We start from the raw sequence: 72089 nt of genomic DNA, 5'->3' as shown, positions 1-72089 counted from the left end.
ATGCTCTTGCGCAGTTCCCTGTTCCGAAGTGTGTCAAGGATGTGCGCAGCTTCATCAGCCTTTGTTCGTACTTCCGCCGTTTCGTGAAAAATTTCGCCGCCATAGCACGACCACTAACCGAGCTTTTGAATAAAGACGCCCCTTTCCAGTGGGGCGATAATGAGGCCTCTGCATTGTCGAATATAGTCGACCTTCTCACAACGCCTCCCGTTCTGGCCCATTTGGATCCTTCTGCGCCTACCGAAGTCCGTACTGACGCCAGCGGTCATGGAATTGGCGCAGTACGGGCACAACGCCAGCGCGTCCACGACCCTGTTTATCGCTTACGCCAGCAGGCTCCTCTTGCCCGCGGAGCGCAACTATTCAATCACTGAGCGTGTGTCTGGCCCTAGTTTGGCGGTTGCGAAGTTCCGCCCATACTTATATGGCCGACCCTTTTCCGTTGTCACAGACCATTGTTGTGCCATTACCACCAGCCCGAAATTCCGAATCTACAAGATGCAGAATTTATCCTGCAAACGCCCTTTGGACTAACCCGGGGCTGCGCCGAAAGGCACAGCGCCCTAATTCTCCCTGACAAGTCAAGATGCTGATCCGTCAGGCAGCGGAATCCTGAGGAAAAGCATCGGCAAGCGACATGTCCAAACGTGCAACAAAGTGCTAGACAGCCCTGCGCCGTATTTCCTTTTGCCAGGAGGTCACCGCGCGCGGCAACTTTGAACCGGGTGGCCAGCGCGGTCGCTGGTTGGACCTCTCGGACGACCGTCGAGTGCTGGCTTTGTATTGGGCCGTTTGAGTGACAATCGTTTCTCGGGGCTTTATAAGTCCCGACGCCGCCGCCTGGAGAACCGGATCCACCGACCCACCGGGAGCCGAGTGCCGCTCTCGAGTGGAGTGAGATGTGTCACGCGTTGGAGTCTCGCCGGACGTCGCCGTGCGGGAACAGTCGCGTTTGCTGTGAGCTCTCGGCCCCAGTGCTGATCCGATCTTGTCCTGTATAATGACCTGTATATAGTGTATAAAGTCCCTTTAGTTATTCTCACCGATGCCTGACTCGGAGTCTTTGCTACCAACGCTCTGTCACGAAACGGGTGACGAGCGCTACGGAACCACCTCAAAGTCGTAATACCATCACGCGCTTTGCTGGTTATGCTCACTGAAAGATCCTACAGGACGACATGGTCGCTGTGCCTTACGCCTCCAAGAATATTCGTATACTGTCACCTATAAATCTGGCCGACTACAAAAGGACGCTGACTGCCTGTCTCGCTACCCGGTAGACGAGCCTGACGACGCCGACAGTGGTAGCGCCAACGGCATTTTCGCTGTGTCTGCCTTCACTAACATCGCTGATGAGCAGTACCGATACCTATCGCTGCGAGCCCTCATCGAGCGTCTGCACTCTGCACCTACCGACGCATCCGTTCACCGATATGTCCTCCAGGGCGGCATTCTGTTTCGAAGGAACTTTCTCCCTGACGGCTCTGATCTTCTTCTTGTCGTGCCAAAACATCTACCACAGACTGTGCTCTTTGAGATGCATGACGCACCCACTGCAGGACATCTCGGGGTAACACGCACATACGACCGCGTACGCCGCCGCTTCTATTGGCCTGGTCTCGCTCGCTCCGTCCGACGCTATGCTGCTGCCTGTGATCCCTGCCAGCGTCGGAAAACACCTCAGCTGCTACCTGCGGGTCATCTCCAGCCGATCACCGTCTGTGTGGAACCGTTCATTCGTGTTGGATTAGACCTCCTCGGTCCCTATCCCACGTCATCCTCTGGGAACAAATGGGTAGCCGTCGCAACTGATTACGCCACCCGATATGCTATCACGCGGGCTCTCCCTACCAGTTGCGCCACTGACGTTGCGGACTTTCTCTTGCGAGACATTATCTTACTTCATGGCGCCCGGCGACAGCTGCTTTCTGACCGTGGTCGTAACTTCCTCTCGCAAGTTATCGCCGACATTGTGCGTTCCTGCTCCACTATGCACCGATATGCTGTCCACGTACGTTTACAATGACCACCACGACTGGGACATTGCCTTTCCTTACGTAACATTTGCGTACCATTCTTCCCGGCACGACACCGCCGGATTTTCTCCATTTTGTTTACTCTACGGTCGCGAGCCTACCTGGCCCCTAGACAGGGCACTTCATCCTGTTGCGATCTCAACAAGCGAGTATGCGCACGATGCCATCGCCCTCGCCAACCATGCACGCCAGCTTGCCCGTGCTCGACTGACGGCCTCACAAACCACTCAGCAGTGTCAGTACAACGCCCGCCATCGTGACGTACAGTTTCCGCGTGGTCCGCTCGTGCTCCTGTGGTCGCCCTCTCGTCACGTCGGACTTTCAGAGAAGCTCCTTTCGCGATACACAGGGCCCTACCGCGTGCTGCGCCAGGTGACGCCTGTGACGTACGAAATTGCTCCTGTGTGTTCAACCTCGGCCTCTCCTCTGGCATCTAGTGATGTCGTGCATGTCAGTAGGCTCAAGGCCTACTACACTCCTTCCGAGTCCGGCCTTTAGTCGCTCCGGGACGGCGCTTTTGCCGCCGGGGATAGTGCTACGGAACAGTATTTGCGATCACGAAGAGGCGAGCAGTGTGAAGACGACGACGACGAGTAGAGACTAGCGCGGGCTGTTGCCTCTTGGCCAAGCGCGGCGTATTTTCTTGTAAATATACTTGTATACAGTTTTTGATCTGCGTCTTCCTACGAAACAATATCAAGAACTCTTACACAAATACAATCCAAAGGTGCTCTGTGTTCAGGAGACACATCTTAAATCTACGCAAACAAACTTTCTCAGGCAATACGCTATTTTCCGGAAAGACCGAGATGATGCTGTTGCATCGTCCGGCGGGGTAGCAATAATAGTCGACAGAGGCGTTGCTTGTTGGCAACTGCAACTCCAAACTCGTCTTGAGGCAGTTGCTATCGAAGCAGTTCTATTCAATAAACTAGTTACCAATACGTCTGTATACATCCCCCCAAGTTATCAACTCTCTATCACAACATTTCAAAGCTTTATTGATGAGCTTCATCACCCTTACATAGTCGTCGGTGATCTAAACGCGCATAGCACACTGTGGGGCGACTCTCGCTGTGATGCGAGAAGACGGCTTATAGAAAACATCCTATTCACTTCAAGTTCCTGCTTGCTTAAAAAGAAAAAGCCAACATTTTACAGCTCTACACATAAAACATTTTCTTCGATAGACCTAAGCATAGCGTCTAGTACAATTTTGTCATATCTGGAGTGGGATGTCATTAATAACCCCTATGGCAGTGATCACTTCCCCATCGTTCTAAACCTTAAAAAGCAAAGTGAGTATCCTGCACATGTTCCTCGATGGAAAGTTGATTCAGCCGACTGGACGAAGTTTCGGGAACTAACGCAGCTGCTCTGGAATGATATTTTTGAACTTAGCTTAGACGACGCGGTAGCATTCATAACAGCCTTCATTATTGATGCTGCATCAATATGTATCCCCCAAACAAAAGGGTCGCCCTCGAAACGCCGTATTCCATGGTGGATTGAGGAGTGTAAGGAAGCCAGGAAAAAACAAAACAAGGCTTGGAATCTCCTCCGTAACTCACCAACCACAGAGAATCTAATTAATTTCAAGGCGATCAAGTCCAAAGATAGAAGAACGCGCTGCCGCGCTAAACGAGAAAGCTGGAGAAACTACATAAGCAGCATCAATTCATATACAAACGAACGAAAAGCCTGGAACAGGGTGAAGAAAATAAAAGGACGCGAAACTCATCCCTCACCTTTATTAAATACACGAGGAGACTCTTGAGGATCAAGCAGATTGTCTAGGAGCACATTTCGAGCACATCTCCAGTACATCTCATTACACAGATACATTCCTAAAATACTAGTGACTACCAGAACAGATGAATTTGGGTCGGAAAAGCACATCCAACGAAGTATACAATCGTCCATTTAAAATGGCTCAGTTCCAGGCCTCACTGGACTGCTGCAACAAGTCCGCTCCAGGAAGTGACAGAATAGTGTATGAGATGATCAGACACTTACACCCCGAAACCCCAAAAACACTGCTGTCACTCTTCAACTCTATGTTCTCCGCCAGCTACATTCCTTCTGCCTGGAAAGAAGCAATCATAATCTCTATTCTGAAAGAGGGCAAAGACCCTTCCTCACCCAACAGTTATAGGCCTATAGCTCTGACAAGATTTCTATGCAAATTATTTGAGAAAATGACTAACCGTCGCCTCATCCATTTTATTGAAAGCAACAAGATACTCGATCCCTTACAGTGTGGTTTTAGGGAGGGTAGATCCACAACAGATCACCTCGTCCGCATCGAGACAAATATCCGTGATGCCTTTGTGCACAAACAGTTTTTCCTGTGAGTATTTTTAGATATGGAGAAGGCATACGACACAACCTGGCGCTTTGGAATCCTCTGTGATCTGTCTGAAATGGGAGTTCGAGGCAACTTGCTGTACGTGATTCAGAGTTACATCTCTAACCGCACGTTCCGTGTTAGAGTTGGTAACGCTCTGTCTCGTCCATTTACGCAAGAGAATGGTGTTCCACAAGGAGATGTGCTGAGCTGCACTCTTATTATCCAGACTGCCATACCACGTAATATGTTTTATTCTGTATTTGTGGATGACATCCAGATAGGTTTTAAATCAGGTAATCTAAGTATTTGTGAGCGACAAGTACAGCTCTGCATAAATAAATTGTCTAAGTGGGCGGACGAAAATGATTGTAAGCTAAACTCGCAAGAAAAGTACGTGCGTCCTGTTCTCTAACAAGAGAGGTATACTGGCGGACCCCGTAATCAATCTCAATGGAGAACGGTTATCTGTGAGCTGTGAACACAAATTCTTAGGGATCCTTCTGGACAGTAAACTAACTTTTGTGCCACACCTGAAGTAGCTTAAGGCAAAGTGCCTCAAGACTATGAATCTGCTGAAGCTGTTGTCAAGCAAAATGCGAGAACACCAGTGTACTTAGATTTAGGAACACGTTAAAGAACCCCAGGTAGCCAAAATTTCCGGAGTCCTCCACTACGGCGTGCCTCATAATCAGAAAGTGTTTGCGGCACGTAAAACCCCATACTTTAATTTTTAAAGCTGTTGTCACGCACAGCGACAGGAGGTGAATAATAAAGTTGTACAAAAGTGTTATATTACCAGGCCTTGACTATGGGGCGATAGTTTATAATTCTGCTGGACCTGGTACTCTGAAAATTCTAGATCCTGCCCACCACTTAGGAATCAGGCGCCTTTAGAACTAGTCCTGTGCAAAGCCTTTACGTCGATCCTAATGAATGGTCCCTATACTAACAAAGGACATATTTAAGTCTTTCGTATGCCTTGAAGGTAAAATCAGCTGTGGATCATCCATGTCATTCAATTATTTACGACTCCTCCACTACAAGGCTGTTCCGTAATTGCACGGGAGTCCGGTCTCCTCTGTCTCTCCGGTTCGAAGCACTCTCAGAAAAAACAGGAGTCCCTCTTTTAGAGAATGTCTTAATGGCCCCCACTCGGCTTCCACCGCTTTGGGAGTGGCAAACAATCCAATGTGACATCTCTTTCTTAGAATTATCGAAACATGCACCTGAGGCTCACATACAATCACATTTTCTTGAACTTGAAGAGACGTATTCCTGTGACGAATTTTACACAGATGCTTCGAAGTCTCCTGCTGGTGTTGCTTATGCAGATCTCAGACCCTCATTTTCAACATCTGGGGCACTAAACCCACACACCAGTATCTTTACGGCAGAAGCATACGGTATACTTTCGGCTATTAAACACATAAGGCGCAGAAATGTCGCTAAGACTGCTGTCTTTACAGACTCATTAAGTGTCGTGAGATCCCTAATTAGCTTACGAAAGCATAAGAATCCCGTTTTGAATGAGCTGTATAGCTTGTTGTGCTCCGCATATATGTGCAACCAAGCGATTATGCTATGCTGGGTACCTGGCCATAAAGGTATAAAAGGCAACGTAGCTGCTGACGAAAACGCTACGTCAGGGAGTTTTAGCGACAGAGATGGAAATTTCCCCATTCCTGCCACAGACCTAAAGCCCTTTTTGCGCCGTAAATTGAAGAATCATTGGCAAGCAGAGTGGGATACACAAACATTGAATAAGTTATACATAATAACTTATTCTACTATTCGTTGTACTTTGAGAGCGAAGACGACTCAAGCCAGCCCGAAACATTGACGGCCGCAGCATGGAACGCCAAACCATATAGTGCTTGCACCTAAATTTTTAGACTGGAATACCTGTTCAGTGAAAAATTTTCATTTTTTCGGAGATAGTGCCGCCTAAACGGCAGTACATTTACTGTATCTCATAATTTTTATACGTTTTTTTTTCTTACTAGATACAAGCGAGTCTTTAATAAAATTTTTCAATTTGGTCCCAAAATCTTGATTTTGGCAATTTGTATCTCTTTATGACATTTATCTCATTAATAAAAGCTATATGCATGAAAAGTGCATTAGTTGTGCCTTTTGTTTTAATATTACATAATATATAAAGTGCAGTGGCTAATTCAGCAAGAACAATCTGGCGTAACTTACAAAAAACAGCTATTTTCGCCATGGTAGGGAAAGTGTTAAAGCATAGACACATTTCTTCAGATTGAATAGGTGTTCTGACTGCCAAGAATCGCTTAAAATTCTATTCGCTGACTATTCTATACACTATCATGGACAGTGACAGTGAGTTTCCGAACGAACTTCGCATTCAGTTTAGTAGTGATGCGTCATATGTGTCTGGCTTGAAGTGCAAAATTTAGCGCAAACAGAATTTCTTCTTACACAAACGGGAATGAATCCTTTAAAACGGAGTCAACCGATATGCTGCACAGTAGCAATAACAGAAATGATAAAAATGATAACAGAAGTGGTAACAGTAGTGACAAAAAGAAATGTGCATGGGCAGGACATGTGATGAGGGGGGAAGATAACCGATGGTCATTAAGGGTTACGGACTGGATTCCAAGCGAAGAGAAGCGTAGCAGGGGGCGGCAGAAACTTAGGTGGGCGGATGAGATTAAGAAGTTTGCTGGGACAACATGGCCACAATTAGTACATTATCAGGGTAGTTGGAGAAGTATGGGAGAGCCCTGTGCCCTGCAGTGGGCGTAACGATGATGGTGATGATGAGAACAGAATTTTCAGGCGCTGCTTCACTAGCTCCGGTTAAAGAGCAAGGGTTCAGGCTTCGTCGTGCTATGGGTGCCAACATATTATTTCGTGTTTGTTTTTAAAAAAAATTGTGCGCTTTTACGTGCCAGAACCACTTCCTGATTATGAGGCACGCCGTAGTGGAGGACTCCGAAAATTTCGACCACCTGGGGTTCTTTAACGTGCACCTAAATGAAAGCACACGGGTGTTTTCGCCCCCATCGAAATGCGGCCGCCGTGGCCGGGATTCGATCCTGCGACCTCGTGCTCAACAGCCCAAAACCACAGCCACTGAGCAACTACGGCTGGCCGTGTTACATTTAACGAGGGATTCCCCCCCCCCCCTTCTGCAGGTAAAACGCAAATATTTGCTCTTTGCAGAGCAAATATTGTTCTGATGCGACAGTTTAAACAATAGCTTTTCAGTCTACATGCCGTGAAAGAAAGAGCGAACAGACACCAGCGCTGCTTCCTTTCCGTACTGTGGTATCGGTACACTGATTATCAAGTGTTACTTTGTTACTGTGCGCCGTGTATCTAATGTCCACGGTTACTGTTCACACGTGCTAGTGTATCGCTTGCCCGCACCGAGGCTCCCTTTATAAGGTGGAGCCACTGAATCGTTTTTGCCTGTTATGTTCATATTGCTGTCCGAATATATATATACTTGTCCTTACGGCATCGTTGATCAACACATACTTACTTCCAGAACGCTAATTCAGGAAGTAAAAGAAGATAAATTACACTGACATAGCTCTTGTCACTTATATTAATAAAACTTCTAACTCCTTCATGTATGTTTGGAGGATAGCCCTCATGCCAATGATTTGGTGTTCCGCCGTGCCCTTCGCACTTTGAAACGCTTTTGACAGTATGATTTGTGCCCTCTTAATTGGCGTGATTACGGCACCTTTCATTGACAGGTTGATGATTCTTCGACTCTTGAAGAATCATCAACCTGTCTCTCTTGAAGCAGTTTCTATGTAATTACCGAAGGCGCGAAAAGTTGATCATGAGGAATGGATTATGGTGAACACATCTTATAAGCCAATGCTGCCGTATGTGCATCAAACGGGACGCATGCTTATATTTTATTTCATACCCAGCTTATGCCACGTGGCAACTACAAGGGCATAAAAGAAAGAGAAATTGCCATACCTCTTATGAATCAAGGAGCCGCTATCGCAGAGTGACATTCGAGTTCTGAAGGACTGATTCTTTCTTGAAGTTGGCGATCTTTTTTTTTGTGTAATATATTGTTATGGCGCAGCCAAGAGTCGCACCAGTCAGAAGACTACGATTTGACGTGTGGAGGTAGAATCGGTCTCGAGAGCCATTTTATGCACCGTTGTTTACTTTGTAAATATTGTAAATACATCTTTATACGTGACTTGTGCAACGTAACATATTGGTGAGAGGTGAGTTAATGAAGGCACTTGAACCCTCAAGTTCTCGTGGGAGTCGAACCCACGACCTTTGTTATTAATTAGGGTGAATTAGGGTTAACTTAGGAAAGCTGTTACAAAACCAACAGCTCATTTGCTGAGGGCGGGTATGCAATGATTTATTGATAGTTCGGATGCTTGCTTTGAACTTGTTCTTTTTTTTACACGTCTTTATTTCTGCATTCAGTAGGCGAAGCCTTCCGGCAGGAAAGGAGTGCTCTATGGGGGAGGGGGAGGGGGACCGGTGCTCTATTCTTCCTCTAAGTGGAGTGGTCCCGAGGTCGGCTCTGAAAGCAGCGGCCAGACCCTTCCTTTTCCCTGAAAAAGTCCAGAAAAGCACGCCAAAGCTGGAGTCCTTGGGCCCGATGTGCGATGGCGGCTCGAGCCACTCCTGCAGGGTGCCAGGTCGGTTCCCGCCCAGGGAGTGTAGTGTCCTTTCTTGGATCTTGTCAAAGGCGGAGCAGCTCCACTGAAGATGTTCGGCCGTACCTCTGGCCGGGCATGCCAGGCAATTGAAGCTTGGGTATGAGTGCAGGTTTCTGAGGTGTAGCCTTGCTGGTGACAGAAGCTGGCCGGTCTCGGCTCGGCGAAGTAGAACCGCCTATGCTGTTCTGTGTGTTGCATGGGTGATTTCAATGAATGTATGCGCGGTTCGCTTCACTTTGCTGAGCACTTGTAGATTCAGCCTTATCGGGGTATAAGCCATTGCATTTTTCGCTTGCTTACGGGGGGTATGAGCCATTGCTTAATGGGGCATGAGGTATGAGTATGAACAAAACAAAGTACTGAGACAGCTCCAGACCGGATCGCTACCGAGCCCGAAACTGTTAAATCGCATGTACCCCGAGACATATCCGACAGATATGTGCAGAGTCTGCCGGAGGGGGACCGCAGACTACACGCACATCTTGTGGGACTGCATTAAATATCCAGAAGACGCTAACTCTCAAGAGCACTCCCACCGCGGCTCGAGGCAGCCGCGAAGAGCTACGACCGAGACGATCAGCTCTGGGCCGTCCAGCAGGTCCTCGAGGCGCTCGAAAGGCACGGACCCAGCGAGCCGGCAACGGCGAGCGGAGACCCGCGCCGAGTAACGGCACCTTCGAGGATGACGTAGGCCCTCGTCGGGGCGCGCGAGCGCCCAACTGCAGGCATAATTAAAGTTTCTCCAATCCAATCCAATCCAGCACAGAACCCTGGAAGAATCACAGAGGACAGACTACTTAAATTTGTTTAAGTGTGACTGTCTTACGTATTATTTCTAACTTTTGCCGTTTTTTCTGTGCACTGAGTACGGGACACCTAGTTATTCAGCTTAATCTATCTATCTATCTATCTATCTATCTATCTATCTATCTATCTATCTATCTATCTATCTATCTATCTATCTATCTATCTATCTATCTATCTATCTATCTATCTATCTATCTATCTATCTATCTATCTATCGATCTATCTATCTATCTAGCCTTTTGCGCTGACCCAGTGGTCAAGTTGTCTACCAGCTTAGGCCACTAGGTGGTGGCGATGCCGTCATGGTCATTCTGTCGTCGTCATACCAGTTTCTTCATTTGACTCTCATAGGCCTGCGTCGTAACGCTTTTTACGCCATCCCTGTAGACCAAAATGTCTAATAGCTTGGGCCATTAGGTATGTGCTCGTGGTAGTGATGCCGTTGTGGTCATTGTGTCGCCGTCATTGCACCTTCGCCCTCCAACTCTCATCATGATGTCGTTGTCACACCATCGTCGTGATGCCGTCGTGGTGGTTGCAGCTTCGTCAGCTGAATTTCGTCACGCCGTCGCCAAACCTTTCACGCCCACCTAGGCCACTACGTATGTGTCCGTGATTGCGATGTCGTCGTAATCTTTGGAACTTCGTCACTCCAGCTTCGTCATCCTAATCTCGTCATGCCATCGTCGCCATACAGTCGACAAGCCTTTCGTTTTTCATGCCGTCACTGTGATGCAGTTGTGGTCGTTTACATTTCCTTATTATAGCTTCCTCATCTTGCTTTCGCCATGCCATCATCGTCATCATAACATCACCGTAATGCCACCGGGGTAGATCCATCGTCGTCACTCCTGCTTCGTTATCTGATTCCTATCAAGTTGTCGTCATCAGCTTCGTCGTAATATGCTTGATGTTATTCCATTGCCCTCATTGCCATTCCACTTTCGTCATTCAAGCATCGTCATACATTCATTACCATGCCGTCGTGGTCACGTATCGGTCCTTCCATCGTCGTCAAACTTCGTCATCAGATTCTCCTTATACCGTCGTCGTCACGCCATCGTTATCACACATTCGTCGTCGTACCGTTGTAGTAATGCCGTCGTCTTCATCCCATTGTCCACATACCGTCATGTTATACAGCCTTCGACGTTCCATCGGCGTCATTCCTTCTTTCCATTTTCGTCACTGTGTCCTCGTCACACCGTTATGCTCATGGCCGAGCCTGGCAAGTGAGAAGCATAACATGGCACAATACGGGAGAACAGTGCATGCGCCTATACCCGAACCAACGGAAGTCTCAGCATGACCACTGCACATTTTAAATACACGTGTCTTACGCAACACGCTGTGTCGCTACACTGCTTGAATGCTAATCCCATTGCCGTCGAAAGTCATTGTGAGATAGATTCTGGAGAATTCTTTTTCAGGGGGATTTTTCCGATTTTTATGTCTGCTCCCTTTATGTAATACGGGCACAGGCGATCAGGTACTGGCAATGTGCTTGTACTGCTTGTACTGTCAAGTCTGACTGATAAAAAGTTAGGTTAATCTTTGCGCTGTTCAGTGTCTGTACCCTCTCGTCCTTGTCTTTTTTGAGCAGTATATTTTTTTCCTAAGCTTGCGGTGTTGACTTCGAACTGAAAGGTCTATCTTGCTTTATGCTGTCACAATGCAACTACAAGGGAACAAGAAAGTTAATGTACCCCAAATACAGTGGCTAACGCTGCAATGTCAGGTATAGGCTGGCTGTAGTTGAATTTATATACAGTCTACTTCCGTCAATTCAACCCTGACGGGCACGACTAAGTAGAAGCGAATTATCATTCGCGTCTAATTGAACACGCTGCAGGAAAAACACAAAACACACCGCTGATTCATTTGGCAGTATCTACTAGATTCTAACACGCCACCGAATCGAATTCCCGCCAGCTTTCTTTGTGTCCAAAGTAGTAAAGTAGAAATGAAGTTCAAGCTCTAAGCAAAGTATAAATCTCGTGCGAACCCCAGCTTTTAGCAAAAAAAGGAGTTATTGGCGGCCAGTTTCCTTAAATCAGCTTCGCCACACCGTTATCCTTAAGTTAGTTTCGCCACAATGCACTTTGGTTTAATCGTGTCCGCGTGCACCGGCGCAGGCAGTCGCCGGCCCAGCTTTTTTTTTAAGCCCATGTTAGAACCGGGTAAGTACTTTAATCATTGTGAGATGCGGTTATTGCTTGACAATTTTCTTAAGGCGGGCCGAAAATAGGCGTCTTCGAGGAGAGCTGGTATGTGCTTAGCGCATACACTTCCCCCAAAGCGCCGCTGAAACAGTCGCTGCCACTAAAGGGGTTGCTATCGGGGTCACCATAGGGTTCTCCTATAGGTATCAGATCCGTGCATGTAGGTTTGTCAAATTCGAATTATCTGCTGAAGGCCAACTTTACGATCGAATAACGAAAGTTTGGGCCCATAGAAATGCATAGGCGCCGGCCGAGCCCTTCGGTCTGGGTAAAATTAACCGAAATATCTAATTATCAAGAGTCAGATTAGCAGAAGCTAATCTAGTGTTTCGCTTGGCGTTCTAGTAACACCTGCAGCTCATTCGCTCTTATTCAGTTTTGTTTCAATAATGGCAGAATTAGTCCAGCGCGGTATATATTTACTGGTTATTTATACATTTAAAGGCATATCTTTACTGATATATCGCATCCACAAGATGGTAGTTTGAGAATATTGTTACGTAAGAAGACGCAGATGACGTCCTGAATGTAGCCAAGACGTCCTCAATGTACCTCTGAACATACGGCTCTGTTGACGTCTGTACACGGCCGGAAAGCGCCTTCTGTGCGGCAAGTTGGTGACCGTAGGGGTTGCCGAACAGGTTTCGGAGCTTTTGCTCGTGCGAATCCCAACTGGTGAGCTCGTCTTCGTGCGTCCGAAACCAAACTCGAGGTGTGCCACCAAGGTAAAAGACTACGTTGGCGAGCATGATAGTAGGGTCCCACCGGTTATTGCGGCTGACGTGCTCGTACAGGCTCATCCAGTCCTCGACGTCTTCCCCATCTTCGCCCGAGAATACGCCAGGATCACGAGGAGCAGCGACAGTGATGTAAGTCGCCGAAGTGGGGGGCACAAGGTGTCGGAGGCGGCTGAGTTGAGTTGTCATCGCCGGGAGCCATAAAGGAAGGCTCAACGTACCGTCCACTGCGAAGCTCCGTGACGAGGTGCCGGGAACGTCCACCTCCACCAGATATGTTACGTAGTAATACGCAGATGAAAAACTATTTACAAGTATATTTACAACGTAATACGCCGCACTTGGCCAAGAGGCAGCAGCCCGCGCTAGCCTCTAATTGTCGTCGTAGTCGTCTTCTTACTCCTCGCCTCTTGGTCGTTGGAAATACTATTCAGTAGCAATATAATGCATACTATCATGGGGCCCCCCGCAGATGTTTCCACATGTCGTGGAGTGCTTGGAAATTCGGCTTCTTTTTAGTTCAACACCAAAGAAATTTGTCTCGTTATTGCTTAGCTGTATTATACATCGAAAATTATTGACTTTAATGCTCAATGCACAATGAAAGAGAGAGGAGGACGTAAAGGCAAATCGAGCGCTTATTTTCAACTATTTACCCTCCGCTGTGGCGTAGTGGCTACGAGGTCGCGCTGCTAAGCCCGACGGCGTGGGATCAAATCCCGGCCGTGGTGGCCGCATTCCGTGAGAGCGAATTGCAAGGACACCCGTGTACCGTGCATTGGATGCCTGTTAAGAAAACCCAGGTGGTCAAAATTAATCCGGTGTCTCCGACTACGGCGTGCCCTGTAATCATATCGCGGTTTTGGCACGTGAAGCTCCACAATTTAATTGCGTTTTTTTTTCACCTATTCATTTTCACAGACGGTGATCATATAAAAGGCATCCGCTTTCATAACGCATGCGCGGTGTGCAAGTGCTCGCTCCTCCCTTCACTTTCCAGATAATGGATTACTGAATCAAGCAAAATCAGTGATGTGCCCGCCTGAACAATTCCTACTTTTCTTTTCGATAAAAAAAAATGCTTGCAAGTTCTCGCGAGCTACTTTGTTTTTCCTCCTTCATAGAATCCGTGGTTCACGTCCACACGCTCTCAGGCGAGCTCTTAAGTGCGCTCTATCCTTGTTCTTGACATTGAGTCCGTGTTCCTTCACTCGATCGTAAAGGCAGCGCCCAGTGTGGCCAAGCTATGATTCTCCCGCACGTTAAGGGTATTTCGTAGATCACCTCGCCGGCACACTTCATGTACGGTCGGCACGCTTCGTTTTTACAACCTTTCGCCTGCTGACGATCATTCGCAGCGATGCGACGGCACAACTTCGCCAGTTCGTTTGGCTCTACGAAAACCATCGGTGCACCACGCGACTCGCAGCCTTCTTAAGTTGTGGGCTAAGTTATACACCAATATAGGGCACCAATTCAGGCCTTTCTTTTGCCATTTGCGCTTGAGACCTGCTATGTTTAACATTATGCATAAGGCTTTCCGCCACCGCACTCAACGAGGGAGGGAACCCAGCGGCACTTGAACGCTCCGCTTGCTCAATGAAAGTTGCCTTCCTGTAATGCGGACACGATTTCCGAAGTGCGGACTTTAAGCAAAGCATCGCAATGCCGATTTTCACGGTTTTTGAGTGAGTCGAGCCGTATAGTAACCAATTCTTTGCATAAGGGGGATATCCTGAGCGCATCTCATTGTCATTAGGAGTCATCTTTAGATCTAAAAGATGCAGCAGATCCAACGAGTTGGAATCTATATACAGCGAAGCTTTTTATGAATGCATAGAGAGTGAAAACAGGAGATTTTGTTAACTGAATATCCGAACACTGTGACACTGAAGGCTTTACTGAGGCATTGTAAAGAGGTTAATGTAATGCCGCCGCGAATACGCGAAGGCGAGCTTTCTGGTTAGTGTTTTTCTTTTTCACCGCACGGCCGTCGCTGCCGCTAGCGCGGAGGCGAGCGCCACCTGGGAGTGTTGCAAGGAACCCGGCTGTGGAGACTTCGCGCGCGTGCTCCGCCGTGACCGGTTGGCTTGTTCGACAATAGGAGAACAGCCACGCGGCACCCACGGTCACGAAAATCCGGTGAGGTTCGTAAAGGAAAGCTTCGCTTTTAAGACCGCAGTGCACCCAATTCCACGCGACGTACAGACTTGGCTACATGCCGACCCTATCTCCAGAGACATACACCCGGAATACTTTGTTTAGCGCATAACGACAGGCACAAGAAAGATGACAGGACAAGGCGCTACTCTCAACTGACATCTTTTTATTGCGTCACTCCTTTATAGACCGCTCAAACCAGAGGAACATGCGCAGTGAGCACCATGCGGTGGAGCCAACAACATCCGATCCCAAGAGCGCACTCGTGCGACAGAATCCAAAAAACCAAATTCAGCGCTACACAAGGTTAAGAAGGCACACTAATGCACTGTGACCCCAATGACTGAATGAAAAATGCTTCCGATAACTCTCGGGCTGTGCTGAACATCCACCCGGCCTACAATAAAGAACGTCGGAAGGCAAGGGCTCCCAAATTAAAGCCTATGGCGACACCACGGGCGTCACCTTCGTCGACGCAGCTGAATATCAAGACGGGCACCGCTTCGCGACGGCTACCACAGTAGGCGGTTCGCCCAAACACGCCGCCAGCATCGTAACCCAAAACGCCGAGACGGCCGGGGAAGTGGCCATCGCTGTGGCCACCCTCGATCCGGACTGCCGCACCATCGTGAGCGATTCCGGCACTGCAATCAGCAATTACATCAAAGGTTGTATTTCACACCAAGCACTACGCATCCTACACCAAGCCCCTCACTCACCCGTAAACCAAATCCCACTTATCAGGTTCCCAGCGCAAGCCGGCGACGCATATCCGCACCTCACAAACCTCAACGAGGTCGCTCACTCCGTAGCACGAGGCCTTGTCAGCCGTGCCGGAGACAGCGCAGGTGCACCCGCGGAACGCGATCACCTCACCAGGTACAACGACCTTGCGAAATCATTCAGTCTCGAAAGGAGAACCTTCCTCATCGCAAGCTAAACAGAGCACAGGTAACCACTCTTCGCCTGTTACAAACACGTACCCCTCACTAACTTGGCCTGGCGCTCTTTGGTCATACTTGGCCCTTGCGCCACAACACATTATATTCATCATCATCAACCCTCACTAACACGTTACCACAGGATCTACGCAGACATCTACCCTAGTAACACTTGGAAGACCTGCAAGACTCAGGCACATTCGCTTCCCTACGTGCTATGGGAATGTAAACACCAATATCCGACAATTAATACTGTGACCATCTCGTCGAGATGGCTGCCGCCCTGCGCAGCTCCCAACTCGACGATGAACTCCGGGCTACCGAACAAGCCTGCGAGGCGGAGAAGAGGCAAGACCTCAACGTCCCGGCGTGGGAGGCCTAGGCCCAGCCAACTAAACTGCTGGTTTCAATGAAGGTTTCTTCCTCCTCCTCATTTGATGTGCAGCAGCGCCTGAGTGAATATTAAGCCTTGTCCATGTTGCGCAAGGGCCTCTAAAACATAATTCACCACTACGTGGTTCGTCAAGTCGTTCTGCTTTGTCAACGTACCTAAAACATTTAAAAGAGGGCCACTCGTAAAAACTCGCTCCAAAGCCCTATGAATTTGGGAAAGGAATTCCCTGTTTGAATCAGTGAGATCCTGTATCGACAGGCATGGGGTTGTTGACTTCCAAGATTCCATATAGGTATGCATGTGGATCATTTTTTTTAATCTTGGTGAAATCTTATATTGCCTCTAGCTTTGCGTCGAATTACAGTGAGGTGCTTTTGCAAAAATGGCAGATATGTATTCGATGCTGCGTTGCTCCTTCCTAAAGTTTCTGTGCACTGATATAAATGATAACACTCCTATAGGCTTAAACCAAATTGCCGAAAACAATTTTTTCTGCTTTTTCTTATTTTATCGACATGTTCTAATTTCTGTATACAAAGAACAGCGAATTTCTAGTGTGCAAAAGAGGTGTTAAAAACCCAACGCAGAACAAACACAGCCAGAACACAAAGAAACTAACGGTACTGGTTTTGATAAATCAACGACAACGGCTGTGTAAAATACTGGTGCTAAAAGCTCAAAACGTAGGCGCGACACGAGAAGACGACACCACAAGCGCTGACTTTCAACAACCTTGTTTAAAGTCAACGCTTGTGGTGTCGTCTTCGCGTCTCGTGTTACCAAGATGGAAAACCAACGAGCCTAAGCTGCTATTCTAGTGTGTAAAATAAGAACGCGCTGAAACTTATAGGATACAACAATGAAATTCCAGCTTTCAAAGGAGGCAGAATATTACGAAAATGAAATAAACTTCGGTAACTGCAGTGGTTGTTTAGTGGCTTTGGCGTTGCGCTGCTATGGGTCATGGGATAAAATCCCGGCCACGGCGGCTGAATCTTCATCAAGAGGAATGCAAAAAGAAAAAAACCGGCCGTCTACCGCGCATTGCGCGCTCGTTAAAGAATTCCAGGCGGTCAAATTTACTCCGGAGTCACCGCCGCGCCTCATATTCAGTTTGGGGTTTTGGCGCGTAAAACCCAATAATTATTTATTTATTTATTTTTTATTCATCCCCACGACTGAATGCGCCCCGCGCATAGCCTTTGAACAATTGTTGCGCAAGCCGTTGCGCCGGAGTTACCCACAGCAATGCAGCGCCTCTCATAGGCGGATCTTCCTTGGATCGCCTGCAACTTGTACAGCCCGCAACTGTGTTTCTACGGCATTCTGCAATACCTACCACGGTTGCACCGGGACTATCGCACAGTCGGCACATTTACGCTGACGTAAATGCCTCCCCTTCAGAAAGAATGTGGCGCCTGATAAGCTGACGCGTCACTCGTGAAGCCGTTATCGGGTGCGAAGAGTTCGACACATCATGAATGTACGATAAGTAGGCGAAGCACCAAGGGAGAAGATAAACGCTCTTTATAACCAACATCCGCCCCCGTGGGGTGTCATTCGAAGAGTCGGACATGGAGGCCGCAATGTCGTATGCGAGTTTTCTGCTTGCCCTGCTCCTTTTCTCTCCATTAACAGGTGAGATTCGCCGCGTAAAGTGGTTGAACATGTACCTAGGCAGCCATGCTCTCTTTCGAGCGCTCGCCAGTCCATTAAAGCAATGCATCAAGTGGCAACGCATGCTCGGACTTCGCGAAAATCGATGCAGCAACCTTTAAGATGCTAGGAAATGTATTCGCGTTATACTTAACACTTTCCAAAAAAAGTACCTCTAGAAGTTCCGCGTCATATTAACTGCAACGCCGATTCATGTTCAGTCGGTGCAAGATCCATTCCAATGCGGCGAAAATACTCCGGAACCTAGTAAATAATGCAGAATGTATCCATTGTTCCGTAGGATTAGGGGCATTCCCGCCGTATAGGGCAAGACCATGTACTAACCGAACCTTGAATTTGTTCGATATGCAATTCATGTACTCAACGCTATGACAGTAACATGAGCAAAACGTGAACAAGGTGAATGCAGGAGCCAACGTTTCGACATGTGGATTTGTCCTCTTCAAGGCGACGTACGCTTTCCTCGCCACACCATATATAGGTGGGGTTCTTTTAAAGGGGAGAGGGAGTTAGGCGGCAGGGTGCGGAAATGAGGGAAGGTGTGTTAGCTGGTCGAATTGAGAGTAAAGGAACGCTGGGCACAAGGTAACAGCCAGGGCCACCCCGGTCTGTCAGGGCACGCGTGTTAGCCGGGCTGTCAAGGGTGTCTGACACGCCGGCTGAAAAAAAAAGAGGAATGGAAAGGGGGAAAAAAGAAATGAAAAAGGAAAAAAGGAGGGGTGGGGGATACGCCAAGAAATCAAACTAAATGTTGTTGCCTATAGGTTGAAGTTTAGCATAGCGAATAGATTCTAAAGCTCCCTTTGAAAAGTTTATGCCTATTGGTTGCAATGTCTTGAACACTCTAAGAACAGTTTACACCCTTTGGAGTGCCCCTTCTGCCACACAACGATAATCGTCATCTGCCTTGATGCGTTTCTTTCTTTAACGCTGCGAGCCCGGTACTTTCCAGAAACGAACGGCACGCGCGTTATCAGCATGACAGCATTTCCTGTCAGCAATGCTATCATGCTGATAACGCGCATGCCGTTCGTTGATTCATTGACGTTCTGATTGTTCTGATTCTGACGTTCATGGATTGTCCATTGATTGTCCATTGATCAATGAACGTCAGATTAAACGCACATCGCGCGGACAGAGCTAAAAAGCTTCCCAAAGCCGTCGCCGAGCATTTCAACCAACCAGGTCATAACTTTGATGAACTTAAACTCTACATCTTACAGTCAAATTTCCGTTCTGAAGAAAATATAGAGAATCACAATTTATCCATAAGTACAAGACATTGCAAACAATAGGCATAAACGTTTCTAAAGGAAGCTTTAGACTCAATTCGCTATGCCAAACTTCAAGCTATAGGCAACAACATTTAGTTTGATTTCTTGGCGTATCCCCCACCCTTCCTTTTTCTCTTCTTCTTTTCTTTTTTTCTCCCTTTCCATTCCTCTTTTTTTTTCTTCAGCTGGCGTGTCAGACGCCCTTCACAGCCCGGCTAACACGCGCGCCCTGACAGACCGCGGTAGCCCTGCGCTGTTACCTTGTGCACAGCATTCCTATACTCTCAATTCGACACGCTAACACACCTTCCCTCATTTCCGCACCCTGCCGCCTAACACCCTCTCCCCTTTAGAAGAACCCCACCTATATATACTGTGGCGAAGAAAGCGTACGTCGCCTTGAAGAAGACAAATCCACTTGTCGAAACGTTGGCTCCTGCATTCACCTTGTTCACGTTTTGCTCATCGTCTTGAATTTCCATCTACCGCATTCCCCGTGTTTTCCCATGAAAGTAACATGTAAAAAAAGGTAAAAATTTTCAAAGCGTTCCATTTACTCATTGCTAAAGGACACGGGACGGCGTGGAACTCAAGAAACCGTCCTGGCAGCGAGGAATTCATGCGCCCTGGAATAGCTTTAAAGCCTCCTGCGGCTAAAGAAGGAATCCAAGAACCCGAAAGAAGGGCAAAACTGTGCATGTGTGACTTTTTAGACCCTCATAATTTGCCTTACTTCATTAGCTTGATTTTCTACTAATGTTACAAGTTTCGATTCGCCAGAATGACGCAGCCAAATGTTTGTTTTTCGATGTTTGTGGCATTGTTGCGATTTTCAAGAAGGCCGTCGTTGAGAGTCCCGCATATTTTAATCATGATGTACGTGTGAAGTAATTCTTTTATAAGCGCCAAACAACACTGTGATACTTAAGACGCAAGACACAACTGCAAAAAACGACGAATTATAAACACTGTATCTTTAAACATAAGCTTCTCAGTTTCTGTTCCTGCGAACATCCGCGGAATACGGATCCCATTCTGCTCATTGTCGATCTTCGTTAGAGCTCGTAATTAAGCGCTTCACAAGAAAAAGAATGATCACTGACACTTAAGATGGATTACCTGTGGGAATAAAAAAGCATTGTACCGTTTGTCGACCTCGGAATGCCATGAACGCGCTCATGTTATACACTCATGACGTGGCGCCACCTCCTTTCCATTGGCTGCGTTGTCACGTGCCCAGTGACGCAGCCACGAGGCCGCACCTTTTCTCAACCAAATGGCTGCGGCGTTATATGTACGATGACCCCCGCACTAGGCACAGATTTCGTCAGCCGAAACCGTGGAGCCATCAAGCGTGCTCAACCATCTTGCACTGAGGAGCCTGAGGCTCGATTCCCACCTAGACCGAAGTTGGCCAAATTTTCGTTTCAAAGTCATCAATTTACTTTGTTCACAGGAACCTCCCTGAGAAATATGACGTCAATTCGAGGATTCTTTTGACGTGTTTTTACTCTGTGCGCCGTGGGCCATTTTCGGCACCACCTTTTCGTCACGCCGACTATGACGAGGGATTTCGCCTAATCGGCTATGTAATGCTCTCACATTAACAATCCGCATATGCTAATATTTGGATGCTTTGAACACGTACCTAATATATGCGCGTGTCGACGCTTTAACCGCACGAATAAAAAATAATGACTACTTAATACCACTGCACTAAATACTAAACACATTACGACCAAATCTTTCTTGAGAGGAAGCTTTGATCGGTGCTCCTTTCTCAATACACGTAAAAGGAGAATTCGCCTTGCTCGGCAACCACTGCACCAAACTTGGCGAGGTTTGTCGCATTTAAAAGAAAAACTTAAAATCTAGTGGCTGTTTGTTTCGAATTTTTTATTTAGATTGTCAATTTTTTACTAAAAACTGGCAAAAAACGAACATTTTCAGAAAACGAAACTATCATGTTTACACCTCTATAACTCAGCAATGAAAAATAAGATCATAATAATGGGAACTGCGCCTAATAGTACATCTAAAACGGACAAATCTGATATGTTACACATGAATCTCAAAACATTTAGCAATGTGTAAATACAGTTCTTGCTGAACGCTAGTACACAACGTAACCAATTCACGTAAGATACAAATTGACACATTGAATTTGTTCGCTTTGAATGATCTAATGGATGCCATTTACGGAACCACGACATCTATTCTTTGCGGAGAGCTATTGATTTGCAAACGTCGTGCTTCTATCTTTTTACTGTTGAATTTTCGGAAATTACTCCAATTAAATTCAAGCCCTAAATATAAATTCCGCTTCCGACAGTCACTAGATTTTTACTTTCTCTCTAAAATGCAGCAAATTTCATTAAAAGCGGTCCAGGGTTATCTCAGAAAACCGTTTTTGCGTTTTACATGTATTTGAATAACCCGCGTTGGAGTTGGGCCCGAGCTAAACTTCCTCTTAAGGGGAGTTATTGTGGCGTAAAGCGCTACACTCTTAGGCAAAGTTACACCCTTTGGAGTGTTTCTCTGCCACACAACAATAATCATCTGCCTTGCTTGCGTTTCCTTTCTTGAAAACGCCGCGCCCGCTACTTTCCTGTCGGGGATGCTATACGTCTTACTGATAACGCGCATGCCGTTCGTCACTGGAAAGTACCGGGCTCACCACGTTAAAGAAAGGAAATGCGGACAAGACAGATGACGATTATCGTTATGTGGCAAAAGGGTGTAAATTTGCTTAAAAGTGAATATAGTCGCTCCTTATTTAAACCACTGGCGTTGCACTCTAAAAACAATTAGGGGTGTATATTTTCCACACCACAATAATCGTCATATCTGTCTTGCTTGCGTTTCCTTTCTCGAAAACGCTGCGCTCATTGCTTTCCTGTCGAGAATGCTCTGTCATGCTGACAACGTGCATGCCGTTCGTGACTTAGAAGTACCGGGCTCGCAGCGTTAAAGAAAGGAAATGCGGGCAAGATGGATGACGATTATTGTTGTGTGGCAAATATGCACCCCAAAGGATGCAACTGTTTTTAGAGCGCACATGGAAGGATCAAATGGCGTCACCGACATAAAGCCACTATGTACTGCTCGCACCACAATAATTCTCGCTTCTTCCCTCACATTCATAGCGGCCCTCATTATTCTTGGCGTAACTTCCGCGTTAGCGGGCTCAACGCTCTTTCTTCCCTTCTTCCGTTAGATTAGGTTAGCGCTACCTATCCGTGGTTGTCCCGGCGCATGACGTAGTAACAACGCTCACCGTCTTTAATCGAGGCATGTTTGCAACCTGAGAGCAGGAACTGCTCTGGAGAGGGGCGAGGGGCGGCGCCCGGTGTCCCATAATTGCACCAATGAGCGCGCGACTACGTACGCGCTAGTTGCGCGGCAGCTACGTCTCTAGCGCGTGAAGGAGGCTGAGCTTCGTACTTGCGCATGATGTGGCCTTCGGGTTCAGTGGTTCTAGGGCCGGCACATCATAATATGGTCACATGACTCACATAGATGAACCGTTACTATATAGATAATACAGTGTGGCTATTTTCGAACTACCAAGTTGGTTAATCACTTAAACACTCATCTCAAAATTGAAACATTGACTTTCATTTTAAATTTCATTATTGACAACTGCATGTATCTTTATTATTTTTCAGTATTATGACACATAATTAGGTCTATCTTAAGGTTGTTGCATTATTTTCGCATATTGGTATACGAAAAATGATTTTCAAGGTGAACTGACGAATGACCATGTCTGACTTTGTTGAAACCTTCCTGTATAATGCTTCGCATTAAAGATGCCGTGCTGTTCTCTATAAACAATTATGTTTACGGTGAACTCTCTTTGTAGATGGTGCAGCAAGGCCAGACGCATGCCAAGAGGACGCCATCATGGATTGTCTGGGGGAGCGGTTTGCAGAGATTGAAAAAGCAAAGGCGCCAACAGATTTCGATAACATTTACAAGGCCATGTGCACGTAAGTCTGCGTTTAGATGAAGGGTTATCGAACCAGGAAGATCTTGAGTTATTTAGTATTGGTCAATTGTATTCCAAGGTACGCACAATATGTATAGCTTCATAGCCAAAGGCCGATAAGGGTGATCGTTTACTAAGAAATATAGTTGAGAAACTATCAACGCAGTACAGAGTGAACACAGAAAATGTGATCAAATACAACGAGATAGAAAAGCATATGCTACAGTACGAACAACAAAGAAGAAAGAATACGCTTGCAGGCTTTAGAATGAAGCTCTACAGGCGACTAAATTAGAAAAATTAATAGCAAGAAACAGGAATTGACGATAAGCACAGTCGGCAATGTCAAAAATAACTACGCACGTATGAACAAAACGATTTTAATATAAAGATCTCCACCAATGCAGCAGGTAGAACGTATCAGCGAAAAATAGTACTTTCTGAGTTTTCTTACTTTTCCAGGCAAATCCATATTCTAACGAACCTTCAGTCCCACACGGGTTGAAGCGCCATTCTTGCCACTGCCGTACACAGGAGCTTCAGAGTTCCCCTGTAACAATTTTTCGGGGAACTGCGATTTCCACAACGTGTGAGGGTACCGTACATTAAACAAGATTTGCGAGAAACTGCGTGGTATCTGGGGATTTCAGTTCTATCTGCTGCCGCAGTAGAAGAGTCCAAGGACCGTATGGCTTCAGTGAATTCTATCCACCCGCCATCTTCTTTTTATCTGCGCGGATTTAATTTCTGTGAGAAACTTAGTTTATTTTGCATATTGTAAATTGTTTCGTTGATTCGCGCGGGGTCCATTTCCGTCCAAAGCGTATCTACGCGTGATAGCGAAGACTTTGTTTCTCGCCGTTAAGTATGCTGTTTTGACTGTTCCAACATATCCAGAAACAAGACGAGCATGCATGTTCATCAAGATATTAATGACCTACTTGTTTTATGGGGAATTTACCTTACCAGACGGTATTCCGTCGAACCCTAGGGACTGCGAACAAGGGATCCACACAGATCCCGAAACCACATTTTGTTTGACTTTTCTCAGTGATGTGCTTGTTTTCTAGTGAATTTATCTGACCAGACAATATTTAGTCGAACCCCCGAATATAACATATTTTGTGTAGAAAAATACGTTTTCAATCAATGGTACACATAATCCGTAATTATGGTGCCAATAGAAGACTTCGCCAACCTAAACATACGTCAGTGACGTGGCAAGGTTTTTAATCCCGGCCACGGCAGCCGCATTTCGAAGGGGGCAAAAACACACGTGTGCTTAGATTTTGGTGCATGTTAAAGAAACCCAGGTGGTCGAAATCTCCGGTCCCTCACTTCGCCGTACCTCATAACCAGGTCGTAGTTTTGGCACATAAACCCCAATAATTTTTTTCTGCTTTTAATACTAATAACAACAACAACAATGGTGAGGATAATGACGGTGATGGTGAAATTCATTTCATTTAGTACAGGTGATGAAAAATGCGAGCCTGAAAACCGAAATAGCATTGACGTGGGCCTAAGCCCTTTCACAGCAGGAAATCGAAGAGTATATAACATATGTTACAGTCATACCGCCAAGGACCAAAGGAACTTAGTCAATTTCCTTTCCCTTGTCCTCTTGTAGCTTCAATGCTAGTCAAGGAGGGAAGGTGTTGAAGGTCCGAAGTCGGCGCCCCTCGATGATTCGAGTGCACGGTGGCCGCGCGAAGGAAGAGCCGTTGTCCGATGAAGTGACGCTTTATTCAAACGCCGAAGCGTCTGTTCGAGTCCAAGCCCGAAGCTCCGCTTTTTCTTCACGCGTGAGTGCTGCCCGCGTCCCCACTTCGCGGAACCCATATGCGTGCCTCATTTCAGGTTATTGGCCGATAGAGCAGGTGTGGGCTCGTCCTACGCTTTGCTGTAGTCGCCTAAACTGGGCCACAAAATAACAGCGAGGTCAAGTCCCTAATCTCAATCTGACTCCTCCCCCCTCAAGAGTGTTACTGGACACTCGATGTCCACGTAACATAATAAAACATATAAAAAGAACTTGCAGAAAAACTAAATCAGCCCTTCCGCACACAAGACCAATCTCCATTTCATAAACAAAAGGCTAACCTCGTGTAGTAATGGCGAAGAGGAACACGTGACAATGCTTCCAATACAGTAGACCTCACACTCGCATCAGTAAACAAAAATTTCGCCATTCTACCAACGCAAAAACAATTATGACGCACTCCACGCTGCAATCAACATCAATAAGTTCGCGTAGGTTTGACTCCTCTAACACAAGGCACATGAACAGTAGGGAGTCCCAATCGTCCTGTTGTATAGTGTCTCTCGCGGTCACCAGTCCGCACTGTGATTGTCCCAACACATGAGACCCACTCTGTGCACCCCGAGGTCCCCTAGAGCACACCCAGCGGGAGCGAAGGGATCAGTGTCAGCTATACCCTCGGCTCAATCGGTCGCACCCGCAAATGAGTGACTATTTGACACGTCACTCAAGACATTTCGACATTATACACAAAAATGTTCAGCTTTTAGAGTTGCCTTAAAACGACATTTAACACTTGTTTTCGAACATGCAAAACCAATCCTGCACGCTGATTCGATATACACACTAATTCATGGCTAAAGATCAACTACTATACGCGCCTGAGTCAAACATAACAGCCTATTGACTCAACAAAAATATAACACATCCCGAATGTTCATCCGAGACGCGAAAGTGCATCAGCAGCCTTGTTCAGCGCACCTTTGATGTGAACAATTTCTATGTCGTACTTTTGGATCGCCAATGCCCAACGCGTCAGCCTGGCGCTGGAGGGAGCCGCGCGTGTCAGGAAAGTCAGCGGATCATGGTCAGTCATTATTTTGATCTTTGTGCCGAATAGCCATGTACCCAAAGACTCTAGCGCCCACACAATTGCAAACGCCTCCCGCTCAATTGTGGACCACTTTTGTTGCGACGGGCTCAACTTCTTACTAAGAAATGCAACTGACCGCTCGATTTCACCTACTTTTTGGGAGAGGCAAGCGCAACCATGTCTGATGCATCCGTGGCCAATCGAAGAACTTTTGCCGGGAGTCTGGTGCTGTCAACCCTGGATTTGACGCGAGTGCCTTTTTCACCGAGTCGAACGCAACCTGTGCCTCCAAGTTCCACGGCACTGTGTTCGGAGCCCTCTTGTTTGTCAGCCGTGTCAGTGGAAAGACGAGTCTTGAATAGTTAGGCACATAGTCTCGATAGTAGTTGAGAAGCCCTAGAACACTCCTCAGTTCATGTTTTCTCTTAGGCGGCTCCAGCTGCAGCATAGCGCGTACCTTATTAGGGTCTGGAGCATGTACATCTGATCCCTCTAGTAGACGCTTAAAGCACATTTGTGACCCCGTGACGAAGCTCGCTCAAGGGGGCCTCTGCGGTCACGTTAAACTTCCCGAAAAGGTGTCTGCGGCCTGTTTAGGGGCGTCATGGGCACCCGATCGGTTTTCAGCTTACGCGCATGAACCTGACACCGATGACAATTCTGACAATGGCGCTTCACATCAGACGCCAATGATCGCCAAAAGAACGCCCCCTTAATGCGCTTTTTTCTCCTTTTTTCTGAGAAGTGCCCACCGCAAGGGCCGTCATGCGCCAACTCCAACACTCCAGCTCGGCGCGACTTTGGTACTGCTAACTGGGGACATTGTTTTCTATCTAATCCTTCCCTGGGATGAAGCAACGGACCATCGATAACCATGCCGTGCGACCGCTCTTTCACCTGGCGCCAAGCATCGCCCAGTGATTCTTCTTTCGGCTCTTTCGCGAAAGAACTTTCTGTGGCTGGCCGAACTTGCTCGCTGTCGCATATATTATCCGCCCCTACAGCATCTTGACTATCCGACTGCTGCTGTTTCTCCATGGACGTGGGATTAGCAGCTCGCGGCTCCAATGCTAGTGCGCCCTCTTCTCTCTCTCCTTCATCTCCTAACGAGGTGTTTGCCCCACCTTTAGTGTTAATCGCCTGGCGCTCATTGCTCGATCGTTCTCCAACTGCGTGCTGCACGGCGTTAGCGTTACGGGTAGAGCACAGAGTCACCTGTTCTTGCTCTCTCATCGGAGAATCCTTTTCCGATCCTAATTCCTTTGCTTTAAAGCCTACCCACCAATCACATTCCTTCAGATCATTCTGTAGCTCTTGCCGGCAGCGACGAAGGCATTCGTAATCTCCCGGAGTGAGTAAAACTGCGGCGCTGGTCGTTAACTGATCAGTTACTGCGCAAAGCAATGGCACACGCTGAGTAGTGCTCCCCGACGAGCGCGAAAGAGCGAGAGGCACATACATCAAGTGCGCGGTGACACCCTGTCCAAAATCACCAGTAAGCTTTATTCTGCTGCTGCTCGGACCCAAAACCACAGCCGATACCTCATTCGCTCTTATAACCGTGATATCTGCACCTGAATCAATGCGCGCGACGCAGGGTTTGTCTCCCACTAAAATCTCTATTCTCGGGTCACCCGTCAGTGGGTTGTTTCCAAAGGCGGTGTGTCGCGGTGATGTGACAACGCTCGCAACTGATGTCTCATTCTGGGGAGCTACGCGCAAAACTTCTGCTTTCATGGCAGTAGTGTTATGTGAAGAGTCACAATCTCTCTTAAAGCGACCCCGTTGTCCACACGCAAAGCACACGACAGAGTTAGGGCTAAAGATCGGCCTGGCAGCTTGTTTAGCTTGCGGCCTATAATTACCATTTCCTGATACAGTACCGCGATAATCGCCTTGCCTGCTAATGTGCAGACTTTCTTCGAAATTTGCGGCTAACTCTGCTATGTCTTTGGCTTTCAACCAGCCCTTCACTTCCTGCTGGGTGGCCAGTGAGCGGAGATCATTTGGCATTAACTGCTTTAGCCTGTCAGCTATCAGCAATTCCTGCAGACTTGCAAACGACAGCACCTCTCGACTTCTGAGGTAGTACGTGAACATTGTCTCCAGGCGTGCAGCAACTTGGCTCCTAAACTCGTCTGCTTCCCTCTTGACTTCGAGAAACATTCTGCGGTATTCACTTGGAGTCATGCGCAGTTCTTTCAACACCCTAGATTTTAGGTCTGTGTAAGGCATTACACCAGCCTCCGATTGATTGGCAACGAATGTTCGCATCCTCTCATTTAAAAATGGTACTATAACAGTGCCCTGTATTTCCTCAGGTAGATTCAATGCCGCAAAAAGAGCGTCCACGTTCTTGAACCAGGCGGGAATCATTGGCTCATTAGTGGGCATGGGGGCAAGGACTGCTTTCATCTCTTTCGCGTATCGTGCCATTCCGGTGTGCTGATTCCTGTTCTCAGGTTCCTCTGACGAGGCACGCGACGACCTCATCTTTTCCAGCTCTAGCTTGAGCTTCTAGCTTAACGCCTCTATCTCTAGCATCAACTCGCAGGTGCGATGCGATTCATTCACACTATCACCTTCCATTGCGTTTCCATCTGAATCCGCCATCTCCCAGAGTGTGCCTGAACGCAAGTGCATTCAGTGAAAGGGACTTCGAAGGAGCACAAAATGAGCCTCACCTTGTCGTGCTGATGTCAGCTGCGTCAGTCTTGTCTCCCAGGTTAGTCGTGGCGTAGTCGTTCGGTGCTCCCAGTGCTCCACCGGATCACCCCTGGCGTTGCCTTGCTCAGTTGCGTCGACGTTCCTTGCTGCCTTGCTCCTGATTGCAGAACACAGCACCTCCTTTGTCGCTCAACGAAGTCCTTCGGGTCTGCCCTTGTTCCTTGACGCGCAGCAGCTCTCGTCCCGCTCAACTCCTGTCGAGCAAATGTCGTCTGGCAGGCTCGTACGGGATGCCCGTACTGCTTCTCACAGCGTACCAGCAGGTCCAAGTTGCAGCGAGCGTCCAGTCAGCTTCATCGGGCTTAAGCACCTTCCTCGCTGCGGGCTGTCCGATCCTAGGGTCGACTGCGCCGGTTAATTTCCTTTCCCTTGTCCTCTTGTAGCTTCAATGCTAGTCAAGGAGGGAAGGTGTTGAAGGTTCGAAGTCGGCGCCCCTCGATGATTCGAGTGCACGGTGGCAGCGCGAAGGAAGAGCCGTTGCCCGATGAAGTGACGCTTTATTCAAACGCCGAAGCGTCTGTCCGGGTCCAAGCACGAAGCTCCGCTTTTTTTTCACGCGTCAGTGCTGCCCGCGTCCCCTCTTCGCGGAACCCATATGCGTGCCTCATTTCTGGTTATTGGCCGATACAGCAGGTGTGGGCTCGTCCTACGCTTTGCTGTAGTCGCCTAAACTGGGCCACAAAATAACAGCGAGGTCAAGTCCCTAATCTCAATCTGACTAACTTCTTAACGATAACCGTAGCAAAACCAAAGGAAGTACTTCATCCTACATCACAGTATACACAGCACACTCACGCTTCTAATAAAAACATGTCCAAAGCACTTATGCAAGACCTCAACAACAACTAAAACAAAGAAAATGTAGAAGAGGCACAACGCTTGGAGATCCAACATAACATCGCCAGAAAAATGAACATTGTAGCATACCTGCATATATGACGAGTCCTTAGAAGGGAACGCGAATGTTCTTTCTCACTTTCCATGCGCGAAGGCTCCGCTCATTACCAAGTAGCTGACGCGGAGATTTGTTAACTACGTACGATATTCTCCTGTCCTATGGACGTCCTTTAACACGCACTCCTTACGCCAGGTGGCTGCGGACAGATAGGCTTACGTTCGGTAGGCTGTGATGATGTATTGTCGCCCTGAAGGGACGACGCCTCTTCCTAGAGGTACGCTGTAAGGAAACAACCGTGTAGTTAGTTCAGTAACCGTCTACAGTAAATGAAGATATTTTCGACTTCGGCTTCACCTCTCGCATAATTATGGGCTTGTACTACGAGCCACGCTGCCGACAAAAAGTAGTAGTCCCGCGTAAGTCTTGGCCTTCAAGACAGTGACGGCACACGCATCTGAAATGCCATGTCGGGTGTGACCGTTTCCTTTCAGCTGCTACGCGTAGAACCTATTTTGACTCCCGGGCTCGACAGACAACGCAAAGGAGTTACGCGTGACACGGTTCGTAAGCAACGGTCACAGTGGCTGTACTTTGTTTGCTTTATCACACAGGCACTTGCAACATTAGCGATCCTGGGACGACTACCTCCTTTGTATCTGTCCGAGAGGCAAGTGATGTGCACGAATATTGATAGAATGGAGAATCGTCCACTATCAGAACAGATATCGTCTAACAGATATAGTATGCCACGACAGATTTTTAGTTGTTGTGAGCACGCTTTTTTTATTTCGATCTTTATTTTATAATGGGATCGCGAGAAAATCACGAGGGGCAACGCACTTACCGCCTGCCCCATAGGGATACTCAGTAGAGAGGGGGGGAGGTGTCAAAATGTGCCATTTGCTCTCTCACTGCTGAAAGGGGGCACTTTCGGCTGCGCTCTGGAAAGTGCAACAAAACTACAGCTGAATCTAAATTTTCTTTCTTAATAGAGTGTCCATAGAAGTATCGCTTTTCTTTACTACGTATCCCCTGCTTAGGTAGCGAGGACTGTGTGCTGTAACGGATGACGCATGGGATTCCCGATACACGCTCGAATTTCGGAGAAGGCATGGCTCTGGGTAGGTCTCGCCTTTGCGAATGTCAGCTTGCGCTACTGGCAACATGCCCAGCTATTAGAGCCCAGCTCTCAGGTGCCCGTTCCTGTGGCGAGCGTCGGCATCCATCGTAACCGAGCGAACGAGAGTAGCGAAAGATCAGAGAGCGAACGCGGAACGCAGCGGGTGCCGAAAAACGGCTATAGCGAAGAAAGCGCGAGGAGGATAGGAGGAGCAGGGTATGGCGAAAGCGTGAGAGAAAAGCGTAGTGCCGCGCAAGACGGGCTCTGCGCCGGCTACGGGTACAAGATGGCAACAGAGTAGCGCGCGTCGTCTGTTCGCCGATGGCGCCACTGATACCACATATGGAAACAAAGCGCTGCATGAGCGGAAGTCCGTCTGCGGCGGTTGCTGTGAATCACGCCCATGCGTCACCTACGCGCTGCCTCTCGCGATCTCCCGATTAGCGAGACAGTCGCGCCATACTTCGCTCCGTTTGCAACGTGACACACAAGACAATGCCCGCACCAGCCAATATACTGCGAAATGAAAACACGTATAGAGCTAGACTCAAATTTAGCAGTAGGGAGTATCGTAATTGTCGGTGAATTTTGGGGGGAAGGCTGCATTCGTATTTGAAAAGTCAGCTAGCTATATTGACCCTGTGGGTGAGGGATAAAGTATTATGATCAGCTGCGCCCAACGAGTTGTGTGCCTTACGGCTAGAAGTCGATAGATTATCAAATGCTGGAACTATTGAATCTCCGCTCACAGATGGCCTACATAACGTTGCAGTCTCAGTATCTTATCACCGTCAAAATTCTAATCAAACCTCTTACACGTATAACTGTCGAATTTCACTGTGTAATCACGACTTATGGTACATATGTTCGTGAAAATTACCCTGGTCGAACATGCAGAGCCATTTAAATACCAATAGAACGTTGACTTAAGTTCCTTCTCAATAATGTGTCGCTACTGATTTGTGGATTTCATTTTCAGGCTGCTTCTATAAAGACTACACTATTACTTCTTTCCCGGTAGCAGCGAAAACAGGAGATATTTCATATTCTGAACAAATAAGGACCACTTTTTGGTGGCGTGTACCAAAAATTTGAACTGTGTAGGTTTCTTATCTGCTCTGAAAACAGTTACTGAATACTCGCCTTCTTGTAATTATATGAGTTATACACGACATTTAATTCTTCTCCCCTGGTATCCTCGGTAAGCTATGTGGAGCATGGTGGTTATATTTATCCAAAGTACGAATCGATATTCTGAGTTACAAGTGATAAATGTTTATTGTGTGTACGTTTAATACAGTCTTTGTAGAAAGTTCCTCATCGAATCATTCCAGGGTGCCATACTACCGCTAACCGACATGTTTCCCGGATTCCTAAAACAGCAGCATGAGATACGGATGTGAAATTACGTGAAATGCAAGAATTTTAAGCGCAATGGGTTGCGAACTGTCACTTTCCTGCTTTAAATGCGTGTGTCGCAGATAATTACTAAACACTCGTTTTTCCATGTGTGTTCGTGCATAAGACGAGACTCGCAGTTTGCTTCTCCGGTGCCCTCGATGAGCTAAACAGGGTGCCTTGTTTATATCTGGGGAAAATTAGGAGCAGGCTATGGATAATGTTTAGGCAACGTTCCATATTGGTGGGTTAAATGCTCTTTTTTCTGTAAAATACGTATGTCAGTGGTCCATAGTTTTATTGGTTTGTTTTGCCAGTAGTGTAAAACTTAGGTGGCTGCGCTGGCATAATGACAACTACGACTAAGCTCAAATTTTGGAAATGTACGGAAATACAGCTTAAGCTGTATCCAATTAAACATTTGCAAGGACGTATTAGAAAGTATCATCCCAATGTCTCAAGAGAACTTTGCGTTACTGATATTTATGCTTTGAAGAAATACGAAGCATTTTAAGTACAATGTGTCGCGTAATTTTAACGTATTTGACTTCTTTAGAAGCATTAAAAATAAATATTGAACACTCATTTCCTAAATTTTCGTGTGCGTGATATATTAGGTTCGCCCCGACCACTCGCTCTACTAAAGGAGGCAGCTTCTTTATGTTTGTTAACTGTAAGGACAAAGTAATGGGTGATGTTTAGGTGAAGTTCAATATATATAGTAATTAGGGATTTCGCAATAAATTATGTATGCAGGCACTCTAGAGAGTTATGAGCGTGTCGAACGAGCGGGGAAGAATTTAGCCCGCTGCCTTGACAGCACTTCTTATTCAAGTGTTAGAGCGTGCGATATTGCCGCGATCAGCTATGACTCCCAGTGTGCCGGCTTAGTTGTAGGTTACAACAGGTCTATATTTCGTGGAAAGGAGAGGGGGGTCAGAGCAAGTGCAATGTGCGACATTTTTACGTTCCTGCTCCAGTTGGAAGCGAATTACTGAGTTGCCGACGCCTCCTGCCTCATAATTAGGATTAGGAGCGTCATAAGAAAGTAATCTTAACAAGATATCTTGTTTATATTTGGCGAAAATAAAGGAACAGTTCTAGGCAACATATACACAAACATCAAAGGCAGGGGACTACTTATGACATCTGCAGTAATTCGCGCATGCAAGAGATCCAGAGTTTTCTGAACGTGCTTTGCCAAAAAAGCAGAATTTATCTCTCCACCCTGAGAGCGCTGGGAACTCAATGAACATCAAATCTAGCCGAAATTAAGGTGGGGGGTTGCAGGAAAGGAAGGCAGCATAGTAAATGTCATGACGAAGTAACATCTGTATTGTTGAATTACCGGCTTTTGTAAAAATTCCGTACAAGAAAGGCTTCAATGCATTAAATGGGGGGAAGGTTCCAAACGCAACAATCAAATACGGGCAACTTCTTTAAAGTACGCGATATAATTACAGGAAAGTCAAACTTTTATTTCAACTGTTCGAAACAAATGACTTCACAGGAAATTGGGTTGTAATTCTCCAAGATCGCAAACATCTGCTGTCTTTATTTCTTGTGTTGCAAGTCATTTGTGTTGATTATTATACACTTCGTTGTGCATAACCTCTACAATACTATTAGCTAAAATCGCGCTATGTTGTAGACTTATACACCAAGTACAATTATTTCTTTAATTACTGAAATAACTTGTAGCAAAATGTGCATTCCTATGTGGGCTCTTCCTGCTACTGGGCGGGATCAGGGACTTCTATCCTCTAGCCTCATTGCCTTTTCTCCCGGCATCATCATGCGATCTTACATACTCGCAGTTATAATGGGGGCCCAGAACCACGGGGGCCCAAAAATTATTTTGGGCCTCCATGGTTCAAGCGTGTAATTGATAAATAAATGTGTCTGTTAAATATAAAAATGACTGACAGACGCATTTCCACGCTCTTTCACTTGTTGTTACAGTAATTCACTATATATATATATATATATATATATATATATATATATATATATATATATATATATATATATATATATATATATATATATATATATATATATATATATATATATATATATATATATATATATATATAAATTGACGGAGCAGAAATTCCTAGGCGTCATATTGTAACAAGATCTACGATTGGAGTCTCATATACACAATATACCTTATATTGCATATAAGGTATATTATATATACCTTATATATTATATTATATACTTATATTAATGATATTTGTTCAGATATTAATGAAAACGTAACTGTGCGACTGTTCGCCTACGACTGTTTAATTTATCGAGAGATATGTAACCACAAGGATCAAAAAATGGTCAGCGAGGCATTCGCCTCTGTTGAAGAATGGTGTGAAACATGGAAAATGCAAGTAAATAAAGAAAGAACTGTCGTTTTAGGTGTTACAAACAAGGTTAAGCACGTCCTAAATTTTTATTATCAACTAAGTTCCACTGTGCTAACTACCGTTAACAAATGTAAATACTTAGGAGTAACAATATCTGAAGACCTCAGCTGAACTCAATATATCACTAATATTTGCTCTACCGCTGAAAAAAAGTTATGGTTCTTACGTCGCAAATTAAAGCTCGCTCCAGCCCCCGTAAAGCTAACAGCGTATTAACAATAGTAAGGCCTACACTCGAATATGCAAGCATCATATGGGACCCCTACCAAAAAGGATTAATTCATAAAAATGAGCAAGTGCAAAGAAGGGCGGCTAGAGTTATTATTTCAAGGTACTTCCGTACTGATTCTGTGACAGAGATATTGCAAGAACTAAATTTACCCCCCCCCCTCTTGGAACGGCGTCGCATAGCCAGACTTAAATTCTTGTTTTGGTTTCTCAAAATTTATTTAACTTAGATGCAGCGCAGTACCTAATTCCGCGACAAGTCCGGAGCCTACGAGGTGACCACCACAGCAACCTTCTAGTATGTGAATCTCGTGTGAATACATACACATACTCTTTTTTCCCTAGAACCATAAGAGACTGGAATGATTTACCGAACGCCATATGTGATTCTCAAACTGTAGAACATCTTGAAACCGAAGTTACAAAATATTTTCTAAATGGATCCTCATGATCTAACATTTCTCGTGTAAGTTGTAGAATCTAGTATTGTTATATGTATAATGTTGCGATGTATGTGATGTAATATGTATCATGTAAGTTGTAGTATGTAGTACGTGATGCAGTTTTCGGCTACACATTGCTGCTTTGTTTCACATAACGGTTGTTAGGTCAGATTTTGTATTATATTTATGTATAATGGCACGCTGTGATTCAGTATTAGCTATACAGTGCTGCTTTATGTAAGCCGTGATGCGTCTTGTGCCATATTTGTACCCCACCCCTGTAACGGCCCAATCGGCCAACAGTACCTGCAAGTAATAATAATAATAATAATAATAATAATAATAATAATAATAATAATAATAATAATAATAATAATAATAATAATAATAATAGTAATAATAATAGCGCATGATCTGCGCTAAACAGACTGATTTTTCTAAAGAAACGATAACAGCTAGCACCACCAGACACATAGTTACTTGCGTGTGATACATTTATCAGACCCATCCTGGAAAACGCAATCACTGCTTGGTTTCCGAACAGAAAAAAACACCAGCCAACACACTCGAAGGAGTTCAAAGAAAAGCGCTTACGGTCATTCTTAAAAAATTGAACCGAACAGATTAGCGCGCAGAACTGCTTAAGAACGCTGGACTACTAACACACGAAAACGCACGAAATTGGCGCGTTTAAAGGTAATGTACGAACTATTAACCAACCACCTAAATATATACATGTCCCGTTATATTAAGCAATCCACAGCAAGAACTGTCGGCAAGAAACATTACCATACCCTTGCGTCTTACAAATTCCATAGATATGCCCACAAATTCTCCTTTCTTTTTCCTGGCAATCAGAGAATAAAATAACTTGACCCCCTTCATTGCCAGTAGCACCATCTTTAGCTCGTGTATCTAAACTAAATGCCAATGTCATTTGTCTGTGCAACATGTGACGTGTGTGTGTGTGTGTGACAGGTGTCTTAAACACCGTATATATATATATATATATATATATATATATATATATATATATATATATATATATATATATATATATATATATATATATATATATATATATATGTGTGGTGTTTCAGACGCCTGTGTACTTAGTTTTGGGTGCACAGTAAAAAACCCCGGGTGGTCGAAATTTCCAGAGTCCTCCACTACGGCGTGCCTCACAATCAGAACGTGGTCTTGGCACGTAAAACCCCATAATTTAATTTAATTTTAATGGTGTTTCAGCTAACTTCAGCCAATGTGCAAAAAATGTATCCATGCACTCTAAGACGACGCGACCAAATGCATGTTACTTATTTTTGTGTGCAGTGTGCCACGCTATTTTGTGTGCTTTGCTTAATTAGATTATTAATGAATATTAATGAAAAAAGTCCTGAAGCAACGAAGTTAGGCAAAAAATTACAGCTAGAAAGTTGTAGAGTGCTTTGCAAAACGTCCGATTAGACGGTTTCTAACTTCCTATATCTATTAAGTATTAGTGTTTTACAGCTTACTGCGGATGGGGGCCCGCGAAATACAAAAGAAAATTACACCACGTAACATGCCCGCTAGCGGGTCGTCAGTGCACTGCTCCCAAGCGTTCCGCGCACAAACAAACATAGCATTTAGCAGGTTGTACTGCCGTTATGGCCATCATTAACCGCCTCGATGGAACCACATCGCTAGATTAAATCGCACGGTCAACGCCTTCGTCACTGCCCTGTCGCCCTAGCACGCCCTGCTAGGGTCTTTGTTCTTTTGTACGCGGACAGTTCGGGAGCGCTGCCATCACTGCGCGCAAACAGGTATGTCACGTGGTATTATTTTTGTATTTCGCGGGCATTCGCAGTAAGCTGAAAAACACTAATACCTAATAAATATGAGTTAGAAACTGTCTAATCAGACGTTTTTCAAAGCGATCTACAACTTCCTAATTGGAATTTTTCGCCTAACTTCGTTGCTTCAGAAAATGGTTAATTATTCTTGACGTATAATCTAATTAAACAAGGTACAAACAATAGAATGATACATTACACTCTTAGACAAAGGTAAACCCCTTGGGGTGTATGTCTGCCACAGAACAATAATCGTCATCTGCCTTGCTTGTGTTTCCTTCCTAGAAAACGCCGCGCTCGCTACTTTCCTTTCCGGAATGCTGTCATGCTGATAACGCGCATGCCCTTCATTACTGGGAAGTACCGGGCTCGCAGCGATAAAGAAAAAAGAAAATAAATGCGGACAAGAAAGATGACGACTATTGTTGTGCGGCAAGATACGACCCAAGCAGCGTAATTTTGTTGGAGAGTGTATATACGCACATATATATATATATATATATATATATATATATATATATATATATATATATATATATATATATATATATATATATAACGACTGCTCCCTGATACGCTTCACTACTTTCAGCGGGAAGAGTGAGTCTTGCACTGACTTCCACGCACGTCCAGACTGCCCCGAGGAACAGAGGAAGGCGCTGGCTCTCCAAGAGAGTTCTTTCGTGGCAGGGCTCGAAGTCCTCTGTGCGAACGAAGGATCCCTTCTGAAGAGTAAGTATTAAAGCTGCCATTGACGCCTAAGTTTTTTGTTTGTTTGTTTTCTGTCGGCACGCGGCGTCAACGTGCCGTGAATTTTCATTCGGCTGTAGTGTCCCTAAATGCACCGCAGTGCACCATCAGCACACATTTAAAAGTGAAGGAAAATTAAGTGAGCGTGATACCACTTCCTCCGTATTGGCGCTTGGAATTTCGGTGTCGATTAGTATTTTTTTTTTGTTGACTTCTAAGCACGTGACAGCTTTTAGCCGAATTCCGAATTTTAACTAAGGACGAAGAACACAGAGCTAGAAGGCGCTATACTGAAGTTGCCGCATTTTGCCCTCTATCTCACCCTGTGGCTGCCTTTACACTTTGACCTTTTACGCAGATACATGCGCCCTGATGCCCACCGAATTTCGGTAGAGAGAGAACACTGAGCGAACCACACATTCCGCGTTGAATCCTTTTCCTCGAATTAACGGTACCACAAACGAAAAATCGTAAAAGGAATTACGCTCTGACAGTTCAACGTTCATTTTTTGATCACCGAATATGCAACCTAGAAGTCCTGCTGTCTTGATTAGAAAAACGAGAAGGCGTTTTGCTACGTGTTGCGAGAATTCCTGCTTTACAGATTTGCTGTCACTGTTCATTGCCCTCTTAAAGCCGTAGTTCGGCTCCACTAAGACTAGGACTGGCATTTCTTCAGCGAGAGCAACGTGCGAGCGACGCTGCATCTGCCAATGACAGGACGGACTTTCCTCGGGCTGCATCATCACTGTCATTAACAATGTTCAATGCGCTCTTAAAGTGCGTAACTCGACTATACGGCTACATTAGCTGTTTACTCAAATAGACAGGAAACTGCGAGGAGCTGAACACCACGCGAATCCATTATAGAAGACTGGAGATAGGCTGCGTGCTCTATAGACCTTGCCAGGTGTACAGTCGTTTTGAACTGACAAGCGCAGCGCGCACAATGCGCGCTAACGATCGCGTCTGCAAAGCATTACAACCCCGCGCGCCGTGAAAATAGCTGAAATTTCAAACCAAACTCTGCGGCCTGCCCTTCGCGGGCACCGCCCCCCCAGCTCGAGTCAACGTCAGTCGCACAAGATCGCCTACGTAAGTTGCAGCGCTGTGACGTCACTCACGGTGACGCGAGGCTTCGATAATTGTTCAGGGTAACATCAACCATTAGTTTCATCTCATGCGGCGGTTTGCAGCAGCTCGTTTCTGTAACTGAAATCACGTGGCGCCACCGGCATGCCGCGCGCTTTCGGCATCTCTGCTGGTCTTGGACGTGAAAACTAAAGTACCCTTGCTCCGTCGCCAAAGCAAAGCTAGAGGCGTCCGACAAGCGCCGTTTGCTGAACGCTGTGTGCTGTCGGGCGACGTGGAACATTATTCTGTACAACGTGGAGATTTAGACGAGAAGCTTGTGCTGTGGCGGGTCGCAAGGAACGTTACGGCGACATTAGGCAGTGCTGCACGCCGGTGTTATGAAACGCACGGGCCGCTGATGAATCAAGGCTGCACGAGGCCGTTTCTGTGCGTCCTTCCCGTCTGGGTCGATTGCCTTGATCGTGTATTCGTAGGCCACTGAAACAGGAGAGAAAGATTTGCGTGTACTTTCGTAATGAGAAAAAAAAAGCAATAACGGCAACCTGACTTTTGTTTTTTTTTTTTTGCTGCTCGAGACAGCTGCGGAAGTATGAAAGAACTAAAATAACAAAGTAGATACAGTTTGGTACTAAAGCGCTCGTTTGGATCTCTAAATTATATTCTTAGAGTTCCATTAATTAGTAAATATTGATTGGATTACTAAGCTGGCGTTGCTCTCCTATGAAGTTGAAAGGCTGCAACGGGAGCTCTCACTTATAAAATGCTTTAGTTACAGTCAAAGTTACACCCCTGTCACATGGGCGCTTTCGATCGCGATCGAGCCTTGATCAGGCTTGGAATTGCGATCGCAATCGAGCCTTGATCCGGCTTGGAATTGCGATCGCAATCAACACAGTCCAAGGATCGGGATCGTGTTGCTTGGGCTCGAACGCTTAAAGTGTAACTGAGTACGTTCGAAGTCAATAATAAGTGTGCCTAATACATAGTAAAGGTGGTTGTACAAAGCGTTTTTTTTAGAAAAATAACTTTTTCATTCGTTATTTTAGGTAAGGACATGCCACCTCCAACGATTCTGATCACCTGCAACTCTTAAGAACTACAAGCATGGTGTCGACGCTACAGAAAGCAATTTGCAAATTTATGCGTACATAAAAAAAAGATCATTTATTTTGCACTGTTGGCTAAAACGGCCTTTTGAGAGGGTTATTTGTACGGCTCTCTTTCTTTCTCGTTGTACCTCCTTTCCTAACATACTAAGCTAAAAGACGACGAGCAAAACGAGAACACGGTAAAAGCGGGAGCCAACGTCTCGAGAAGTGTACTTCTCTTTTTCAAGGCGACGTACACACCACATATTGACCTTTTCATCGCGCGAGGAGGAAAGGGCGCGCTTTGAGCCTTTCCTCCTCACTGGCTTGTGCGATCCGGCGCGGCACTGCTTGAATGCATGGCTGTCAGGGTGATTTCAGCTGGACTAGTTTTCAAGTGAGGGAAGCTCGCAGTAAAATTGAGTGTGAAGAACGACTGAGGAATATAGAAGAAAGTAAATTTCCTGCGGGAGTGTTGAGGTATCTCTACAGGAACAACATTGATTCACAGTGGTGGAAAAGAATTAGGAAGCTTACCAGCAAGTATGCGGCCTGAAGGCTGGGCAACACAGAAAACAAAGAACGTCAGGCGGAAAGTTAGAGAGGCTGAAATAATGTCATCGGTGGCGGTAATGAAAAAGAAACCTGCCATGAGTAACTACTTAAGAGGGAAAAACGAAATCAGGAAAGAAACGATTTAGGATAACTCAAAGAGAAGCTCATTACTTTTCGAAGCCAGATCGGGCTGCCTTAGAACACGCACCTATAAGCGAGATATAAGAAGGAAGAAGAAGCATGTGCTTGCTGCGGTAAAGCTAGTGAAACTACGGAGCATGTTTTACTAGAATATGAAGACGTCTTCCCAGCGGTCGATTTAGGCACCACTGGCCTCCTTGAAGCCCTTGGGTTCGGCGAGAGCAGTGGAAAAGTAAACTTGTCCGGCAAGAGGGATTAGAAAGAGGTGATTGGAGGATTGCTGGAAGAAAAGTAAGGATACTACAAAAAACTGAGATGTACAAAAGCATAGTTCGCAATAGGGAATCAGAAAATTTGGTCGTGTGAGTTCATAGTGTTTTTTTTTATTGTTTAACCTAAGTAGGACATTAGGCAGTATAATAGGAAGAGCTTGGTGCCGCAACCCACCGCCCCGTTTCAAAGGAGACGCTCATAATATCCATCCATCGATCCTGTCGCTTGCTGCGGAACGATTTTCAGAGATTTTAGATCGTACTTACGCAATGTCCGTTCATATAAGGTCGTCAGTGAAGTGTTCCGCTGCATCGGTAACTACACTAAGCGGAAATATCTCTTGGGGGCGCGAACACGCGACGCGCATTATCGGCCGCGGTGTGTGTATGTGTTGTGCACTATTTTGCGTATATCGGTTTTAATTCAACGAAGAGAACCGGCGTCTCTGTATTACCAGCATGAAATGGTAAATCTGTTTACTATATGATCGCTTAATAGCGACTAAAACATAAGAGCGCATGCTCGTGTACGGTCAACCTAAGGCTACGACGAAACATCTAAGCGGCAGGCGCTATCAAATATTTGGGATATACCGGCATGGTTCTCACGCATTTCAAGTCTAGTAGGCTTGAAATCACTATATATCTACCCTAGCCTCCTGCATTAGGTCGATGGCGCTGCTTAATACAACGATCACTGCGGTTGCTGAACCAGCATGATACATATTTAAGCTGTGTGCTTCGGCATTGCCTTTTTGTCCTTCAAAGCCATCATATCCGAGGGGGATCGCATAAAGAGAATGCGATGACTATTCTTGAGAACAAAATTTCCGTAATAGCTGTGAGTGCGCCGTAGGGAACGGAACGAACACAACCGAAAAACAGCATTCGGTTATCATCCTCTTTATCGAAAAAGGAAGAGAAAACGGGCCTAACGCCCCAATACGACCTCGCATAGTCACGCCCCACAACGTTTGTAGATCTATAAACGTTGATGCCGCATGCTTGGACCGTGCGCTATATACGAGGTCTGTTGGAAAAGTATCCGACCTTTCGCAGAAGAAATAAAGTGGCAAAACGGAAGCGTTGGAAACTTAATCACCCTCAAAGTAGTCTCCTAGGGACTCCACACACTTCTCCCAGCGGTGCTGTATTTGTTGGAAGGATTCCGAGAAGCGCCTCTTTCGGAATGGAGTTTAGCTCAGCTGTCGTTGCAGCCATAATGTCCTCCCTTGTCTGTTGGCCTCTTGGTTTTGGGAAACAGCCAGAAGTCGCAGGGGCCATAAGAGGAGATTAAGGAGCCTGTTGAACTACAGGAGTCTAGTTTTTCGCCAAAAAAAGTCTGAATCAACTGCGAAGAATGTGCAGGAGCATTGTCTGGATGGATGCGCCAATTTCATGTTGACCACAACTCCGGTCTCTTGCGCCGCATAGCATCACGTAGGCGACAGAGGACATCCCTGTAGTACTCTTTGGTGTTTGTTTGACCTGTAATGCATACTCGTCGTTTACCACACCGCGCGAGTAAGAGAAAGCAGTCAGCGTCACTTTGACGTTGCTGCGTGCTTGGCAGGCCTTCTTTGGTCTAGTTGATGTGGAATGTTTCCACTGTGACGACTGGGATTTGTATTCCGGGTCGTACCCGTACACCCAGGACTCGTCACCAGTGATTATGATGTTCATGAAGTCGGGGTCACTGTTTGTGGAATCCAGTATGTCCTATGAAACTTCAACACGAAGTTGCTTTTGCTCCACCGTGAGCAGCTTCGGCACGAATTTGGCCGCAACTATCTTCATGGCCAAATCTTCGGTCATAATGGAATATGCAGAAAAAGTGGTGATGCCCACCTCTTCCGCAATTTCTCGTATAGTCACACAATGTTCCCGCATCACCACAGAGTTCACTTCGGCAATGACCTGGTCATTTCGGCATGTTGATGGCCGACCGGAGCGTGGCTCGCTCTCCACCCATGTGCGGCCATCTTATAACCGGTTGTACCACTCCTTAGTCTGTGTGGTGCTCATAGCATCTTCACCGAAAGCCGTCTAAGTCTTCCGTATGGTTTCCACATGGCTGTCGCCCAGTTTCTGTCAAAATTTGAAGCAGTAGCGCTGCTCCAGTCGCTCTGCCACTTTCCTTGCAATAAAAAACCGACGAGAGCACTGCGCACGACCTCAATCAAACACTGCGTCCCAGCAACTGACGCTATCAACAGGCAGGAAAAAATTCGCGCATGCGTACGAAGGTTAGAGGTTGGCTAATGCAAGCACGCATGCTTGATATTCATTAGGTGTTCGCAAAACAAATATAAGGTAGGATAATTTTCTAACAGACCTCGTACAAGAAAGATATCTGTAATCCAGCACCTACTACTGCTTAGGATGCTCGCGCAGTTCGTAAACGGTCGCTTAGCTGGACAAGTATAGCTTCCACTGTAAGCTATGTTGCTATTACTAACCAAAACTATTTTATTCATGTCTGGAAACTTCATCCACCGAACGAAGTAGTCACGCAATGTAATCTTCAGCTAACAGTTTGAAAGCTTGGGAAAGTATAACAGCACAGCTCCTATCGTAGCAGAACGGTACCCATGCTGTTACGATCGTCGGTATGTCTCATTGACAACCCCATTTTGGTCGGCGTTCTGTATTTCCTACCTATCATGCCGTTACTTCCCGACCAGACGAGATTTCATCAAACTCTTAATTTAATGTTTCATTGCCCCTAAACCGTAGCTTAGAGCTAGAGGATAATACTGAAATAAGGACATATTAGTGAATGCAACTTTCAGAAATACAAAATTGATATTCGAGGCTGATTGTAGGCTCAAATATATGCGCGCACACATCACGGTGGGTGCTCCGTCCGCCTCAACGCCAGCAGAAAATCCGGCCATGTCGACTTCAACCGCTTCAGTACGTCTCACAGAACCGTTTTCCAAGTAGGAGACGCCACCCCATACTAAACAGACCGCACGAGCGCGAAAACAAACGCCTGAAACTACCGCCGAACGCATACCTGCCATGCAAAATGGAGCGCTCGCCCGAGCCAACATGCCGACTGTCCATAGATGGCGCCACTGCGTAGCAATATGGTGGCGCGCATGAAAAAAACTGTCTATTAGCCCAGCATGCTTCTGAAGGGGAGAGGAAGTAAGGCGGTTGGGTGCGGCCATGGTATATTCTTGCACCGTGGGTGCGGCAACGACCGAAGGTGTGTTAATGGCGAGGGTGTAGGATTGAGAATAAAAGGAGTGCTGTGCAGAAGGCCAATGACACGGCCGCGTGTCAGCCGGCTTGTCAACGGTCGTGCGCACAGCACACCTCCCTTATCTGCTTCGCTGGAGGTCAGTGGGCTATCGTCTCTCTGAAAGAGATAATAAAAGGAGCGGCAGAAAACGGTGCTCCTGAAAAAAAAAACATTACTGAAAAAAAAACAGGAAAGAAAGGGGGGGAAAAGCCAGTAAGGAACCAAAGTGAGTGTGGTTGCCTATAGCTTGAAATTTAGCATAGGGAATAGCTTGTAAAGCTCTTTTTTAATCGTATGCCTATTCGTTGCAATGTCTTAATTACGGATAAGGTATGATTCTCTGTGTTTTCTATCTCGTTCAGAACGGAAATTTGATGTAGAGTTTGAGTTATGACCTGGTTGGTTGGAGTGCTCCTCAACAGCTTTGAGAAGTTTTTAGCTGTGTCCGCGCGATGTCCGTTTAATCTGACCTTCAGTGATTGTTCCTTTTCACCGATATATTGTTTCTTACAGAAGGAACACTCAAGCATATAAATGACATCCGAACTTGTACAAGTAAAGCTAGCTCTCACTTCGTGTGTATAACTATTTGCGGTACTTTTAATTTTAATGTCGCTTTGAAGGTGCCTGCAGGTTTTGCACCTGGGGCGACAGCACGCTTTTATTATGGGGGAATGACGTTGGCTGACTTTTGCATGCAATATCATGTCTTTAAAGTTTCTCTTTCGGCGATAGGTAACCCTTGGTACACCCGCGAACGCTTTTCTCAGACGCTGGTTACTTGATAATACTGGATGGTATCTTCTTAGGATATTTATGTTTGGGAGGTCATTAGAATATTTTGCCATAAAGGCTGGCAGTCTGCGAGATTCTAGTGTATGCTGTTTATTAGCTAATTCTGACTGTCTTTCCCGTTTTGACGCGACATCATAAGCTCTGACGAGAGCAAATTGTGGATAGTTTCTTTCTGCTAGCGCTGCTTTAAGAACACTTAAGTGGTGGATATACTCCTTGTCTTCGCTGCAGGTTCTTCTTTTTCGTTTCGCTTGTGCGACAAAAATTCCTTGCTTGCAGTGTCGCGGGTGATTACTGTTGTAGTCTAAATATTGATGGCTATGTCGTTTGTCATTGTGCTGGCTATGTCGTTTGTCAGTGTCGTTTTCAGTTTTCTTTTTTCGGTGTATCGAGAAAGTTGGTTTGACTGGAAGATAGGTGATCAGTAAATAGAATAGTCGGATGAAAGCGACTGAAATGCCTAATTAAGTCGGTTAACGCGCTTCTGCCGTGTTCCCATATTATAAACATGTATTCAATGTAACGCCGATAGGTGTGGGGTGTTAAAGGGTAGGACTTGAACAGGTCTGCTTTAAGCTGTCCCATGAAAGTGTTCGCGCACGTGGGAGCGAGTGGTGGTCCCATGCTAGTGCCGAAAGTTTGCAGGTAGTGAGTAGAACCGAATTCGAAATAGTTGAGCGTGAGAACTAACCTAAGCAGTGACAGGCAAACTTCAGGAGCGTGCGCTTGGGGATTGACCGCGAGCGATTTAGATACGGCTTCAATTCCTGCACTCATGGGTATGTTAGTGTAATGGGCAGAAACATCCACAGTGACTAGAATAGCGCAGGTGGAAAGGATTTGATAGGCGTTGATTCTGTCGATAATTAGAAGGAAGTGCGGCGTCACTTGAACAAACGATGGGAGGGTGGTAGGGATGTTTGACAGGTGGCGATTTAAGTACTTAGTGACTCGGTAGGTGTGTTGTTATTAGACACTATAGGCCGACCTCGGATTTCTGCCGCAAATATTTCTTCTACGGGAACCGTACGTATGTTAGGGAGAATATAAAAGCGGCCTGTTTCGTTCAACCCAAGGCCATCATGCCGGAGCGATCACGTGATAACAAACATGACCGCGCCCGCGCGCCGCTGCTGAAAAACGCTTCTATAGACGCTTAAAAGTTTAGAGAAATAAAACCCACAAACACAATGTCTGCGAGTCTTTGTTTTACTTCGTGCCGTAGCAAGAGTGGCGTACTTCAATTTCGTCCGCTTGTTCCGAGGTCGTACAGTTGCGCGCGCAGAAAACGACACAATCGGCCACTTTGTGCCGTGTTCCAACGCTCGATCGTGCTCTTTGACACGGCCGCTTGCGTTTGAGTCAGTGCTCGTGACTGTGGCATTGACTTATGCCGTTAATCTCGTGTTCTCGTGCAGAGCGCACAAAATCGTGCGCTTCGCGAAATGAGACAAACGCAACACCTCGCGCGGGAGACCGTCTCCGGAAGTGCGCGACGCAGCAAAGACGCGAGAGAGGGACAGAAAGAAAGACGGGGCCCGTGGCGTATCTGTCAAGCAATCCTCCGGCTCCGGCATGGGAGAACGCAGGGAAGGAATTTCCCTTGCGGAGGCTAGTCGGAGAAATGTGGGGATAGCGCCTCTGTTGGCTGTGAAGCTCGCCTCCTGAAATTCGTGGCACTGGAAGTACTTCTATGTCTGCTATTAATTACCTAATTTGAAACTTTGCGGTAGAACACGCCTTTGAGTGCACGTAACTTCCAGCGTATAACCGAAATCTTGTATGTGGCTTTGTGAGGGGCCCTTTAAGTAAAAGACATGTCGATCTAGGCAGAGTGCGGAACCACGCCAGTGGAATAAGACTTGCGGTTTCTGTGCCTCTCAGGTCGTGTCCGACTTCGTGTTTCTGGTGCACCTTCCTCAGTTTACTCTGCCGCCAATTTCTGGAGAAAAAGAAACTCTGAAAAGATATCATCTTTCCTTGCTTGTTTTTTTTTTACCGCGCAATATATATAAACAAAGTAATCGCATCTAACATGACAAAACAAACTTGTTTCAATAAACTCAACGTGAGCTTCAACACGCAAGCCGTGGCCGCAGCTGCGCTCTCGACAAAAAATAAGAAAAAGAAGACCACAAGCTTTCGCCACTCCAGAAATGCGCATACCCCCTCGCTTTACGCCGTTCGCTTTCTTCGCGGCGCGACAATGCAGTGGCCCTCAAATAATCCCCTAAGTCCTTAGCCTTTGGCGCAGCGTGCTTCGTCATAGCGCGAGCTAACCTAGCTTCGTAACCATTCTTGTTTTTCTTTTCTTTCTTTTTTTCCCTTTATATCCGTGATGCAGCGGTAGCTGCTCGGTGGGCCAATGAATTAACGTCCCGCGAAGAAAGCGCACGACCGAAAGCAGGGGGTATGCGCGCTGCTCAAATGGCGACACACTCCACTTTTTTTGCTCAAAAGCGTCCCTGCAGTCACGACCCACGCGTGGCAGCTTATATTGAGCGCGATAGTACAATGAGTAATTGAAGAATTTGACTTCACTCAGTAAACTACGAGGTTACGCTTCTAGATGTTTTATTGCGCACTGGATTGCCTATACGTGAGCGCAATCACGGCACGTATAAGACAAACACACGCGTAATCTACACCTTCTCCTTGACATTTATGAAGCGCCTGTAATCTTGTGAGCGGTTCTATTGCGCCCGCTACCTCGAGTATTTGCCAAACAAGCGATTTCTGTCGGCAGCGTCCTTTTATCACCCAAAACGCCCTCACGGGTGCTTTGATCTTCTGAGATCCTTACTGGAGCTCTCAGAACAATAAAGCGGCGCAGGCGTGAAGCTATATGTCTCACAACAGATAGCGTCATCCTCGCCCAGCATCTACCCTATGTGCAAACGGAATATTCGTAATTTAAATATCAAAGCATGCGGGTGCAGCGCAACAGAAAGAGAAAAAAAAAGAAAAAGAGAAGTGGAGCTGTATATGTCTCCTGAAGACAACACCATGCGCAATTGCCTGACGAAACAATGGGGAAAGCGAGAACAGTAGAACATCACGCACGGTATTCAGAGTATAAACAATACAAAACGAGCATTTCAATCTCCTCACCTTACTTTCGGTTCTACCAGACCCTCGGCTGGCACTTACTTTATGCAAACCGAATACGCCACTTATCCTGACAATTAATTTATTTGAATCCAAGACTTACCAACTCATAATGGTGCTTTTATTGTTTTCTCTGCTTTGGCGTCAATAAATTCAACCACTGAAAGTCTATAGCATGCAGGATCAGGCTACAGTTCTGCGGTACATTCTCAACCACTATTGAGGGCTGTATTGATTTTGCAGGGGAGCTTACCTGCTTGTGATCAGCGACGTATGCTTGCAGTGGCAGTTTAAGGCGCTCTATCTTGCTGCGAGGCTGACGTAGAACGAGACGGTAGGATAAAATTAAGAAATTTGCAAGCAGAGGGCGCAGCCGGCCGAGGCAAGACAAGGCTGACTGGAGATCGCTGGTAGATGCCTTCGTCTAGCAGCGTACATACAAGGTGATGAAGGGGAGGAGCAAAGCGATAATTGTTGCACGTGCTATGCGGATAAGCAGCTAGTCTTGACAAAGCTCATTCTAGCTTCACGCTACTTTACTATAAGAGCGAACCTGGGAAGACAGGATAATATAGCTAAAATATGTTATCTAAAGGCATACTACAGAATTTCCGGAATTTCATAATATTCTCTGCCATGAGCGGCATGGTTTCCGTAACATGTATAGTACAATTACCCAGCCAACAGAATTCATGCATGATAGCATGCAGGCTCCTGACATAGGTAATCAGATTGATGCAATATTCATAGATTTTTCCGAAGCCTATTTGCCACCGTCACGCAATCAAAACTTCGGCACAAACTCAGCATCATACTAAACAACCCTAACCTCGTTAACTCGATAGCGAGCTTATGTTTGAACCGCACTCAATATGCTCGTTTCAATTCATCTGACTGTACAGTAGGGCATCTGTCATCAGTTGTACCGCAAGGATCAGTTGTCGGGCCTGTTCTTTCCTCGTCGTATATAAATGACGTTACTTTTACAGTTTCCACAAAGATACATCAATATGCTGACGATTGTGTTTTGTGTAACACAATTACGTCGCCTAAGGGCAGCGATTCCCGTTAAACTTATTTCTCGAGTTTTTCAAAATGGTGTAAAAGTATTAAATTATCATAAACTTTAATAAAATGGTTGTTATGTGCGTCTCAAAAAGTTCATCTCTTTCTCTATTTAACTACGGTTACTCAACTACGTCTTTGCAGTGGGTAGCACAGTGTAAGTAACTCGGGCTTCATTTTCCTGCTAACACGTCCTAAGCTACGCGCATACAACTTTGTGACAAGGTCCTCAAAAAACTACATTACTTGCGACGCATTCTTCGAGTACCTCTATCATGGCTTTTAACATATAGAACCCTCATGAGATCAATATTCGGGTATGGTTTTACCGTACGGAATCTATGCACAAATTCCGACATTAGTAAGGTAGAATCAGCCTAAAGGAAAGTTTTATTTGTCACCGTTATGGCTGTAACGTCTCACCTTCCTCCCACCCAGCTTCGTTAGGGCTCACCGCACTCTCCGAGCGGCGCCGAGTAGAAATCTTAAAACTTCTGTTCAACTTGATTAACTCAAATGATTACTTCCCCACATAAATTCCTATCCCATGAAAACATGTCATCAACAAAAAACAGTCACGCACTTAATATTCTACCATTTACCTCTCGCACTCACTTATTCAAGCGTAGTTTTAAGGTGAGGCTATCTTTGCCTACCATTAAATGGTTTCGTCTCGGTCTGTCATATGTCGCTGGTCGGTTCCTCGCCGAGTAGATTCCCATTCGCTTAAAAAAATTTCAGCGCCTCTGGCGGCGGGGATTCAAGCCCTGGCCCCACAGCGCAGCAAACTGATGCTCTATTAGGCGACAGTCGCTTTCTTTTTTTTTCTGTGTTGTAAGGATACCGCAAGTAAATATGCCGGTGGCAATGTCATTGGGGCTTTAGGCACTTCCTTTGTAGGATGCCTATTATGTTGTGTTCATATGTAAACACTTTATATATGTTATTCATTAGGCCGCAAAAGCACGTATGCTTTTCTCGTGCCAACACCAGCTAGCTATTTGCGATGAGAGAGAGAAACAAGCTATAATGGTATGCTGGAGATGTTAGCCTGGCTGTTCGCCTACCATGCTATTCCAGGTGCTGGGTGATGATTATGATATATGCAGTGATAAACACTTTACAGCACGTACAGTCACACACACACACACGCACACACGCACACACACACTATACAGATATTTACAAAGCTTAGTTTAGGCTCGTGGCCCGCAAGAACGTCAGCAGCGCGTTGGTGGCGCGTGACGCAAAGGTGGTGCTTTGCCATGGGCCGAGATTGTGCTGTAGTGCCAAGCTCGAGTCCCGTTGAAGGCGCAGTCACGCCATCAGAGACTCTCACCCGTAGCGGTAGCAGTCGCACAGAACATTTTACAGGTCTTCAGGGACGCTACATTCAGCGCACATTGGCGAGTCCGTGAGTTGAATCTTACACCTGAAGTAGTTTGTGTAGGCCACGTAGAGGTTTATGCGGTAAAAGCATGCTTGATCTTTTCTGTTGAGGCCTCACGACACGCAAAAGTTGCACGATGGATCTATCTTGTATATGGGTCCGTACTGGTAGATCACATCTGTCCAGAGGGATCGCTTTAGACGGCAAGCCAGTGTCGCCGCGTCTTTTCTCGAGAAAGGTATCTGGACCTTTTCTCTCGAAGTGTCGTGTCCAGCTTTGGCAGCATGGGCTGCTTCGACGTTGCCTTGTATTCCGCAGTGGGCTGGTAGCCACTACAGCACAACGTTGCCATGCAGTTCGCAGGCATTATTGCATAGGCGACTAATTTCCATTACGAGTTATTCCTGCACGCGTGGTGGCGACTTCGGTTTTCCGCAGAACAACTACTTCAAACACCTGCCTTTGCTTCCAGTTGTCGATAAGTTCGACTTCGCTCTGCCATCTGCTGGCCGCCTCGTTAGCTCAGACGGTAGAGCGGCTGCTCCGGAAAGGCGGTGGTCCCGGGCTCAAGTGCTGGATGAATTTTTCTTCAACTGCAAGGCTTTTCTTTCGAGGAACCCTTATGTGTTTCCTTAGTAGCAATTGCTACGATTGGGTGTACGTCTAATTTTCCCTTTATTTATTGAATAATTATGTTTTAAAGCAATAACTTGGGACTGCGATGCAGATTGCGTTGCTGACTGTTCTTTTATTGACATTTAATACCGAGCATATTGCTCCACCAGAACGTTTGTCCTTGACCTCATGACAGCCTCGTCATACTTGAAGAATTTCTGTGGTGGTGAACTCTATAGCTGCCACAGCAGCAGCAGGCTGTCACAGCTCACAGAGCCATCTTCGCAACTACTACTTTCCGACGCACACAACATCGACTTCCTTCGCAGAAGTGTGCTGTTTGCTGTGGCCTCTGAAATGAGCGCACGCATTTCGGAGTCTGCACGTGTGGGACGCAAAACCAATGTGCAAATTACCAAGCGCAAACGTTGTACACAGAAATCAAGTCATGTGATATATATATATATATATATATATATATATATATATATATATATATATATATATATATATATATATATATATATATATATATATATATATATATATATGCACCGCGGTATAGAAAGTTACGTGCACCTGGAGCGGCGACTGGGGGACAAGAGCACATGCTACGTCAGTTACTGTGTGCACGATGCATGCGTGCACTTCTGGCGAATTTCTTCAGTCGTAATGCTATGCGAACGGCTTTCAGCTGTTGGTTTTCTCTTTTGCTCATATTGATTTCTCTCTATCTGTGCCTATCTTTAATATCATAACATTATCCTTTCTTTTATGCTATTAAAGATAGGCACAGATAGAGAGAAATCAATATGAGCAAAAGAGAAAACCAACAGCTGAAAGTCGTTCGCATAGCATTGCGACTGAAGAAATTCGCCAGAAGTGCTGACTGGACTAGTGCGGACGTGGAAAGATCGGCTCCTGCTTTCGTAAATATTTTCGGTCTGCTTTTTGTGTCACCTACCGTGGAAATGCACGCCATTCGACACGGTTTCTTCTGAGGACTTCCTTCGGTGAGTGGCCTTTGCGCGGAAACCGTGGAACTTTTTGTGTAGACCACGCCGCGGCGACGCTAGGCGCGGGTAGGCTTAGGCTATAACCCGACGAAGAGGGGCATTATGCCCGAAGTAGAAATGGTGGTAGGAGAGGAAATCTCCTCCGAAGAAGCCAACAGCCCAGGCTGGGCCGACCTAAATGTAGATCGTATGGACGCGTGCCTTGCGCACCTCCTAGAAGCCAACTCCATCCTGCGCCGCTGGAGAACGCACAGACTCCACCGCCGGCTTCGTAAGAAAATTGCGGAGCTCAATCGTACAATTGAAACTCATTCCATCGAACTGTCCAAACAACAATGGAATGAAGTGTGCTCCTCGGTTGATGGGCAGATGAGAACGGGGGGCAAATGGAACCTGCTCAAACACTTCCTCGACGATTCGCAAACCAAAAGCAATCAGAGACTAGCCATCGATCGCATAGTTCATAATCAAAAGGCGGCGGGCGTATTTGAACACGTCCTCTTGCAAGAGTTGGCCGAAAAGTATCTTCCGCTGGGCCACTCCGGTGACGGGGATTATCCTTGTTATCAGGGGGGAGCGGTGGGGGGGCTCGACGCCCCCTTCACGGAATCCGAAATCTGGGAGGTGCTGCAAACGCTCAACGGTCGCTCTGCACCGGGCCCGGATGGCATCTCCAATAAGCTCCTCCAGAACTTGGACGAACAATCAGTTGCGCTGCTCACGGGGAGGTCAATAAAATTTGGGAAAGGGGCCTAGTCCCCGACTCCTGGAAGACAGCCTCAGTGGTGCTCATCCCGAAACCAGGCAAACCTCTTGCGCCGGAGAACATTTGGCCCATCTCGCTCACGTCCTGCGTGGGTAAGGTGGCCGAACATGTCATTCACAATCGTATATCTAGGCACATAGAAAATAATGAGTTATTCCCTCACAACATGGTCGGCTTTCGGCCGGCACTCTCCACACAGGACGCCATGTTACTTATAAAGAGGCAAATCATTGATGTCGACACTAGAGACGCTCGGAGCATCCTTGCTCTAGACTTGTCCAAGGCTTTTGATAACATCTCGCACCGGTTCGTACTAGACGCCATCTCAGATCTGGGCCTGGGGCCACGATTCCATGCGTACGTTAGCTCCTTCCTCAGGGATCGCAAGGCCACTGTCAAAATAGGGCAAATCAAATCGAAGGAATTTACATTGGGAGCGAGAGGCACCCCGCAAGGGGCGGTCATCTCTCCCCTACTGTTTAACATCGCCATGAAGGGCCTCTCGGACAGACTGGCCACAGTAAGAGGTACGGGTCACGCCCTCTACGCGGATGATATTACCGTGTGGTGCATGGGAGGGTCTGACGCTGGAGTTGAGAGTGCGCTCCAAGAGGCGCTCGACATCACAGAACACTTCCTACTCGACACGGGCCTGAGTCTGTCACCAACCAAGTCCGAACTTCTATTGTATAGGCCCACCCGACGGGGGGTTAGGTGCTCCACGCCCTTAGATCAAGTTCCCATAGCCCTCTATACGAGGGACTGACAACAAATTCACAGAGTGGATACCATCAGAGTCCTCGGACTCTTGCTGGAATCTCACGGGGGCAACTCACAGACTATAGCCCGCATTACTTCGAAGGCGGAGAATATGCTTCGGCTTATCCTCAGGGTCTCGAACCGCAGGGGGGGTTTAAGCAAGAGCAATCTACTCAGACTCTACCACGCGTTTCTGCTGAGCCACGTTAACTATGTAGCCTCCGCGTTGCGCTGGTCTAAACGGGATGAGGCCAAAATCGACGCCCTCATGCGCAAAAGCATCAAGCGCGTGCTGGGTTTACCACTCACTACCAGCACCGCGCGTCTCATGCAACTAGGCATGCACAACACCCTATCAGAGGTGATGGAGGCCCAACGAGTGCCTCAAATAATTCGACTATCATCATCGCGAGCGGGGAGACGCATCCTCGAATCCGTTGGATGCGGTCACCAGGAAATCACGGAGCGCAACGTGACCCTCTCACGCATGGTCCGAGATACGTTCAAGGTAGATCCCAAGCCACGTAACGTCCACCCTCAATACAATGTAGGGCGCCGGGTAGCCAGGGCTCGTTCCCTGTTAAAAGCGGCTGCTGCCACTCCGAATCTGGCATGTTTCGTTGACGCCGCCCAGTACGAGTGCTCTGATCACTATACCGCAGTTTCGGTTGACTTAGGGCTGTACAGGGATTCGCTTCTCACCTTCCATGAAATCTTGACACATTATCAACTTGCTCGGCGGGCCTTTCCGCTACCACACCCTAAACTTAACAGACCACAATCGTCGGCGTTTCGCATGCTTCAAACGGGGTCATTTCCCTCCAGGGGCAGATTCAGTCACTTCGCGCCTAATGTAGAACCCCACTGTCCAGACTGTGGTGAGGCGTACTGCTCCTTGTCCCATATGCTCTGGCAATGCCCTGCGTTACGCAGCTCATCGCTAACCACTCTAACTGACTGGGAGGCAGCCCTTAAGAGCGGCGACCTCTCAGAGCAACTACGGGCTGTCCAGAGGGCCTGCGACAGGGCGGAGGACCACGATCTTCCGACCCCGACGTGGGTGCGGCCCGCGACGGCTACGGGGACTCCCTGAAAAGGGAGGTACCCTAACGCCGGTTCCTCAGGACCATTAATAAAGTTCTTTGTCTGTCTGTCTGTCCCTTTCTTTTGCGCAGAGCTGCTGATTACTTTCCGGTGTTGGAACTTGGAAATGTTCGTCAGCTGTCTCGAGGAACTTCCCCTGACGGCCACGCGTCTTGACTTCTTCACTGCAAAGCGGACTCAAAAGGATTTGGAGTAGGACTATATTTTCTTATTTTCTTTTTCTGACCAATCTGTTGCCTTTAATAACTGGGCAGTTTGTGCGATTAACTCAGCTGACCATACGTTCACCCTTTGATTGTTAGGAGTGCGGAAGGAAAGGCGTGGCCTTATATGGCTGCTCTAAAACTGGTGCCCTTCTATATTACATGTTTTCTTTATGGAACATGGTGTGCGCAGTCTTCGGTTTAAATCGAAAAAAAAAGAAACAAATATAGTGTGCCGAATTTTATTTCCGAGAGTCGGCTTTAACCGAAAAGTGTCAGTGAAAGTAAGTTTACCTGATAGCTAAGACAGCGAACTACAGGCAGCTGTGAGCTTGCCGAGGCCAAGGTCACGTGTCGGCCTGTCGCAGCAGCAGTCTACTTTTTTCTTGCTTGCGTCCGTTCGCTTGCTGGTGCGACGAAAACTAGAAGTGGGAGCGGGGTTATGCAGGCCGTGAGTGGGCCGTGGTCCTTGCACTCTTCAATCTGTGGCCGAAGTGGTGCTATCTATCTATCTATCTATCTATCTATCTATCTATCTATCTATCTATCTATCTATCTATCTATCTATCTATCTATCTATCTATCTATCTATCTATCTATCTATCTATCTAGTCTAGTCTAGTCTAGTACGCCGGCAGGGCAGGCGGTGCCTTCTAACTTGAGTTGCTGGGTGTACAGTGTGTCCCAACCCTCAGGCACCAAGATTTTAAAATGTGAAAATGCCATGTTGCTGAACAGAACCAAACTAATGTTGCTTGCTGTCACTTGTAGATACTCAGATTACTTTATTTATTCCCCCTAACTACATAATTAGTCTTAACAATTAATCAACTTGTCAGATAGTATAACTAGATGAGAAGTTTCAATGAGAAAATAGTAGCGCAACATGAAGAACTCCTGATGCAGCTTTCTGTTGCTCGATACGTGCTACATAAAGGTGTTTTTTTCAGCATGAAGGAAGCCCGCGAATACAAGCAAAATTGCCGCGCTACTGGCCGCTGGAGGTACTTTGCTTATCAAAATACGCGCGCGCTGGGTAAAATTACATATACATCGCCTACTATTTAAATATCTAGTCGCACTAGAGTGTAAGAGAAGGAGAGAGAAAGCTGTTTAGAGGAAAACAGGGAATTCGGCAGCCTATATGTGGGCGTCTAATCTGTTGTGCATAAGGATGGTGATCTAGAACACAAAGTCCCTAGCTAGAATAGGGCGGCGAAGGGAAATAAAATCACAGCTTCGCTATAAAGGTGAAGCGATGAATGCGATAGCAACATGTTAGCATTTTACACTAAGCGTAAAGCTCGTAGCTCTCGTGGCAGCCTGAATTGAGGTAAACGTAAGCTCAGAAAGTAAATAAAAACGAGCTGCTGTGTAGCGGTGTATTGTTTGAATCCTACCACCGGACAATTTCATTTGTGTTTACTTATTTAAGCCAGTGTCTTTCTTAACGACTTTCCCATCGCTTTATCGTATCGGCTATGTTTCAAACCTCTTTCCTGGGCCGATCCCGCAGGGAGTGCAATGCAGCGCCAATAAAATTTGATGATTTTCAGATTTGAGTTCTTTTATTCTTCCCACTTTTAATATTTAAGCCTGAGAAGATTTAAGATAAAAGCATGCGCTGTCGCTGTTTTGTTTCACGACGTCTGTTTGTGGGCCGCCATTCTCAAAACTCTGAGGAATGATTTTCTCATTGATGCAAGGCCTGGTATGAGCAACTATGTTGATAAAATGGAGCGCAAATATAACCCTTATGTCGATCATGGCACGGCATATAGCATACATATACGTAAATATATACGGAACCTCACGGCGACGCCGACGGCAAAAATTCGCTAGGTGTGTCCATATAAATGCTATCGCAATAAAATAAAGGCAAGAAAATATACGATCATGAGGATTAGATATCGAACGCATTCACTAGACTATTTGAATAGATATTTATCAAGTCAAGCTTGCGTTGAATGCGAGTATATGTTGAATTTCCGCTGACACCGACCACTCAAAATAAGGCAGCCGAAAACACATAGCTTCCAAGCACACAAACACGTTTCCCAGCAACGTACCGCAACGTGCTTGGCGCTTCGGAAGACGTGGGGCCGAGTGCTGCAGATCGGGTCCAAACGAGCGTGTCAAGCTCTCCAGTAGTGCTGGCACTTTTTGTGTGCATACTGCTAAAAACGTTTTAAAATGTTATGAATTGCGTTTCATTGTTAATACGGTACATGCGTTAATGAAACAGGAAGCAACGCAGATGCGATCAAATAAAGTAGGTATTTCTAATTACTTTCTTTCTTAACGTAGCGAAGGTACGAAATATTGCGTCGATGCCCGAAACACTAGAAAAGGAAGGTATCAGCCACACTTGCATTTATTAGTCAGTATTATTAGTCATTTATTAGTCAGTTTCGGTAATCTCACGTGCTCCACGTGAGCCGACATTCGGTTTTGTCTCAGGCATTTGCCCATGGCCGCGCCGATATGGCGGCCAAACCCAATCTAGGCCAATCGCGTGAGGAGAAATCGAACGTGAGCTTTTCGAACGCGTACAAGATAGCTATCCTGCTGCCGCTGCTGCTGACGATGGTGATTTTTGAAATTCCCTTTGAAACGGAGTGGTGACAACTAGTCACCTATCCTGGCTGCTTGATTTCTTTAGGCATGCTAGACAAGTTTTTAGTTCTAGCATTTTCGTATAGATGTCCATAACCTTTCCTTTTATTCCTCAAAACCTGTCTATCTAGCTTGTAGCGCTACTTATGCCTGTACCGGATCCGGCCGTATCAGTTCATTATCTGCTTATTTTTTTCACCAATACTGTCAACATCTCCGGCTTATCGCGACAACTGACCGGTTGATGGTTCCATCCACTTTAAATCCAGGCGTTCTTCGAAGGTGTCCCGCACCTACGGGTCTCACTCGGTGAATTGCTTCGAATTCAATCAGGATGTGTTGAGGAGTCTCTATATTTTTGCTGCGGCATTCACATGCCTCATATTGTTGCGAATATTTGCTCCGGTATGTTTTTCTCCTTGGGCAGCAAGTTCGAGCCCCAAATAGGAAGGTACTGCTCTTTGTGTTATCGTACAGAATCGCCCTCCTTAAGTTTTTTGTCCCATTCTTGTAAATCTCGATGGATTTTTTTCCATTCTTTGTGTCCAATTTGTTGTTTACGTCGGTCTCACTTTCTTTCTGTTGATTCCTGGTTGTCTATTTAAACTTTCAATTACCCCGTAATTGGTTGCCGACTTTCTCGACCTCTTCCTCCATTCTGTGTCCACGCTTTAGGTACAGATACTTGCACACTTTAGCTGCCCATATGTTTCGACCCATCTTCCTGAGTCGTGAAAACTAATTTTGATCTGCGCTTCTCTGATTTTAAATCAGGACCTGACCACGTCATCCTGCGCTGCCTCGTTTGACGTTTTAAACGTTGGCTCCCAAAGCCATCCGGCCTACCAATATTTGGTTAGCTTTCAACCCTACGAGATTTCCGATTAGAAGCAGATAATTGCATTTGCGAACGTTAGCGCTGACACCATTACTCCTTTCCAGATTCCACGCGCCACTTCACATTTATCGTGGTGCCAAAGTGATTTATGTTTCATTATTGCTGCATTGCGCTTCCCCTTTGTTTTCCAATTATCTTGACGGGTGCTTGAGTAAGTAATTCTTTCGTTGATGTATACGTTGAGCTAGTTATACTGCTTGACTATGGGTATGACTAGCCGTTGAATTCACACAGCGTAATTTCTCATCTTTTCATTAAAGATCTTAGAGATCATAATTCCCGATTTCCATGAGTTAAAATTAAGAGCTAGATTTGTTGCGGCGTTGTCACAGATATTCGTAAATATCTGTACATCAGTTGCACTCTCCGCTAGTATCACTATGCCGTCCGCATACGTCAGTCCGGGGACCTTCTGTTGCATTATTTATCCATTACGCATGTTGTATAAAGCAAACTTTTATTCACTGCTTTCCAGTCGTCGCTTGATGCCCTCAACATAAAGCGTGAAAAACCATGGAGAGAGAGGGTATCCTTAACTCAGTCCTTCGTGAATTTTCACCATTTCATTACATTTTCGACCTCACGATGCAAGTGGTACTCGGTTTGCGCGCAATGTGCACAAATTTTATCAGCGCCCCCTACTGAGAGTACGAGACGTTGCCGCCAAAGTGAATGCACAAAGTCCATTCATTTAAGCTGGGGTGCCTGGCCAAGGAGCAGTGATGTGTCCCAGAATTACCTTCAATTCGACCCATGTGATATGCATATGGATATAACATTCCGAGGCAAGGACCACAAGGTGCAGCAGATCTTGATTTATATTAAGCGCTAGCTTCAGAAACTTCAGCTTTCTCTGTCCTAAGCTACTCTGAAGAAAACTAGCTAATATCTCACGCCTGTAATATGGCGTCCATCGCCCTTACATTTCGTGCGCTAGGAATTTTTGGTTGTCTCCAAGAAGGATTTGAAACCCGTTAAAAATGTGTAAGGGATGTTTTCGCACCACCGAGCGTTCACCATGCCGCCAATAAGGCATTAAATCAGCCAGGTCTAGCGGGGAATCTGCTTAGATGACAGCAATGCTTTCGTCTTACGTAATTCAGATACGGCGGAAGGGCTGTCACGTCGCGCAACATGGCACATCGTGGCGCGACAACATCGTGCCCGTGTCAGGCGCATTCTGATGAAGCACGAGATTTTATACGCGCACGGCAAAGCCGCGGGATGACAAAATTGATGCGCAGACATGCACTCACGCCAGCTCTTCAAAGCGTGCCGAGTTAACGACCCGGATATTACGACCGACTGGTGTTCAAAATCAACGAGATTTGCCTTTGTCTCTCTGAACGAACACGTGATATAAAATTTCAGTGGCTGCCGGGACATTGTGGCATCGTTGCTGACTAAACCCCGTGCCGATGACTCTGTCCTACATGCTCAGCGTTGAGCAACGACAGTCTTTTTACCTTCATCAAGGGTGGACGCGGCACGGGTGCTCCGCCACCTCGCGCATACCATCACGCTTAGTCACTGGAATACTCTGCAGAACTCCAAACGTCGATTATACAGCCCCCACCCAGTACTAAAACTGCAGTTACCAATAAATATATAACGTCGCTCAGCACTGCTGTGTCGGCTGCGGGTAAGAGTACCTTTCTCTAACTCACACAACTATGACAGGAATGGCTGACTCATCCATGCGTGCTAAGTTAACGTGTGAAGAGACCATCGGTAACCTTCTGTGCCACCTGTCCTCGCTTCGATAAACGACGCCAGACTCTCCAATGTGCCTTTATTAGGCTGGACGATCGGCCATTAGCAGAAACAAAGGTCTTGGGAGCTTGGCCTCACCGCTCTTCTGAAGGCTACAGACTTGAGTGCCCGACTTTGGATACGCTACACCTGGCTTAGTGCATGTGAAACTGTGACCAAGGCTTGTGTCTTCTGTCTCTCTCTCTCTCTCTCTGACTACCCCATGTCCCTCCCCACGTGTACTGGACAAAGTATAGTTAAGCTCTCTGCCTGTCCTTGCTGCCTTCCCTTTCTCTTTCCACTCAATCAACCTTTGGGTTAAAGAGACACTTCAGGCCGTTCAGCTCTGATAATTAATTTATGCACCTTACAGTCAAGATGTGCACAACAGATCAGGTGGAAAGCAGCGTCAACTTCTCATGATTTCCGGAGTAGTAATTCACGCGATTTGCAGCAGTCACAGGGAAATAATGTCGACCTTTGCTTTTACTGCAGGGTACTGAAGGTGGAATTGCACAAGTGCGTCGACGGTGCCCGGAGTAACAGCACGGAGTGCGCACAGGCCGACGTGGAGCCAGTTGAGAAATTTATCGCGAGTTTCATGGAACGCGCGGTGCCTGGATACGTGGCGCCTGGAACGCGCGGCGACGACAGTGGAAGAGGCAACGTGGCCACGCAAGCCGGCTCGAGCTCTGCTGCCATGCTGACTGTCGTCCTGGCTGTGGCTTTCACGAGGCGTAACTAGAGTGCGCACCGTGAACAATGACTAGCCTGGGAGCTAGGACGCTAGATAGGGATAAAGTTGCGTACATTTGCGAAGCCGTATTTTAATGTTTTTATGACATACATACACGTCTGAGCATGTTGTGCCAGCACCTACTCCAGGACGTGCGGAACACGTATGCTAGGACGCCCTGTATAGACGCGTGCAAAGTTTCAAGGAGAAAAGCTTAACCGTTAGCCTTCAGCAACAAATGCAAAACCTAATTTACTGCTGAAGGCAGCAATAGCGTTTCGGAAACTATCCTACTTCGCTCCACAATGTACATACAGCGTCGAAGTTTTTCCCCCAGTTGCCCCTCGCAAAATTTAATTCCTGGAAAGTACTCGTTTCATACGCACAATGGTTTTCAAGCGGCGTGGTGTCGAACACTCCACGGAGCTCCAGAGCTTAATAATATTCGGTAGTTTGCCCACAACGCGTCCCCTAATTACTCGTCCACCTACGCTAATGCCCATACCTCTACACACCTACACACCACATTATCGTTGTGTGGCAAGATACGACCCTTTGGGTCGTATCTTGCCACACACCGATAGACTTCATCTGTCTTATCCGCATTTCCTTTCTTTCACTCTGCGAGCCCGGTATTTCCAAATCACGAACGGCATGCGTGTTATCAGCATGACAGAGCATTCTCGACAGGAAAGTAGCGAGCGCAGCGTTTTCAAGAAAGGAAACTCAAGCATGACAGATGACGATTATCGTTGTGTGGCAGCATATGGCCCATAGGGTGTACATTTGTTTTAGAGTGTACTTAAATACATGCAATGACTCCCAGAAATATTTTAGCCCAATTCGAATGTTCTTTAAGACTTATTTCCACCGGCATGTCCAGCGGGCAGAATTTTTATGGATGTCCTTGGGCGAACGTTTTCCCCCTCATCTAGTCGCAGTAATAAATTCACTGTAAAACGGCTAGGCTGCTCATAGTTGAACTACGTGACGTGATGCGGTCACCTGTTAACAACCACACAACTTTTTGACCACGCGCACCCATGGCGAGAAGCACTCAAGGGCAGTGTCTGTTCTCGAACCGTGCAAAATTTCTGAGCGCACAAATTCCTTGCACAAGCTTTTCCTGGCCTGAGATTACTTATTCTACACGTTAACGATGACAAGTTGTTTATTCGGTGGCAACTGTGTACCGCGTTCCTTGCTGATCACAGTACCGTCTGTACGTAGCTATGACAGAGATATTCTGCATTGTTTATGCTGTTGTCATCGACATTCTTGTAAATAAAAGGTTCATGCTGCAAGCTGCGTCTTCGTTTTATTCACGTGTAGCGTGTAGAAAGCGCGAAGAAATTGTCGATCATATTTTGCTAGCACATCGCAATATTCATCCAGAGGTAAACGATTGCGGTGTCCGAGAACTTTGACGCTAACGATAATAGAGCAGACGTCCCCAAGACCGTCCGTCCCCAACCTTGACTGAGCTCAATAGTGCTCAACTTCGGCGACCACACCTAAATTGCATGATGCATACTCAGCATTCAAAGGTCATTAGCCGATCCTAGAGCCTGGATTCGCTTTCTATTTCTTTTTTTTTTCGAAAGAAAAAAAAATATCGCAAGAATATAGCAAGATGGGCTGGGCAGGGTCACGCTATTCTCGTGGAACTCAATCGGCATTTCCTCGACGGAATAACGACATTCGCGAATGTTAGATGATAGGCGAAATTCTGCAAGCAGGATTTTCCGCATACGTAGTTTGCCCGAACCAACGGCATAAAATGCTTATTAGGGGGGTTTAGAATAGCGGTATAGAGTTCCTGGTTCTCCAACAAGCGACCGCGTTGCGTTCGCGGTCTGCCCCCGCCTGGAAGGTGCAAGTGCCCCGCTCGCGGACCCCCATTTTTACTTCCTGCATGCGGAAGGAAAGTGAAAACATAATGCCAGAGAAAAGAAGAAACCCGCCTTTGTTTCACCCTGTGAAAGTGCATGTACAGCGAAGCTGGCGCGGACGACGTACCACAAGCGCATGCGCCACAAGCGACTTACGTCACGCGGGCACGGCACGTGCGAGGAAGTGCTGCACACGTCCTCATTCTCGTAGGCCTTCCGCCTAGCGCATGTGCGTTATTGAACTATTTGAATTTCTCAAAGTAAAATGTGTGAGAAAATTCGTAAATGATGGCTTACACACAGCCTACAGACATCACAGCATCGGATTGGAATACGAATACACAAGCAAACATAATTCTGTTGCGCGGAAACTAAAGCACAAGCCCCTTTTGCAGCTGCTGTTTTTTCGTGAGCGCGCCACGACAAACGCAGATGAACTATAGGCTAACAGCTTCGCTGTAAAAAAAAAACACGAAATAACGCAGCCTGAAATGTTTTACAGCATGAAAGGTATACCTGAGAGCTCATTATTTTCAGTTTTATTTTCTTGTCACCATTGAGATTGACGATTCAAAGCGAGTTCGCGACGTTTTTGGGCACCCAGGCTATTTTTGAGATTAGAACTCGTTGTTGGGCGAGTTGGTAGATATTAGCGAACATTGTTTAACTGCGCGAACAAACGAACCACAAAGACAGCAAGGGACATGGACGGGCGCAGACTAATGTTTATTCCACAACGACCACATATAAGTACACCCCCGATATACACTACTGCACCACTGCGCCAGTCCATGTCCCTTGCTGTCTTTGTGGTTCGTTTGTTCGCGCAGTTAAACAATGTTCGCTATTTTTCAGATGTAGCATTAGGGGTGCGCGAATAACCAAAGATACCGTTTGGGTGGGGGGCATGCGCTGTGGCGAGATACTAATCGGTAGGAACTCCCTAAATATCGGGGCCCCTATTTTAACACAGCCTACTATTTTTCACCGTACCCTAAGCTGACCCACATGACCGACCTTCTGGTAATAAGCTAGTAGGCGCGTTTCTCAAAGCTCGGATGGCGCGAGAAACGAAAGCCAACAGGAATGGCAGCAACAGTCCGTTCGCTGACGCCTCATTCATCCTGGTTAGGTCAGACGAGCCGTCTGGAGGAGCGCACTGGCGGATTTTTGCTATACCGTCTTTTGGAGGTTGGACTCGCTCCAGCTGAACCTCGGACACTTTGCTTGGTCATTATTGAGCAGCACACGCTTTCGAAAACGATGAAAGATTATTTGCAGCGTGCGGACCTTCCCACGCGGATACGGGCTCTTTATAGCACCCAGCTGCAAGAACCGACATTGAAGAAGTGCGTTTCTTTTCGCCAAAGTGGATTGCAGAGAATTGTCGCCCGCTATATAGCACCAAATGGGCCTAGGCAGGACATGTAATGAGGAAGGAAGATCACCGATGGTCATTAAGGGTTACGGACTGGATTTCAAGGGAAGGGAGGCGTAGCAGGGGGCGGCAGAAAGTTAGGTGGGCAGATGAGATTAAGAAGTTTGCAGGGACGACATGGCCACAATTAGTAGATGACCGGGGTAGTTAGAGAAGTACGGGAGAGGCCTTTGCCCTGCAGTGGGCGTAACCAGGCTGATGATGATGATGATGATGATGATGATGATGATGATGATGATGATGATGATGATGATGATGATGATGACGATGATGATGATATAACACCACTCAAAAATTCAGTTTTCTCGAGAGGCCATATTTCTCGCAATACCATGGCGAGTTGGGCGAGTTGGTTGACGTTCGTATCTGAGTTAGGTGGAAGCGCAGCTAAGAGCCGGACACGGGAAGGAAGCGCTGCCCCGTCAAATGTCCGCTTCTTAGCTGCACTTGAATACGAAATCAAATAGAAAAATCAATATTTTTCGAATCAGTCTGAAACTGAATAGAATTTCTTTTTTCTTTTCTCCTGTAGTGAGAACAATTTGGTTGTCTTCCTCTCGTCACTTATACCTATACCCCTATACGGCACACTTGGGAAGCCGTATCAATCACTTGGCTAGAAATACGCTAAGTTTAGCGACCTTTCTTCTTTTCCTTTTTGTAGCCTGAGTAATTGATTCAGTGACTTCTTTAGGGACGTAAATAACCAGCGAATGTCATTAGCAAGGTTCCTCGATCAACTTTGCCTTCGCCCCCGCATTTTATCCCGAGGGGAACACGTTCGCCGCGTTGCTACTTACACGGCACGTGACTGCGCAAGGCTTTAGATAAAGGCAAGCGCCACCTATATCATTGTCTGTTTTCTAACTACCTAAATAACTGGCTGTAGTATGTTCCTTTCCTGTGCGTGAAAGGGAGCGCGACTTGGCAGAGGCGCGGATTGATACGTCGCGGATTGACGCGTTAGCTCCTGTGATTCGCCCACGCGCACCGTAGCCTTCGCTGCGCTGCGAATAAATTGTTTTTGAGCATGGCGCCATGAGCTCCCTCTTGTATGCGCCGCAGATGTCGACGGCTCGTTCGCATGGCATGGAGGATGTGCAACTCACATTCAAACTCCCTACCTAAGGTATGCTCTTCGCGTAGCTTGGCTGCTTCGCGTGCGGATGGAAGCCGATCCGTCATATCCGTTCCGCATTCGTTCCTGCGTTCTCACACTTTCGGTACAACTGCCTCGGGCCCTTCTTGAATCGCTTTAAAGAGATACGGACACAAAAGTTGGTGGCTGGTATTCTGCGTCAGAGAAAAAGTTGAACTGCTGAAAATGACGAATACAACAAGCTGCTTTGAAAACAAGCAGATACGTCTTTTTTGCGATTTTCTGTTGCACCTTGTCTCCAAGCAGCCGCCGGTAGAAGCTGAAGTTTCACGTCATGCCTGTGATCCCTGCCAGCGTCGGAAAACACCTCAGCTGCTACCTTCCGGTCATCTCCAGCCGATCACCGTCTCTGTGGAACCGTTCTTTCGTGTTGGATTAGACCTCCTCGGTCCCGTTCCCACGTCATCCTCTGGGAACAAATGAGTAGCTGTCGCAACTGATTACCCCACCCGATACGCTATCACGCGGGCTCTCCCTACCAGTTGCGCCACTGACGTCGCGGACTTTATCTTGCGTGACATTATCTTACTTCATGGCGCCCCGCAACAGCTGCTTACTGACCGTGGTCGTAACTTCCTCTCGAAAGTTTTGGCCGACATTGTGCGTTCCTGCTCAACTCAACAGAAGCTGACTACCTCACACCATCCTCAAACCAATGGCTTGACAGAGCGGTTAAACCGTTCTCTTACCGATATGCTGTCCACGTACGTATCCAAGGACCACCACGACTGGGACATTGCCATTCCTTACGTAACATTTGCTTACCATTCTTCCCGGCACGACATCACCGGATTTTCTCGATTTTATTTACTTTACGGCTGCGAACCTACCTTGCCCCTAGACACGGCACTTCATCCTGCTGCGATCTCAACAAGCGAGTATGCGCACGACGCCATCACCCTCGCCGACCATGCACGCCAGCTTGCCCGTGCTCGACTGACGGCCTCACAAACCACCCAGCAGTGTCAGTACAACGCCCGCCATCGTGACGTACAATTTCCGCGTGGTGCGCTCGTGCTCCTGTGGTCACCCTCTCGTCACGTTGGACTTTCAGAGAAGCTACTTTCGAGATACGAAATTGCTCCTTTCGGTACGATACATACGAAATTGCTCCTGTGTGTTCAACCTCGGCCTCTCCTCTGGCACCTAGTCATGTCGCGCATGTCATTAGGCTCAAGGCCTACTACACTGCTTCCCAGTCCGGCCTTTAGTCGCTCCGGGACGGCGCTTTTGCAGCCGGGGATAGTGCTACGGAACAGTATTTGCGATCACGAAGAGGCCAGCAGTGTGAAGGCGACGACGACGAGTAGAGACTAGCGCGGGCTGTTGCCTCTTGGCCAAGCGCGGCGTATTTTCTTCTAAATATTGTAAGGAAAATGAGGAACGTGCGCGCAGTCAGCAGCATCGGCAGCATCAAGCGCGCAGCAGAGGCTCGAGCTTGGGGGACTGTGCTCGGTGCATCGTAGAATCGGCGGTCGCTACGAACCCCAATAAACCTCCTTTATAAGTGGTGGAGCCGTGCGGGGTAACGTTCCACACTACCATCCTGGAACTCTGTTCTCGGACGCTACCCTCTGCTATGCCGGACGCCGACCAGCAGACTCTTCCGTCGCCACCCGTCCCTTGCGCTGGCACCGTTCGCCAGCGGGAGCCTCCCATCTTCAGCGGAACCGACGACAACGACGTTGAAGAGTGGCTGTCGTCCTACGAACGGGTGAGCGTTCACAACAAATGGAACGACTCGGACAAGCTGGCTTACGTGTCATTCTACCTCGCGGGCGTGGCCAGTCTCTGGTTCAGAAATCACGAAAGGGATATCCGAACGTGGTCGGCGCTCAAGACGTCGATTGCAGAAGTATTTGACCGACCCGCCGTCAGGAAACTCCGAGGCGAGCAGCGTTTGCGTACACGCGCACAGGACACGGGGGAGACATTCACCAGCTATATAGAAGACGTTCTCGATTTGTGCAGGCGCGTGAACGCTGCCATGACGGAAGCGGAAAAGATCAAGCACGTCATGAAGAGAATCGACGATGACGCGTTCCAAATGCTTCTGGCCAAGGACCCGCGCACTGTTGGAGACGTCATCAGCTTGTGCCAGAGCTATGATGAATTGCGTAAGCAGCTAGCTCTGACAAGGCGACATCCCGCACCAAATGCGGCATCACTCTGCAGCCTTACCACCGGCCCAGAACAAGCCTCCCTGATAACGCAAATCAAGGATTTCGTCCGCGAAGAAGTCGCACGACAGCTATCTTTGGTGTCCGTCACTCAGGAGTCTGCCTGCACTTTGCCGTCTCATATCCGTAACGTGATCCATGAAGAGGTCGCGGAAGCGCTGCCGGCTGTTCACCAGCGGGATGTCGTGGCTACACCAGTCACTTATGCTACGGTTGCTGCAACGGCCCCTCGCACTGTGCCCGTGCGTCGCTTCCTGCAGCCTGTGCACCGCCCTCCACCTCCCGTTCCCTGGACCACCACTGCCGTCACTAACCCGTGGCGTACGCCGGACAATCGCCCTATATGCTTCGCATGTAGGTGTCCCGGTCATGTCGCAAGGTTCTGCCGCCGCCGTTCGCAGGCGTTCGATGACGATCGCCGAGCGCCCTATGTGCCGCCTGATTCAAATGCGCCTTGCGGACCTCTCGACCCATCCCCAGCTCGCTCCCAGACTGATCGCCGTCCTCGCTTCGAACGCCTCCGGTCACCCTCCCCACGTCGTCGATCGCTTTCCCCTATGCGTCGACGACCCGTCTCTAACGAAGAGGGAAACTAGACGACGCAGTTCCTGAGGCAAGAACTGCGCAAGTGTCGACATGCCGAAGTCCTCCTCCTTTACCTGCCAATGTCATTGATGTGCTTATCGAAGATGTCGCTACAGTCGCCTTAGTCGATACCGGTGCCGCTATTTCAGTTATGGATGCCAGGTTTTGCCGTTCGCTTCGTAAAGTGACGACGTCTCTGTCTGGATTGTCGCTCCGAACGGCGAGTGCTCAACCCATTCACCCTACCGTTGCTTGTACTGCCCGTGTGCGCATACAGGACGTTTTGTACACGATTGAATTCATAGTTCTTTCATCGTGCTCCCACGCCATTATTCTAGGATGGAATTTTCTTTCACGCCACAATGCCATCATCAATTGCGCTCGGGCTGAGATTGAACTTTTCCACCTTGGTGACCTGGCCTCGGTCGATGCTCATCCTGCCGCTAAAATTGTCGTGAAAGAAGACACCTGTATCCCCCCGTGCTCGTCAGCATTCGTACCAGTCTTCTGTAGTACCATATCCGATGGGACGGTCTCCTTCATGCCCTCTCATCACTTTGTTACCCGAAAAGCGCTTCCTTTGCCCTTTGCAGCTCTTGACCTTGCCGCCGGTGTGAGCACGATGCCCATTTACTATCATCTTTCATCGCCGCTATCACTGCTCCGCCGCGAATGCCTTGGTTACGTCGAGTCGGTCGATTCAACACGAATTGTCTCCGTCCGCGACCAAGTGTCTTCTACTGCCGCCCATGAACTGAGTGCCCTCTCCGTACCAGACTCAACATCGACTGGTGTGTTCAGCCCATTCATCGCCGAAGATCTGACGCCTTCGCAGCGAACTCAACTTGTCGCAATCCTTCAGCACTTCCGCCTTTCTTTCGACGTTGCGCAAACCTCTCTTGGCCGTGCGTCGACAGTCAAGCATTACATCGACACTGGCACTCACTCACCCCTGCGACAAAGACCATATCGCGTGTCCGCTACGGAACGTTGCGTCATTGCAGACCAGGTTGATGACATGCTCCGTCGAGGCGTCATTCAACCTTCCCAAAGCCCATGGGCCTCTCCCGTGGTCCTCGTCACAAAGAAAGACGGTTCCATGCGCTTCTGTGTTGACTTTCGGCGGTTGAACAAGATCACGCTGAAGGACGTCTACCCATTACCATGCATCGATGATGCTCTGGACTGTTTGCAGGGAGCCGAGTTCTTTTCTTCGCTGGATTTGCGGTCAGGCTACTGGCAGGTTCCGATGGCAGAGGCCGATCGCCCGAAAACTGCCTTTGTTACACCAGACGGCTTGTATGAATTCACCGTCATGCCTTTCGGACTTTGCAACGCACCTGCTACGTTCGAAAGAATGATGGATAATGTTCTGCGTGGCCTCAAATGGAAAATATGTCGGAGAGGCCGCCATTGGAATATGAACCTGGCAACGTTTAACGCTAGAACGTTATCTAGTGAGGCGAGTCTAGCAGTGCTATTGGAGGAATTAGAGGGCAGTAAATGGGATATAATAGGGCTCAATGAAGTTAGGAGGCCAAAAGAAGCATATACAGTGCTAAATAGCGGGCACGTCCTGTGCTACCGGGGCTTAGCGGAGAGAAGAGAACTAGGAGTCGGATTCCTGGTTAATAAGAATATAGCTGGTACCATACAAGAATTCTATAGCATTAACGAGAGGGTGGCAGGTCTTGTTGTGAAACTTAATAAGAGGTACAAAATGAAGATTGTACAGGTCTACGCCCCTACATCCAGTCATGATGACCAGGAAGTCGAAAGCTTCTATGAACACGTGGAATCGGCGATGGGCAGAGTGAAAACTAAATACACTATACTAATGGGCGACTTTAATGCCAAGGTAGGCAAGAAGCAGGCTGGAGAAAAGGCAGTGGGTGAATATGGCATAGGCACTAGGAATAGCAGGGGAGAGTTATTAGTAGAGTTTGCGGAACAGAATAATATGAGGATAATAAATAACTTCTTCCGCAAGCGGGATAGCCGAAAGTGGACGTGGAGGAGCCCGAACGGCGAGACTAGAAATCAAATAGACTTCATACTCTGCGCTAACCCTGGCATCATACAAGATGTGGACGTGCTCGGCAAGGTGCGCTGCAGTGACCCCAGGATGGTAAGAACTCGAATTAGCCTAGACCTGAGGAGGGAACGGAAGAAACTGGTACATAAGAAGCCGATCAATGAGTTAGCGGTAAGAGGGAAAATAGAGGAATTCCAGATCAAGCTACAGAACAGGTATTCAGCTTTAACTCAGGAAGAGGACCTTAGTGTTGAAGCAATAAACGACAATCTTGTGGGCATCATTAAGGAGTGTGCAATGGAAGTCGGTGGTAACTCCGTTAGGCGGGATACCAGCAAACTATCGCAGGAGACGAAAGATCTGATCAAGAAACGCCAATGTATGAAAGCATCTAACCCTACAGCTAGAATAGAACTTGCAGAACTTTCGAAGTTAATCAACAAGCGTAAGACAGCTGACATAAGGAAGTATAATATGGATAGAATTGAACATGCTCTCAGGAACGGAGGAAGCCTAAAAACAGTGAAAAAGAAACTAGGAATTGGCAAGAATCAGATGTATGCGTTAAGAGACAAAGCCGGCAATATCATTACTAATATGGATGAGATAGTTCAAGTGGCTGAGGAGTTCTATAGAGATTTATACAGTACCAGTGGCATCCACGACGATAATGGAAGAGAAAATAGTCTAGAGGAATTCGAAATACCGAAGGCAACGCCGGAAGAAGTAAAGAAAGCCTTAGGAGATATGCAAAGGGGGAAGGCAGCTGGGGAGGATCAGGTAACAGCAGATTTGTTGAAGGATGGTGGACAGATTGTTCTAGAGAAACTGGCCACCCTGTATACGCAATGCCTCATGACCTCGAGCGTACCGGAATCTTGGAAGAACGCTAACATAATTCTAATCCATAAGAAAGGGGACGGCAAAGACTTGAAAAATTATAGACCGATCAGCTTACTGTCCGTTGCCTACAAAGTATTTACTAAGGTAATTGCAAATAGAGTCAGGAACACCTTAGACTTCTGTCAACCAAAGGACCAGGCAGGATTCCGTAAAGGCTACTCAACAATAGACCATATTCACACTATCAATCAAGTGATAGAGAAATGTGCAGAATATAACCAACCCTTATATATAGCTTTCATTGATTACGAGAAAGCGTTTGATTCAGTCGAAACCTCAGCAGTCATGGAGGCATTACGGAATCAGGGTGTAGATGAGCCATATGTAAAAATACTGGAAGATATCTATAGCGGCTCCACAGCCACCGTAGTCCTCCGTAAAACAAGCAACAAAATTCCAATAAAGAAAGGCGTCAGGCAGGGAGATACGATATCTCCAATGCTATTCACAGCGTGTTTACAGGAGGTATTCAGAGACCTGGATGGGGAAGAATTGGGGATAAAAGTTAATGGAGAATACCTTAGTAACTTGCGATTCGCAGATGATATTGCCTGGTTTAGTAACTCAGGAGACCAATTGCAATGCATGCTCACTGACCTGGAGAGGCAAAGCAGAAGAGTGGGTGTAAAAATTAATCTGCAGAAAACTAAAGTAATGCTTAACAGTCTCGGGAGAGAACAGCAATTTACAATAGGCAGCGAGGCACTGGAAGTCGTAAGGGA

General features: G+C 46.8%; 1 protein-coding gene across 1 annotated transcript; it reads left to right on the top strand.

Annotated features, from left to right (window-relative positions):
* The first annotated feature begins 17857 nt into the window (after positions 1 to 17857).
* On the top strand, positions 17858 to 62479 carry LOC142573055 (uncharacterized). The gene is made up of 5 exons (XM_075682557.1): positions 17858 to 17967; positions 23146 to 23272; positions 37794 to 37933; positions 55042 to 55162; positions 60935 to 62479. The coding sequence occupies exons 1-5, from the start codon at positions 17904 to 17906 to the stop codon at positions 61182 to 61184; spliced, it is 702 nt and encodes a 233-aa protein (XP_075538672.1). The 5' UTR covers positions 17858 to 17903; the 3' UTR covers positions 61185 to 62479.
* Positions 62480 to 72089: the final 9610 nt, after the last annotated feature.

Source organism: Dermacentor variabilis, chromosome 2, assembly GCF_050947875.1.
Source record: "Dermacentor variabilis isolate Ectoservices chromosome 2, ASM5094787v1, whole genome shotgun sequence".
Taxonomy (NCBI): Eukaryota; Metazoa; Arthropoda; class Arachnida; order Ixodida; family Ixodidae; genus Dermacentor; species Dermacentor variabilis.
Note: the sequence above shows the minus strand (reverse complement) of the source record. Positions and strands in the feature narration are given on the sequence as shown.

Excerpts from the sequence above, each read along its gene's own strand:
- LOC142573055 (XM_075682557.1), top strand. The coding sequence starts at position 17,904 with ATGGAGGCCGCAATGTCGTATGCGAGTTTTCTGCTTGCCCTGCTCCTT. Across the intron at positions 17,968-23,145 it reads CCTTTTCTCTCCATTAACAG|ATGGTGCAGCAAGGCCAGAC; the intron begins GTGAGATTCGCC and ends CTCTCTTTGTAG. Across the intron at positions 37,934-55,041 it reads CGAAGGATCCCTTCTGAAGA|AGCTGCTGATTACTTTCCGG; the intron begins GTAAGTATTAAA and ends TCTTTTGCGCAG.